Source organism: Athene noctua, chromosome 4, assembly GCF_965140245.1.
Source record: "Athene noctua chromosome 4, bAthNoc1.hap1.1, whole genome shotgun sequence".
Classification (NCBI taxonomy): domain Eukaryota; kingdom Metazoa; phylum Chordata; class Aves; order Strigiformes; family Strigidae; genus Athene; species Athene noctua.
The window spans coordinates 44,580,319-44,652,407 of NC_134040.1; positions in this window are offsets into that span (position 1 = coordinate 44,580,319).

Sequence of the window (72,089 nt, forward strand, 5' to 3'; positions counted from 1 at the left end):
ACATCAAAAGGTCTGCTTTAGCTTGCTGTCTTTGAAAAAACAGTGATGGGACTTTTGTGCCTGAGGAATGATGCCCGCTTACACTACCAGTGCATCATCAGCGTAACTGATAATGGACTCAGAGGTAGCGGTAGGTCTGCTGCAGATGACAGTTTTTGAGGAATTCCTGGCATAATCTCATCTCCTTTACCAGCATGTTTGCATGCACCTCTTTCGAGATCTCTGCATCATGGAGACTGGCTTGGTCTGAGAAAGCCAGGTAGTAAATGCAATCCTACTTGGAGCCAGAGCGTGCTTGCTTTCTTTTCAACATAATAAGAATGGGTCAGACAAAACATCCTGATTTACTCAGGTGGAGGGACTTTTCAGAGAGGAATGGAAAAGGAGTGGGTGCGGTGGCTTATGCTAATCATCATCTATTTATTTTGGGAGATAAGCTACTTATACATGGTATGTTTGGTTTGGATTAACTTGGGCAGACACAGAATGACTGTCCACGGTTTGACCTTGACATGAGTAACTGACCTTTGGCAGGGAGGGGGGACATTGACAGATACTGCCTGAAGAAAGGGATCAGTCACAACCCAAGTGCTGCAGAAGTTGCTCTAAGCAACAGATCAGGGCTGGGAAACACTGGCTGGAAATGGCAAAGGGAGTAGGGGGAAAAAATACAAACTGTGGTTGGAAAAAATGGAGACCAGGGAAGTGAGGTTGAGCAGGGGTACAGACACCTCCTGTTAATATAATTTGTTTTGGAATGACAATGTTTGTACCGAGCTGAACTCGAGGACAGGAAAAGGCAGACAATAGCACAAAGCTGCTGCATTGTTTGCCCCATGTGCTCTTTTCTTTCCCCTTGGCTTACCCAGCTGATCATTATGTAACCGATCAACTGGGCTAATTTTCAACCTGTCCAGGATATTCTCAATTATATATTCTTCATAGAATGTCATGGTTTATTTTTAAAAGGTCCAGAATATTTCCTGTGATTAATGTCTGGATTAGTCCTTGTTTTACAGGGTATATAGACTTGGGTAACAAATCTTAATCCCAATTGAAAGGGCAGTTCAACACGAGCAAGTTTTTAATTTAAGTATCTTAACAAAGGGATTATATATTCTTCCCCTTCCTTGCAAATCTTCAGAGGAAAAATACAGCAATGGCAGATGAAGTGGGGCATGAAACACATTGTTTTCTGTTCTGGGAAGGTCTGCTTAAAAACCAAGCAGATTTCAAAATGACAAAACAATTTTTCCTGGCAAGTTTGGTATCAGGCTTTGTTTTGCTAAACCTGATTATGTACTTTGGCTGCTCAGTGTAAGCATATGTTCCAAACCAATTTAGTCCCTGCTCAGAATGAGTCTCCTTATTTGTCCAACATCTTCGGAAATCATTTTTTCATGCTGACTTTGAGTGACCATTTAGCACACACTGCAAAGGTATTCCAGGGACAACAGACCTCTGCAACAACTGAAGGTCCAATTCATGACTTTTTTTTTCTTTCTTTTTTTTTTTTTTCTTACTCTTCTGGTCAAGTTGCTTTAATAAAGTTCTTCTTTTTGTTTTTTAAACCCGATAGCTACATTGCACATGTTCCAAAGGAATAAATGTCAGTCAGAGACTGCACTGATTCTGTGATGAAATATCACAGACATGGACAAAAGTGAAAAAAAAAAAAAAAAAAGGTGGTCAAGATTTCAAATATAGCCCTCATTTCCATGCATTAGTACAACATGAAAGTCAGAATTCAAGATGGAAAAGATGCCCAGATCTGTGTAACCTCTCCCATATCCTCTTGCAAAATCTTGGCTGTTCCGTTTAAGACCCTTTCAGTGCTCTGTCCGGTTCAGTTTCTAAATCCTGACTGAGAAGATTTCTAGTGTTGTCTTCACATGGGCTGAACCAGAGGGGAAAAAAGATGCACAGGTCTCAATAGCCAGAACGTCCCCTTCATGTCTAGCAGATAATTTTTTGAGATTCAGGACATTCTCATATCAACAAAAACTACTAAAATCCTGTCAAATAGTGCTGTACCTTTTGCAAAAACCCCTCCACAAGAATTAAATACTCTCCCTCACTGGCATTTATACGTTTCCCATGCAGTAAATATTTAATGGACGTCCTCTTCCATTCCTTCTGAGAGAAATCTGCAAGAACACAACGCAGTTGTGTTTGACAGAAGAGTAATGCATCTAAAAATGAAGATCTGAGAAAACAAAAACAACCTAATAGCCACCAAAACTGTCACCTGGTTTGGTCTAAAGGCAAGGGAAATCAGTCTCTCTGGGACCAGTGAAATGGTACGAGAGGAACTGGGTCTCCTTGTGACTAGAAAATTATGGATTGGCAAACTGCTTAGTTGGCCACCTCTGCTGTACTCCCTGGCCAAAGTGAAGACATGTGTCATCTTAGGAAAACCTAGGCTGGGCATATTGCTAGAGGCTTAAGACTCACAGCTCAGCTAGCGACCCCTTTCCTGGCAATTGTCACAGCAGCGTCACCACTGGGCCTTATCAATGGGTTGGACAGGCCACCCAAGATATACTATAATAGGCAGGCAGAAGTAGTGCATGGCAATGCTTTTAGCTATGCATAGTGACAGTGAGCAAACAAACTCTATTGAACATTTTGGCCAATGCTAATATGACTTGAGAGATTAACCGCTCTGCTTCAAATCACCCTTCCTTCAAATGAAAATAAGTATAACAACTTGCATACCTCAAGCAAAACTTTAAGCAATAATGACTGACTGATTGGCACTATACAGTATCACACTCTGCTCTTCCTCCCTCAGTGGGAATGACAGATATTTCAGTTTCTGATTGTCTTTCACCTTCATGAAGCAGAAACAACAGGCAGCCCCAGCACAAAGTTGCTCCCTCTGCTTTCAGGCACCTTAGGTCTGTTTCTGGAAGGAAAGATTCAGGTTTCCAAGACACCAAGAAGTCTCCCTAGAATGAAAGGGGAGGGAGGCAGAGATCTGCCATGCAGAACAAGAAAACTTCCCTCCTTAACTTGTAACAAATTACTGTGGGTACAGGATGAAGAAAATGTAAAACAGGTCCTACTAAATCAGCTCTACAAATCTGGACCACACTGATCTGTTGAAGAACAACCTCCAAAGACTTAAGTAAAAGCCATGCAGGGGTCTTCTGCAAGAGGAAAATCACTCTTAGCCTATTTTCATGAAAGCAGTTACTGAGCTTTTCACGTTTATGTTCATCTCTTCCTTCCAGAGCCACATAAGACAGAGTCAAGATAAGGTGTCTAGAATAACAGTCTTCAGCAGCAGTGCCTACACATGGCTTTGTAAGAGATTACAGATTTGATTAATATTTCCAGGCCTCCTCCCATTAACCACGGTGCTTTCTGCCTCCAGGTACTGAGCTAAGGGGAACAGGCCAGACATACTGACAGTTTCTTAAACATGACAGGTTTCTGCTGCTCATGCATGAACTCACTCCAGGATCTTCTTGTAATGTAATCAGGCTGAAATAAACTCTTTCAGTCTGAAGTAATGGATTGTGTTTCTGCAGGCTCAGGAAGGGGAGGCCTGGAACAGATAATCTGTTGTTGCTATGATGGCAATCCCACCCAGGGCACCCTCTGGGGACATGACAGGGCTTCGCACTCAATCAGCTTCTGGTTTACAAACTCTGGGTGGTCAGCCACACAGTACCTGCTGCAAAATGCTCAGCCTTTCCTCTGGTCCAGAGAAGTCCATCCCTGGGCTGCATTTTCTCCCAGAAGACAGTGCTTGGTCAGGCCAAGCCCAAACTGATCTTCTCTAGAGGAAGACCATCAAAGGAGGGAGGACTAACGGGCTAATAACGGTCCTTAGGTTCAACAATATTGCACTCATGCCCCAAAATAATAGTTTCCTTCTGTCTCAGAAAACTGTTGGCCCACAGTTCTCTCCTAGTTCTCTCAATTCCATTGACAGGACAGCACAAGCCAATTTAATGACTTTTCTCTCTTAAGACATTAGCAAAGAGGAGATAGCTGTTTTCCCAACAGAGCAGCTCTGCAATGGTCAGCACTGGCTTCTTTGTGAGAAGTGCTGACCTAATTGACACACATCCAGCCTCACTCTCCTGAAGAAGTCAGAAATCTTTAGGTCCCCCATCCTGAGGGCACCAATAGGCCTTAACTGCACTGACCAGCCTCACCTGGGACTGTGTCTAGGGGCCCAGGAACCCCATCAAAGCTAACTGCCTAGGATCCTGCTCCTTCCCTGCATTAACTCTCTAGGATCAGCAGGAGTGGGACTAGACAAGCCAGGAGCCAAGCAGGGCCAGGGTGGTGACAGTGAGAAGATCCACCTACAGCCCAGTGACCATGCAAAAAAGGTAAGCTTACGGGTCAAGTCTGGGGTCAGGCTGTGAAGTCCGGTGAGGATCAGTAGGGGACACAGCTGGGCACTGATACACTTATGACATAGCTCAGGTTCACCTAATTGTCAGGTGTTGACCATCATAATCTTTGGACACCAAGAGTTCACTGACATCTTCCAGAAAGAGTTTGAATCTTTAAAGTCACTTCCAGTTCCAGCTCAAAACAAACCTCTCAAACCAGACAACAAAAGTGAACTACAGCTAATACACCTTTTTCAGTGCTTCCTTCTTAACACCTTTTGTTACGCTCAAGTGCTCCAGAATGACTGTTGTCACCAAGAATATCTGGAATGTCTGCTATAGTGTTATGTGGTCACTACTTGGCTGCTCTGATTGGGAGAAGACAAACTCAACAGACCACTACATGGTCGGTGAGTTTCAACACTTTCCTTCTTTCATAATTTCCATCAGTATTTTGAGAAAATCCTCTCAGTCACCATCTTGTGCATTGAAGAGTTTGCCTGGTGGGTTTAACAGCCTGAGATGCAGACTGCAGGATGCTCAAATGAGAACAGTGACACAGAAGTGAAATTCAAGGACAAAGGCAACAGCTTGGCTCTAAAAGAATGACACCTGATCTCACCATTTCTTTTCATTTACCCTGAATGCAAGGTAAGGAAGGACATTTCACCAGGAGGTGATGAAATTTCTCAAGACTGTGTATACAAGCATGGAACCATTCAACCACACACCCTATAAACTTAAGTGTGTGTATTTACATTCTGCTTGCTTTAATGCCTTTGCTCTGTTGCTAACAATATCGTGCTTTCTTTTTATTCTGATAAAGCCATTTGTTCCGGAATGTTGCTACCAACTGAAGATGTTGTGGCATACTTAGACATAGATAACTGCATTACAGTTATGAATTAATTGCTTCTTCAAACAACTGGGTTTAACCAGTATGAACTGAAAAGCGTTACTGTAAGGTGCAAGATGCTGCCCGCTTGAATACATACAGTCAAACTGTATTCAAACATTCACCAGGGCTCCTAGACCAGGACTGAAAATTTTTGCTCGAGCAAGCGCATACACAAGAAACTCAAACTGTGTAAGGGCTGCCTGTGTAGATGAACAAGACAGGGTTGCGCAATCTAGCAATAATTTTCCCTTTTCTACTGCTGCAGCACTTAAGCACAATGCTCCCTTGTTAATTAAACACAATTCCACTCTCTACCAAACACATATGTATTTCTAAGTATTCATTTTTAAGCAATTCCAGGAAACAAGCCCTCTTGCCTGTTCCTTCCCTCCATCTTCCCACCTCCCCCCTCCATCACCTGGAAAGATGCCTTTTAGTTCTGACCCTCCACATATCTCCAAGCTAATCCACGAACAACTGCACTGAGAGGGAAAAGGCATGACAGCCCCGCTGGGGCCCTGGGAGGTGAGTCTTGCAGAGGCCCTTTTGTTGTTCCCCAGGTAGGATGTTTAGCTCTCCATCCATGCAGCCCAAATTCCTTTCTCACCACACCCAAGGTCATTTTAATGAAAATTCCTAAACCCATGCCAGGGGGATAGAATTGCTCCTAATCCTTCAGCAACACGTCATTTGATCCCCAGACCCACTGGGGTTATTATTGTGTGTCTGCAGAGTACAGCAAAGCAGACAGGAGTAGAAAAATGGCAACCACTGCAGGAGATCCGCTTCCCTTTCCCAAACTTTCTTTCAGATGACCTTTTTTTTTTTCCTTCCAGAGCACATTCACTGCCTGCCAGTTTTGAAGGGATAATGCCATGTTTTAAGTCACCCTCTGTCATTCCCTAGAAGCTGCACACATTTTTAATGAAATTAATGAGGAAGTTTAATTTTAAAGGCAGACTGTTTCCTCTGGTTTGCATTTTGAAAGGAACTGCATGTCTGTGTGGTCCACGCCTTACAGTACTGTACTGATGTTTTACATCTGTGTTCAAGCAATGCTTTAGCATCATGAAAAACAACATAAAAACAAAATTAAAGCAAAATAGCATTTTTGGCAGGATGCAGAGAAGGGAAAAAGAGCTAGTGAATGCAGTACAACTTTTTTTTCTGGACTTCTTCCCATGCTGACACAGGGGCCTGTGTTCTATACAGAAAGCTTTCAGTGGATAAGGTAAGGTTTAATTCTTTTCCTCTAATTTAGTTGCCTCCTCGTGGCCTATCTGAGCAGTGATTCCCTTTCCTTATCATGCTGAAATCTGGAAATCCACGGTGTCCTTTAGGATGCCCCAGGCCTCACACAAATCTGCCTGCCTTTTCTCATTAGCACTACTTGCTTCCCTGGCACAGAGATTTCAGAGCTTTCCACCCCTGCCAAGTAAGATGCAGGCTTATAAATTACCAAAATTTCCTCACCAATATTTAAGTATTTGTAGGGCTGGGCTCACAAACTATTTCCTACTCTATCATCTCTTCTGAAAACATGGAAGTTTTCAGTGTTTCCAACAAGGAAGGAGGACAGGGAATTTCCTCCCATAGAAACAATGAAGCAATCACAGTCTTGCACAGAAGCTGCAACTGCTGTAAAACTTACTACAAATAATGTCTCTCTAAGATTTGCAGTGATATCCGCCCAGTTCTTGTCTACTACCTTTCACTAGCAGATCTCAGAGCTGGGCATAGCAGAGAGGAGTATTGCTATCTCCAAGGAGAAATGGTAGCAGGAGAAAGGGAGTTGCTTGGCCAAGGTCACCAGGCACACAATGGTGGAGACAGCAATAGAAAGGAAAACTTTGAATTCAGGCCAGGAATGTGTCCCAGCTTGCTCTAGACCTGATACAGACAATAAGGGACCAGTGCCCCAGAGCATCTCTTCTTCCAGATAGCTGCCTAACTCCCATTACTATGGGATGAGGGGTAAGCAGCAAGGTTTGGTCTTTCTGAATCCCTTTGTTTCACCAAATCTGCAGGCACTTAATTTTCCTAGCTGCAGTCAGCTAACAGTGTATTGGCTCCACTGTGTACTACTAAAGAAACCTTCCTCCTAAATGTTTTAAAATCACAGCTACTAACAGCACTGTGGCCCATGCCCTAGAAAGTAGCACATCTGAACCAAGAAGCTATGCTATTCCAGCTGCTCTCCTCAGCATAAATCCCATAACTTGAATGTTACCGTTGCTCAACTGAGCCTGTCCCTCATGCTACCCACCATTCCTAACATTTGTTGAACTGCAGAGGAACAGGTTTACTTGCATTGAATTTTATGTTACTAATTTTTCTAAAGCTAATCCAAAATGTATACCTGCCCAGAATACTGGCAAACTGGTGCCACATCAATAGAAAAGAGAAGTTAAAACTGCATACACTATCAAACAGACTACTGCATTGTTACAAAAGCCTGGGGGAATCAGGAGATACTATTTTTCCTGTAATTTTACAAAGAACTTAAGAACTGTTAAAAACTGAGATTGCTTCACAGTATAATTACAGTATTTTCCCAGATACCAAAGTGTTGCCCAAAAAACCCCTCACTGATACAAATGACAGAGAAGCAAGACACAAACAGCAAAAATTGTATTTTATATATATATATACACACACAAAATTTTTATATATATATAAAATTATAATCTACTCATTTCTGTCAAAACTGGGTGGTGGAGGTGTGCGGAAATTAGCAGGTATATGATTGCCGAAGTACTACCACATCCTTTGCCCACACATCAGGCACACCGTATGTATTATCGCAGTCTCTCTCTCTTTAATTTAGTTTCATTCACTACTAGCTTTTCCAAACAATTACTATCCTGTAAATCATTCTTGTTTTATAGGATCTACTTCACCATTAGTTATAAAGAAACAGTAAATAGGGCCAAGTCTACTGATAAACTGAGCTAGAGCCAGAGATGATGTAAACACTTGCTCTGCCAATCCACCTTCTGCCATCCTGACCTGCCATGTTTCTGTTATTCTAGGCCTGGGCCTGATCAGAGACAGTTCTTTGTGCCAAATGATTAGGTAATCACACACACACACACAACTTAATAAAAAAAACCCAAACATAATTAAAAACATTCATTGGAACCGAGTTTGTGAAAGAAAAAAAGAAAGCAAAATAATTGACAGAAAAGTGGGGGAGGATGTCATTGCGGGTGACATGTAAAGAATAGGTGGATTTATTTTTTTTAAAGATTATTTTACTTTTTTTTTTTTTTTTTTAATTGATGGGCACTCCAGCTTGTGTTATCCTGCAGCCGTTGTGCAGCATGATAGGTGACTGATTGATTGATCACAACTCAGCTTGTCAATGACCAGCATTATAAAGGTTGATGTATCCCCTGTGGAGGAACTGTGCAGACAGACTTGACTGATGGATTGAGTATAGCAGAGTCCCACACTAGTCTGAATTGTAAAAGTTAATGCCATACTGCGCAGGGGTCCTCCTGATTGATGGGATGTTTGACTGGTTGGAGCCCAGTCCCACAAGGATCACAATTCTGGGGGTTTATGGCACACTGAATTCCTCAACCTGACACAAAGCTGGGCTCCAGTTCACATGCCTCTCTTACATGCTAATCAAGAAGGTTAATTCATGACAGGTGAGGATTGCTGTGGCTTTCTATTTGTTAAGTAAAATGAAGAAATTACTTAATGTGGCACCTATCTTGTGGATGGGATGGCTGCACAGTTCTGGGGACAATGCCCTGCTAATATGACGTGTGCAATGTCACTGCTTTGTTCACAACGGTGCATTATAAAATCACTCAAGACAACTTTGAGCAATCACCCCTTTCCTGAAATCATCCTGTCTATCTTTAGGGACTGACTCTCTGTTGAAGAGCCAGTCCTCAAGCCTTCAGACCACATTATCTCAGTATAAAACCTTTTATTGTCATAGAATTAGGGTAGCTAATACTGCCAAGCTTTGTGCCTTTCTGCCCTACTGCATTCATGCCAAAATAAAATGTGAAACTGTAGTAGTCGGAAATAACTTTGTGTACACACTGACCAGTTATTCTCCCAAGATCTAGTATAATTAGTGTATTTAGTATAATTAGTATATTTAGTGTAAGGAAATTCTACATAATTTATAAAATGATAATGTGGAGGACATTTCCAAAATTATCTGCAGCATAGGTTCTGTAGCAAGAAAACATGTTTTGGAGCACAGGTGGCTTTGGGGTTTTGTCTGGGATCCAAAAAATCTTGGGTCCATTAAATCTCATCATTTACTACTGCTACTGTTATTATGAAAAGTATGATTTCTATCTTATTTGGACTTTTTCAATATCTTCCCATTTTAATATCTATTTTTTTATTAATGCAGTCAAGAAACAACTAGAACCTTGTTTCTTTTCAGTAATTTTGCTATCAATTAGTGTGATTTTAATAAGAAATTATGCAAATTATATATTCACTCATATTGAGGGTAGATGAATTTACCTGCTAAGATAATAGTCTGTATGTCATCTTCATTTGGTACTTACTTTTCTTGGAGAAGGGAAAGAAAGAGTTCTGAGGCACAATGAAGTGTGAGCCTTTAAATATTGTGGAAGTGAAAGTACAGAGACAAGAAGACTTTCACTTCTTTCCTCACTGCTAACATGAACTGGAAAGTCTCTGCACTACATTTGCTGATGTGCATGATGTATTTTGCATTCAGATCTGTCAAAATCCCAAAGAGCATAAAAATGATATGTGGCAGTACTGCCCTTTATTGGCAAAGAAATAGCGCAAATCAAATACAGATATTGCATATGTATATTGAGAGTGCAGCAATATATTGCCAGAACCCCTTCAAAATAAGAAAACAGCCACCACAGGCCTTAGGCAGAACAGAAAATGCAGGCTGAAATTAGAGCTAAACCCTTTGTAGCCTCTGAGCTTACCTAAAGTCTCAGTGATCTTGCTGCTGGTGGGGCCACTGAAGAGGGAACAGGAGGAAATCCCCACTTGGATTTTTTGGGCCATTCCATTATGTCCTCTGAAAAGCCAGACAAAATCCAGAAGAATGGCAGGTTGGAAACCACAACTGTTCCACCATGGCGTAGCATGCTCTACTTGGCAAAGGGACAACAGCTGCACAAGCAGTAAAAGAGAATCGCTCTCTACAAAGGAGTAAGGCACCTTCAGGCCATTTTGAAGAATAAATATGGGAGAGATCTTTGGACAATCAATCACACAAAGAAGCAGTGACAATACTTACCTGTCACCAGATAAGCAAAAGACAAGCTGCAGTTGGAGAGGTTACGGGAGGTTGGCTGGAGACCCAAGAAAAGACTAAAAAGAACCATCACCTAGTGCCAGATCATCATGCTGCCTCCCTTCCTCCAAGACAGGAGACCATGGTCAGGACCATGGGGAAGCAGAGGCCGGTGGGAAGAGGAGAGGTCCTCACAGGAGGCATCAAGAAGGAAGCTCGTGCCTACAGCAAGAACACCAGGTGTGGTAGAAGCATCTATAATCAGATCTGCCTCCAGTTCTGGTTTAGTGCTAATACAGGAACAAAGTCCTAATATGCCACTACCCAGCTCATGCTAGATGAGAGAACATTGCCTACCCTAACCACCCTGGGATGTTTCCCATGCCAACACTTTTTGCACCAATCTCTTAATTTTGGCAGAAGCAGCCCTCTACCACATGTAGGGATTTTCCATGCTGGGGGAATTCCTCCCTGGACAGAGGAAAGCTTTCTGCCTGGCTGTTTGCTGCTAGAGAGGCCTTAACTAGCTTGCAGAGACACATTTTAATGATGAAATGGGCCCAAGGATTTGTGGATTCATTACAGATATTTTCAAGTATACCTCAGTGATACCTAGTATGAACATTTTTTAATTTAAAACACAGAAGACATAGCTCTGGCATCCACTAGGCACCCACCTAAGAAAAAATGTCTAGTACCCCATCAGAAAGAAATGATAGCATAACCACTGCTCTCCCCCCACCACGTATGGTAGTGGAGGGCTGTACCTTGGGCGTGTTGCAGTGGCACATGAGCAACCAGGCAAGCACAGCACGTTGCTTACCCTTCCATTCCAAACACAGAAGGATAAGACTTTTCATCAGAGGGATTAGAGTTTAAACATCTGGAAGTTAAACACTTCCTTACTCAGTTAAATCTATCAGGTTTGTTTAGTTACATTCCCTCCTCAGCAGCTTCATCCTGTTGACTGCCACGCCACATGTTCCAGCTGTTGCCTGAGCCCACAATTACCATACCGTTTATCATCTGCATGAAAAAAACACCTCCACCTCCCAAAAGACACTATAATCTCTGAGTAATGCAACCCTGATACAAGTAATTTAAAAACTGAAATGGGGGACAACACATCCAACTGGTCTCAGCTTGCAAATGGACCTACATGAAAGTAATGAGGATCTACACATTTGCTGCAGAAGAAGTACCCAATGGTAACCTATTAGTAGTGCTTACAGGTGCTATTATAGCATCTGAGTTGCAATACATCTCTGAGTTCAAAATATAAGACCAGTAAGCCCTAAGATATACTCAAAATCCATATCTTTCATCCTTTTGATGATGGGGGGAGCATTCATTTTGTTTTGTCTGGAGCAGAGATAGGAACTTATAGAAAGGGATGACCCAGAAGACAATTAATGGAAAGACTTGTACCTGGATTAGGAAATGCAGCTAGAATCTGTTATTATATAGATGCATATTTCTGCTCTATGAGGAATTCAGACATAAATTCTAGGAACACATGGTGAGTGGAAAATTCTGAGTTACCTGTTTTCACTGGCTTTTACATGTGAAACACAAAAAGGCAAACTGTATGGGGGAAAATGAATCAGGGTGCTCACATACTTGCTATTGGCATGGAAAGACGCACATATTTCAAGTTTTGATGTTTGAAAAAAATAAGGGTTTCTTTTAAAGTCACTGCCCTCCAAAACCAATAATTACTATCACTGACAATCATGATTTATGTAACCTCACTAAAGTGGTTTAGATGCATGCATGTTTAGGAACTTGAACTGTTTAAAAGAGAAAAATACATACTTACGTATTAGAGCCTTCACAGCAATAGCAAAACCTTGACTTTCATTTTGCAAGATAATTATTCTGAAAACAGTTATACCTTTATAACCAAAAATAATTTTAAAGTCCTTGTACTGTTCCAGTATGTGTCATGCAGGGGCACTTTTGGGATATGGAAAAGACTGTGGGCAGGTTGTACGTTATTTGTACTGAATACTCACAAAGGAAATTTGACAGAATCTGTCAAACTGATGTATGACTTTTTTGCCATGAGTCAGATACATTTTTACCTCCATGCTTGTATTCCATTCCTCCCACTGGTAAGAAAAAAAACATCTTCTCCATTTGTGTATGGAAAGAGGCATTAGTTCCTCCTTTGACTCATACCTTGCTTTCATGACTCCTTTCAGCTGAACAGTCTGAAGGTGCACACAGCAAAGCCTAATTTCAAAGATTCACTTTGCCAGAGTAGCTCAGTCCAAACACTTACCCAATGTACTTTGCACCATTTCTTTGCTATAGATACTGTCTTCTCTCCTACACAATAATGTTCTCCCATCAAGCTTTGGTTTTGTAGCTGTATTATATTCTTCACTGGAAGATCTGATAGAGCATTCAGAACTCTCTTGTTTCACATATTACTAGATGGTCCTGGCACAGCCAGAGGCTTTTTTCTTTCACCAAAAAGCTTTTGAACCCTTCTCTTTCTCAGTCTGGTTCTCATGCAAACTGTAGCAGTTGCAGGGCTAAATGCATATATACTTCATCTCAGCTAACATGCCATATAGTCTAGAAAAATTGTGTTCCCCAAATTGTGAGTTAAATAAAAGAAAGTAGTCTAGCTACTTGTGAGAGTGATAAAAGCTTGATTCTGCATCTTCTGCCCAGTTCTGAGCCAGGACTTGAACTGCATCTCTAGGAGGTGCCTGACTCTAAAATCTGTTTCTTCTCGCATTATCATTCTAATTTGTACAAATATGTCAATATTCAATGGATACCCATATTCTACATGAATACCTTAATAGTGATACTAGTCTCCCTTACTCCCTCCCTTTGGCCTAATCTTATAGCTTTTTCCTGGGCATCTCTAAATTGCTGACTAAAAAGGTAGTAAAAGGCAGGCATTGGAATGTGCTGCCCAGGGAGGTGGTGGAGTCCCCATCCCTGGAGGTGTTTAAGGATCGGGTTGACATAGGGCTGAGGGATCTGGTGTAGTTGGGAACTGTAAGTGTTAGGTTAATGGTTGGACTGGGTGATCTTCAAGGTCTTTTCAAACCTAGACACTTCTGTGATTCTGTAATTTTATTTGCGGCTGGATTCATCCAAATCCCAGCATTGAGTTGATAAGAAGCTTGGATACCTGACTTAAAGCTGCAGATTCCGTATGGTAGCAGGACACCCAAAACATGAGCTGCCCAACCATCTCTGTTTGCCTGTGCTGCAGCTTAATTTCCTTCCTGCCCTGCTCCCCACCCCACCCTTTCAAGCAGAGAAGGAATGACCTATAATATACCTCCAGGAAGAAAACAGGTGAAATTAATGCTTGCAGCTGGCATGTTTGTTAACAGAAGTCCCATTAATGCAAAAGGGCTATCTCAGCAACTGGTATATAGTTGGAACCCAAGACTTCATTTCACAAATACCAAATAAAAAAAAAGGTTTATGTTTGCTGAACAGAAAATCAAAACAATTTTATAAAAATAAAATTTTAAAAAGAATGCTTTACCACAACTTCTGACATTGTTTAATTAGGGGTTTTATGCTGACTATATTTAGTGAAGGGGGCTTCGCTGAATAGCATTTGGAAAGAATGTAGCTAAAACCTGGGTGGGGTGTGGGTGGCCTCCCTGAAGATATTTTCCTTCTCTATTCATGTAGCTACTCTGTGATCTTCCTTCCTGTAACTTAACTATGAAACTAACGTCAGAGACTCCTCCCACTCTACCCCATGTATGACAGGACTGACCCTTCCAGAACACGTTACCAGCTAAATTACATTTTTCCTCTTCATGTTAATTTCCAGTACAATTAAAGGGGTGGGGAGATCTGCACTTAAACTGGTAAAGACGTGCTTTTGGCCAAGACACATTTGCAAATAAGTGCCACTGGGAACTTCCATGATGAGACTTCTTTGTTTCATTTTTTCCAAAGGAAATACTTGAGAGAAGGTAAGTAAAAGTTGTGTTCAGTTAACCACATGAACACTGAAGGAAAATGACAAAGCCTGAGGTATAGAAAAAGAGAAGGGGTTTGAGGATATGATGCTTACACTTTTTCACACGTTCCTGCATGTGAAAAAACATGGGGGCACTCAAGAAAAAACTGGGGCCACTCCTGTTTAACATCTATATTAATGATCTAGACGAGGGGATCGAGTGCACCCTCAGTCAGTTTGCAGATGACACCCAGTTGGGTGGGAGTGTTGATCTGCTCGAGGGTAGGGAGGCTCTGCAGAGAGACCTGGACAGGCTGGAGCCATGGGCTGAGGACAACTGGGGGAGTTTCAATCAGGCCAAATGCCGGGGGCTGCCCTTGGGCCACAACAACCCCCAGCAGCGCTACAGGCTTGGGGAGGAGTGGCTGGAGAGCTGCCAGTCAGAGAGGGACCTGGGGGTGTTGATTGACAGCCGGCTGAACAGGAGCCAGCAGTGTGCCCAGGTGGCCAAGAAGGCCAGTGGCATCCTGGCTTGTGTCAGCAATAGCGTGGCCAGCAGGGACAGGGAAGGGATCTTACCCCTGTACTCGGCACTGGTGAGGCCGCCCCTCGATTCCTGTGTTCAGTTTTGGGCCCCTCACTACAAAAAGGACATTGAATGACTCGAGCGTGTCCAGAGAAGGGCAACGGAGCTGGTGCAGGGTCTGGAGCACAGGTCGTACGGGGAGCGGCTGAGGGAACTGGGGGTGTTTAGTCTAGAGAAGAGGAGGCTGAGGGGAGACCTCATCGCCCTCTACAGCTCCCTGAAAGGAGGGTGCAGAGAGCTGGGGATGAGCCTCTTTAACCAAGTAATAAGTGATATGACAAGAGGTAATGGCCTCAAGTTGCACCAGGGAAGGTTTAGACTGGATATTCGGAAGCATTTCTTTCCAGAAGGGGTTGCTGGGCGTTGGAATGTGCTGCCCAGGGAGGTGGTGGAGTCCCCATCCCTGGAGGGGTTTAAGAGTTGAGTTGACATAGTGCTGGGGGATCTGGTGTAGTTGGGAAATGTCAGTGTTAGGTTAATGGTTGGACTGGATGATCTTCAAGGTGTTTTTCAACCTAGATGATTCTGTGATTCTGTGAAAAGTTAACTTAATGGGGATCAAAGTTATGGTCCTCTGTTGGTTCTTTGATAACTGATATGGAATTAAGCTCAGTGATCAACTGCAGTTATGTAGGCTTCTACATAACTAAAAATCACCACTTTAATTGGCACAAATAGCAATCCCATCAGCACTTTTACTAGAAAGATTAAGGACTGGCCAGCCTTCAACACTGGACTCCTGTTAGCTGCAGTTCTTCTCACAATGTTGATGGGGCAGCATGAAGCATTTGCTTCCCTAGTGTCCATGCTGTGCCTGTCCCATGGCTAAATTTCAGGCACCAGACACCATGCCTCCAGCAACCTTCTGATATGATTTCTCTCTTGCTTTTTCTGTACTCATGGTTCCATGTCTTTTACATTCTTATTACCATCCTTGTTTCCCGAGTGGCATTAGTGCGACAGCTGCTACAAGTTTTTCCCTTTGCAAGGAAGGAATCCATAAGCTACCATTTCCTTTCTACTGTACTGGAGGGAGACATTGAACAGATTCAGTCCTTTTCAGCTAACCAAAGAAAGGGAGCATTTTACAGCTTTTCAGGATCAGAAGTGGGCTTTTGAGGTGAATCTCTCCATTTTCCCTACTTAACTGCACTTTAGCTTATACTGCAAGGCTACCCGTGGGTGTGCAACCTGGCTCCTTTTGGTGGAAAGTAAAGAGAGAAATATACTGCAAAGTATAGGTACTTCAGTTGCTAACAAACATTAATTTCATAAGACCTGACTAGAACTAGTCTACAATGCATGAAATTGATTCAGTTCGATTGATTCTATTCTTCAAGGAAGATGAAACCAAACTGGGACATGCAGTCCAGGAACTCACCTAACACAATCCACAAATAATGAGTACTCACTCCAGATTAGAGCTAGTCCAAGATGAATGCCCCTACAATGCATAGATTGTGTAGACATCTGATCCCAAGCAGCATTTCGGTTTAGATATGTTCTTATCAGGACACGTAACACAGTCAGGATACATGGCACAGGGCAGTGTTTGGTATCTGGTCTCTCTAGCCCAGCTTCAGAAGATCCATAAATTGGGACACTGTAACAGTTTACTTGAAAGTGACTCCTCTCCATTTCTGTCTCTAACCAACTAGGTACTCTGGCCTGATTTTACAATTGTCATTTTACAATGCTCAATTACTAGCCAAAGAAATGAGCAGGGGTAAAGCTGAGAAGAGGCTTAGCTCCCCTTGGCAACACTGAAGAGCCATATATCACAAATAAGAGCCAGAACATTACATCATTGTCTCAACATATGTTGATGCAGGCTCTGACAACCTCTTCAAGTCCCTGTTTTTCCCTGTGTCATTATACTTGAGCCTACTTTCCCTTTAAGCTCTGGGGAGCCCTTTTTGGCTAGATTCAGTTGGCACATACTTGAGGTCAGGTGAGATGAGTGGGAAAGAAAAATACCTACTTTGAGAATCATACTAAGGCCTAATAGCCCAGTGCTCTCAAGATTTGGGTGGCTGTGCAAGTACGAACTGGCAAAAATGATTTTACCAGAAGTTCTCAAGCAGTTATGCTATCAGGTGGCAAATGAACAGGGATTTTACAGACCTAAATGGTAACTTCTTAAGTATGCAAAAATGGAACAAAGAAAGTAAAAATTGGAGACTTCTGTATAAGCTGATCACAGGTCCATCATGTGTAAAGTAACATCTATGACAGAAATCAGTAACATATATTAGTAGCAAAATATGAGAGCTGGAAAAGTAATGATACTTCCTGGTATCCTTTCCCAGCTATAAATGAGCTACAGGCCAGGGTCTTTAAGCCAGAAACAAAATATTAAATAGTATTTTTCTCCCATTAATTTTTTTAATTGGTGGGGATTTTTGAGCTGATAATTGCAAAAGGTCATACACTGCCACTGGCAAGATTTAGAAATAATCCCCTAAATCCTGATTTGCAGTCACACTGTCTTTCCTTCTCTTGGAATATTTTACTATATCCCCCAAAAGATATAATTAGACAGTCAAATTAGGTATTGTTAGTTCATTCATGGTTAGTAACTAGCACGTAAGGGAAGCACGTAAATAGGTGTTTTGTGTTCAGGATGATCTATTTCTTCTCTGTTCACCTAATCACCAAATAACTTTTCCACACATTGGGCCTCATATTATTAACATAAGATATTAAGCCTATAAACTGCCTGATTTTTTCCTAGTGGTTGGCTAGGAACATTGTGTTTCATTAATGACTTCGGGATTTTAATTTTGACATCCATAAGCAAATCATGGGTGCCCAGATCCTATACAACAGCATTAATGTCTGTATACTTAAGCAAATAGATTTCCAACATAGATTTTAAAACACTGTGTGTGATCTGCCTGTCCAAGCATATATGCTGGATCCTATTTTCTGCTTTCCTGCCACTGCAATGCCCAGAAGAGCATCAGGAATGTAGAGAACATTGCTCTTTGACCTTGTGTTAGATGTTTGTGACCAAATATAGAAGAAATAGAGCTCTGTGCTGTGTAGTTTTCAGGGTTTGTTTTTTTTTAATTGTCTTAAATATTTTATAGATCAGTGCTATTAAAATGAATTCTGCCACTCAAAACCATGATGTTATTTTGCTGTGTGTCCATTTTTTATTAATGTGTAGACATAACACTTGCACAAAATATAGTCCTTAAAACACTCTGTGGCCTTTATTTTTATTTGAAGAAAAGGCTCCTCAGCATCTTGAAAAGATGCCATCAAAAAGAAAGCATTGGAAATCTAATTTCTGTCTTGTAAATGACCAGACTGTGTGGTTCTGAAATCTTCCTGTAGTTTACAGTGGCAGCTAATAGGAATATAATTCGAATGTTTCTAGTTCACTCAACTATGCTACATCACCATATCAATGAAAGCCTAGAAAGCTATTTCAGGAATTTATTCTGCTTCTTCAATCATGTGTTCCTAAGGCTGCAGCTAACATACATCCTACAAATAGTTCAGGTCAAAAAAAAATATTCAGAAAAGAAAATTCTACATCTTGTCTTAGCAACAGATCAAGTTCTTCACTGTGAAAGGCCTGTGGGTACAGTTAATGTTGGCTCACCTTGCTGAGTTTCTTCTTTAGTACATGGTATATGGAATGGGGGCAGTCATACATGTAAAGTTGACTGTGGTTTCTAAAGGTAGGAGGAGTAGGTGAAGCTTGCTACTGGCAAAAGTATGATTCTACCGATGCAAAATACTTGGGTGTTCTGGATCAAATAAGGATTTTTCCTCCCTTTCTATGGTTCCTAGGGTTCCTTCCAGGAAAGATAAGTTCTTCCCTGGAATTAGGTAAGGAAGTCAGAAGAGAAAAAGAATAACGAAAAAGGAGCAGAGCAACAGGGAAGGCAGCCAGCACACTTGGTAATAATGAATAGAGTTGGGTAATTATTCAATTATTTTTCCAGAAAGTATTCATTTTCCCCAGAATGGCAAAAATAACTCAGGCTATCCAAAAAACATGTGACTGACTTGTTTCTGAACTCATCAAATACTTGCAACTGTATGGGGAATGAAAGGCTAGATTAACAAAACAGTTGTTGCTCCCTCCTTTCTTTTTGTTCACATAAATTTGGGTTTCTCAAAATTTACTTTCTTTCCTCTGCTCAAGGAAATTAGGACACTCACCTTGTGGTGAATAAATGTCTGGCTATTAATATTTTCAGTCCATCTTGATGAAGCTGATACACCTTTTAAAGCTGAGACACAGCAAAATTACTCAAAAGGCTTTCTAACTCTTGCCTTGGGTAATCAGCTGGGGATGACATATCACTGTCACAGGCTTTTTTCAGCAGATAGTCTCCCACTAAAGTAATATCAAAGACGACTACAGCTTAAGAGTAGCATTCACTCTTGGAGAAATGGGGGTAACAACCTGCACCAGTCCAGCAGAGGCGAAGTCAGGCCTGGACCTCCCACAATTCAGGCAAATGATCCAAATCCCTCCACAGTCACAACACAACTCTTATGAATCCAGTCCTTCATTTCATATCCGAGTGCCCAAAGCACTTGGCGGGGGGGGGGGGGGTGGGGGGGGTGGGGAAGAAGGGGAAGACTGGCATGCATACACATTTCAGATAAAAGAGAGAGAAAAAAGCATTCAGCTGCTCACTCCACAAAGAACTTCCTCAACATGACAGCTAAAAATATTAAGCCCCCACATTCTGAATCCTTGCACAGAGATCAGCTGCATCTTCTCAAAATATCTGCTAAATATTAAACTACAACTACTCATCAGAAAAGTACAGTAAGCACTCAGAACAACAGTTGCCAGGTAAAAATTTCCATTTTATTGAAGATCTTGAAGTTTAGTTTTATTCTGATTAGGAATAAACAAACAAACAAAAAAACCTATAAAAAGAAAGTCTAGGGACAAAAATGTTTAATTCAAAACATATTATGGGGGTTTTTCCCTACTGCCTAAACACCTGAAAGTACACAATCCATATTTCAAAAGTATTCTGAAATGACTGTATCAAAATTTTGCCTCCTAGTGATAAGAAGGCACCTCAACCTTCCTCTTCGGACATTTCAATGGATACAGTTTCACAACCTGCCTCCATTTCACTGAAACTGACTTTTCTGTAAGAACCTAAATGATCCCAAAAGGGAAAACAGTTAAAAAGAGCACATAAGACGTATTTCTAAGTTGTGAAGCCATCTGTCAGTAACAGTAGGATCTACTGAGGAAAGTTGTTTGCTGAACATTCTGGCAATCTTGCTATTGTACAGTGTGAGAACATAGTCCTTTATAGCTGCTGTGTATGTAATGAAAGTACGGGGTTATTCCTTAGACCTTAGCTAAACAGAAGCACCAGTGGGAAAGGAAAAAGACAGTGAATGCTTGGGGCAAAGACAAAATGATCTCTACAGAATCACTTTCCACAATTGTTTCAGCAATGAGTTTACTCAAAGGCATGATGGTAGGAAAGGAACCTTTTATACAAATATTTTTATGTATTAGCCAAAATCAAATTAAAACATTCACTTCAAAATCAGGACTTTGAACATTGAGTTACACTCAGATAATCAAGACATGGATATGATACCACAGGACCCAGAGCCATAAATTTCATAGCCTCAAAATCTTAGAACTCAGATACTTCAGCCTAAGAAGACACTGAACATTTCTTGAAAAGCATATATCATAATGATGATACTCTGAGATCACTTGCTAAATAATTTTGAAAAAGAAATGCGTGAGAACTGTAACTCACACATAGCTTATATTCTGAATCATAATATTCCTCGTCTGAACTATTTGTTCACCACACATTAACTCCATACCTAAGAAAACACCAATTAGAACGACAATAAAAGAGGGAGAGGGACAGTAAAGCAAATATTCTCAAACTAGAAAATTTAAAATTCTATCCAAGACAGCTATGCAAAGTACTGAAATATCTTTGTGAGTAATTCCACCCACTGAACTCCTTCACACGCAGCCTCGCTATTTCTGAAGGAAGTCTGTATTTTCCTAAAATTAACAATAAAAAAAGCAAGATTTGTTTTAATCACAAGGGTACTGGGTAAGATTTGAGATTAACCACTTTATGAGTAAAGGATGTAGGAGTACAAAAGCAAGATCTCTGCAAGAACATGCTACTGTGGTAATACTTGTACCATCTATACCGGGTTTGTGTTCAACCCAAACATCTCATCTCTGCTCATGTATGTAACAGGTCAATTGTCTGGATAATCCTTAGCACCCTTTGCAATCTAGTCCTGATGTCACTGATCTAAATCTCTCCAGTAAGAGGAACTCTATATACCATACTTCCTACAAAGCCTCTTACACTGAAGATGCAGCTCTTACGGGGCTCAGTCAGGGGGAATGGATTTCCTGAAGTCCAAGTAAAGATGATACTATATAGATAAATCTGTTCTTCAATGGATGTTGGAGGGTTCCTAGATGGAAAAACAGCAGGAAGACCCAAAATATAGAGTGGAAATTTCAAATTTTCTTACACTTATCAGTTTGTCACAAACTGAAGTTAGCATGGTGTTTCAGCTCGGGCATTCATCACTACATTACAGAGCTTGTCTCGAAGTAGTTTATGCCCATACTAAAATTGAATTTATGTTTTTTTCAGGAAACTCAGTCATATTCACATCTGTGTAACTGTTTCATGCCCATCCCGACAGATCTTGTTTTGTACAGTATACTTCCATACATTAGTCCCTATACACTGACAATGATATTTGACCAGAGAGAAGAGCACAGTCCTGTTCTTAATGTTAGTCACAAAACTTGCAAAAAGTCAAGCAATTAATCCAGCAAGAGGCCTGTAGTGGCAGGTTTTGTAAGTCATTAGGGAAGTCTGTCTGCATCTGCCAGAGAGGCCATAGATTCATGCTTGCTGTGGTATCAGTGGGACCCATGCGGCTTCCTCCTACTGGAGACTCGCATTCTGTGAGGCCTGTTGTTCTCTTTCCCTGATGATTTCCATGAGGAGATGCTAACTCACTTTCCCTATACTTCTCTATTTTTACTACTTTTCCATTTTTTCCCCAGTGGCCCTAAGACATAGACTATTACCATTAGTTGACATTAAATGGCTAATCTCAAGACTTGAACTAGTCTCAGTGAGGTAAACAAAAACTGCACGTGTTCCATATCATACTCAGTAAGACAGAAAATATAAGCACCATCATAGTTACATGAAGCTCTCAAGTGACACAAACTCATTTCTCCCCTTATCTGTATAGGCTTGCCCTCAGGAAAGAAAATCTGCAACAAAAGGGAAGCCTCTGATGGAGATCAGTTATTGGCAGAGAGCGAGGCTGAGAGAAAGTCACACGCAGAGTCCCATGGAGAAACTGGTTGATATTTCTGCAAACATTGTCCACAGACTGTTTCTGTCGATAAGTGAGAACCATCTCTGCCTTTCTTTCATAGGACAAATGACAATGGTGACATTTGGAACTAGGCCCAAAAGAAGTTAGCACCATCTTTTCTGTGAAAACATAATTCATATATTTTTTCATACCCAGTCTAAGAGTGACAAACATCAGGATAACTTATGAAATAGAAATTGATTCATCCTCCTCTTCAAGACTGTTTTTTTTTTTTTTAAAAAAAAGGGGACTTTTTACCTCTGCAGGGAAGTTTTGTTCTTCCCTAAATCAAAGTACTTGTTTTCCCCTCAAAATGCATGACGCCTCTCCTGTGACTCCCACTCCTCCCCGAAACCTCCAAACATTTGTTGCAAGGACACCAGCATTTGAATTGCCTTAAAAAAAATAAACATATCCTTGAAATTTGAAAAGAAAATGCAATCCTTTTACCTGAAAGATTAAAACAATAAAAAGCTAAATTTGCAGTAGTAATAGAAACAAACTTCGCACTGATTCTTCATGTAGCTTTCTCTGTTTGCAAGCTGCATGCTACCATGCCTCCTCACCTGGCTGTCCGTAGTCAAGCAGATATCTTACACTTGTATCATGACTGCAAAATTCTCCTTATACTAGTTTTGTTTAATTTTAATTGCAGCTTGGCCACATCCTAAAATGGCTGCAGTCTCTGAAGCTGAGGACAGTGGATAGCAGCAAAGTCTGTGTGATTAGGCTGACGTATAGCAATACTGCCACAGTGGGGGTTTTTTCCCCACATCATTATTTCTCCCATAGTTAATAACCGAATTCTCTCTGTTCAAGTTGTTTTTCCAGAAGTTTCTTCTGCTGCAAGTCTCTCTTCCTCAGAAAGCATCCTGAACTTTCCCGACTCGTTTTCCCATTAGAAAAAGAAATCTGGATTCAGAACTGTAGAACAGCAAATGTCATGTCTAGAGCAAGAATTTGTAGCACATACTGTGACCAGACTGGTTTATTTATTAGTATCAAGTGCAACTGCTAGTCTCGGAGATAACATTATTGAAATTCCAGCACTGCATGAACAACATGCTGCAACTTGTTTCTTAGTACAGTTTATCACTAAGCAATTCTTACAAGAAATTCAACATACTTTTATCCAGAATTGGAGCATTTTTACTTCATGGACTCAGAATTTAGGGTTCCAGAAACAAAGCAATAATGTTTGGCTATCTGCGGGGAAAATAGCCTTTCCCATTTTTGCAAAATAGAAAATCACTGTGAGTGGAACCTCTGTATCGCCATTTTCACAAGTAGCTGGCACAAAGAAAATCAGTAAAGATTTTAACTGAATTTGTCAGAAAGTTTTCTGATGCTAGTAATTCACTTCTACTCTCCACAAAATGAGACATAATTTGCCTTTAATTCACAACTGGGTCATAAAAATTAAACATCAAGAATTCAAATACCTTCACCTTGATTTCCCTTACAAGGGATGTTTTAGACCATTCCAGAGGCTCCCAAGAAAGAGCATGTCTGCAACAGCATTTCTCCTCTCAATAACTGAGGCTCTTTAAGAAATTCAATAAAAAGCAAAGGAGAATGAAAATTAAAGTTGGGGAGCGAGAGTATCCTGGAGGGAAAGCATGAACAAAAACATGCAGGCTTATGCAGCCAGCCATCTGCAAAGCTGAAGGTTTCACAAAGAAAAAAGCCTCTACTGTTCCTGAATCAATGACTTCCCATTTACAAGCTAGCTGTATAGAAAGAGATTCAAAATGGCTCTCAAGGAATTCATGCCAACCATGAGGTCTGTTTTCTTGGCTGTATTTTCCACCCCTCTTTCTTTCACAGTCACAAGGATGTAAGTATTTATCAGTCCTGTACCCCTGCCAGCATACACTGGAATGAGTCAAAGGGACCTGGCACTGAATCACAGGGATTTGTGTTGCTAATAAATACAGCAGGCCCCATCCATTGTTGATTAATTTTGACTGAAATCTAAACACCAAACAACAAACACTCTTCTGAACTGCTTTGGTACCCATTAGTTTGATGTGTTTATTAGACAAGACTGTATTCTTTCAAGTTTATTAACAACAGATTAGAGTATCTGCAAACAAATATAGGAGTTTTATTATTTAAAGGTGTGGGCACCATACACTAACATTTTCAGAATTTGATAATAAATAAAAAACAAAAATCCCATCTCAAATTGTATTTAGGGTGAAAAAAAAAAGTTAATGTCGAAGAGCAGCACAGGGCCAGTCCTTAACATTTTCAGACGTTTCAGCTCAGAAGATGCAGAATGACACCTCTGGAGTAGCACAATGACTAAAAAAACAATTAACATTGGAGGAACCATACAAATGGCATTAGTTCATAAAGGGTTCATGGTAAATAGGAAGGGTTTGGTACTTTTGTAGTATATTTTGCAGCTAAAGAAATTCCTTCAAAGCCTGCATTAAATTGGAGGAGATTTTATTTGCCAGACCAAAATAAAAGTATTGCAGCAGAGCTCAGCAAAAACATCAAATATCACTATTAAAATTAGAAACTTTTTTCCCAAAGATTTTGTCTTGCAAGCAGGTGTTTACTGGGCTGAAGCATCCAGTAACAACCAAACTGTTAGCAAAACATTTATTTGATAATTAAACTTTATAAAACTCTTTAGTACCACCCTACTCGCTGACAGTCAGTTTTCATTGGTGTCCATGGTCTTTCCTCTCCACAGCTCTCTCCTCTACGCTTCATTTGCAGAACCCAAAGTGCAGCAGAAGCCAAGTGAGATTCTATTTCATAACGAGACTGTCAGCTGTTCTTGCATTAGGAGTGACGGGCCAACATCTCTTGAGCTATTTGGGAGCAGGGCTTCAGTGAGACCTGCTGGGTAACTCAAACTTCCCCAGGAAATGAGACAGTAGGGACACTGCTCAAGTTGCCTTAGTTCCCAACTACATGCTCAACCTTACCCTGGCCTGAAATGGAGCTGAGAGAGCCCAGCAAGACAGCATCTTCCTCTGCATCTGATACAATATCGAGGAAGTACAATCTTGGCATCCAGCTTGCAGGTTTAGAAAGGTTAACAACCTTCCACAACACCGAGAAAATGATTGCTTTTCCAAGCCTGAAGTTTCTTACAGTTTTATGAACTCTTGAAATACTGCATTCCTCTGCTTCAAAGCTACAAAGCCAAGAAAAGCAAGCTACCTAGCTAGGCTTGGTAAAATAGCAGCAGGTTGCACAGGCTCTGGTGGTAACATCACATTTCTAGGATTATCTACACGCATCCTGAGCTGGCTGATGTCATTGTGAGGCTGCTCTCCATAATCTCTGAGAAGTCATGGAGATTGGGGTATGTTCCAGAAGACTGGAATAAGGCTAATGTCACCCCCATCTACAAGGGATTAAAGGAACATCCAGGAAATTATAGGCCCATCAGTCTTACTTCAGTCACTGGGAAAATTTTGGAATAAATCCTCCCAGGGGCTATTACAAGTCAAATGAAGCATGTGATTGGGAAAAGCCAGCCCAGATTAAACAAGGGCAAATTTTTCTTGACAAACCTGATTACCTTCTACAACAAAGTAACTTGCTCGGTTGATGTGGTGGACATTGTCTACCTGTATTTCTCCAAGGCTTTTGATACTGTTTCCCACAGTCTCCTTCTGAGGAAACTGATATGTTATGGTCTAGACAAGTGCTCTGCATGGTGGGTGGGAAACTGGCTGACAGGCTGCACTCAGAGGGTGGTTGTAAATTGCTCTTTTTCAAACTGGCAACCTGTCACAAGCGGGGTCCCCCAGGGGTCGATATTGGGCCCCAATGTTGTTTAATAACTTCATAAGTGATCTGGATGATGGGATCAAGCGCACCCTGATGAAGTTTGCTGACAATACCAAACTGAGTGGGGAAGTGGATGCTTTGGAAAGGAGAGCCACCCTGTAAAAAGAGACATGGATAGGCTGGAAGAGGGGGCTAACAAGAACCTTATGAAATTCAACAAGGACAAGTGTAAGGTCTTGCAGCTGGAAAAAAACATAATCCAGGAGTGCAGCACAGGCTGGGATCTACCTGGCTGAAGAGCAGCTCTGTGGAAAGGGACCTGGAGGTCCTGGTGGACAACAAGATCCATACGAGTGATCAGTGTGCTGCAGCAGCAAAGCAAGCCAACAGGATGCTGGGTTGCATCAACAAGAGCAACACCAGCAGAGATAAAGAAGTCATTATCCCACTCTACTCAGCGCTTGTCAGGCCACATGTGGAATACAGTGTTCAGTTTTGGTCCCCACTATGCAAAAAAGATTTGGACAGGCTGGATGGGGTCCAGAGAAGGGTCTGGGAAAACTGTCGTATGAGAAAAGGCTGAGAGAACTGGGTTTGTTCAGCCTTGAGAAGAGAAGGCTTAAGGGAGACCTTGCCACCATGTTCCAGTACTTAAAGGGTGACTATAAAGAAGATGAAGACTCCCTTCTTACAAGGAGTCACATGGAAAAGGCAAAGGGTCATGGGCACAAGTTACTCCTGGGGAGATTCTGACTGAACACAAGTTTTCACAGTGTGAACAATCAGCCACAGGAATAAACTCCTCAGGGAAGTGATGGATTCCCCAACATGGGACACTTTCAAGATTCAGTTGGATAGAGTGCAGGGCCATCTTGTCTAGACCATGCTTTTGCCAGAAAGGTTGAACCAGATAGTCCTCAAGGTTCCTTCCAACCTGGTATTCTATGGTTCCATGATGATTCTCAAAACAAAATACAACAAACTGAACCACCTCTCTGCTAAAGTCAGAGACAAAAGCTTTGATTAGGATGCAAGTGGTCACTGCAGAAAAAAAACAGATAAATATTCATTAATTTTCTACTTACACCATCTGCTCATGATTATAAACAGTAATAAAAGATTATTTCCCTTAATCTCCTGCCATAAATAAAAAATAGGTTTTGCCTATTCTTATTTTAATTCATAGACCAATAGGATATATGAATATGCTTTTTGTTTCTGTCATAAGTTTGATTTTAGTTATTTCTCTTCAGACATTCACAAGCCTTTGAGTTTAGATGCCAATAAATTAAAGTGCATCATTATTACTTAGATGGATGACAAGACTAAGTTATCCTTCCTGTTTTCTCATATGGCATTTTAACCCAATCAAGAATCAAACCAAGGACAGTTCAAAAGGATTAAAACACAACCTTCTTTGTTTGATGCACTGAAGTTAAATAATGATTTCTGCCTCAAGGGAAGTATGATTCATAACCATTAGTTGGCAGTATTTAAAAACACATACCATTAGAGTTTTCATCTTCAAGTTTTCAGAATGAGCAAAATTCCAGACTACTAATATCTATGCATCCAACAGACTAGACTCTAAAGATGTAATTGCAGTTGCTGAAGACATTTACACGGCAGCTCCAGCAGTGAGGTGCTGGGGCAACTGCTGGAGCTGAGGGTTCAGACTCAGCCCTGAGACTCCAGAAGTAAAATTCTGCAACAGTCTCTGTATTTGAGGAGAGATTAATATTTAAATTTTGAGAAACTCACCCGTGTTTCCAATGGCATAATAATATAACCTTTATCCTTTTCTTTTACCCAGGCTTTTTTCTTTTCTATTATGATTGCCACTGCACATCAGACAGATGTGAGCTCTAATACCTAAGTCTTAGGTTACTTTAGTTAATTTAGAACTCAATAATAAGTAATTTTAAAAGTCACTGTTTTCCAATAACAGCAACCTTATGCTTCTAACAGAAGATTTAATTTCTCATAGACCTGTTCTGTCACTAGTTTTATTAGAAATGTCTGAATAACCTAATAAATAATCCTCAATATACAGTGATGAAATGTTTGTTCCACAGATCAAATAATCAAGTACCCAAATAGCTTTTCATTTAATGGACTCTTTCGAGCATTATTTCAATGTGCTATGTTGTCATAACAATATTACAATGCCTGTTATTTGACCATAAACTCATTCAAGAGGAAAAGTAATGCTGATCTTACCAAGGCTTATTAGTTTTCATTGTAGATTCAAATCTTATAATGTGTTAATCTAAAGATGAAGATTACCTAATAGAAACTTTGTGGGGGTTGAGGGGTTGTTTTATTTTACAGTTTCCAAAAGATTTGGAAATCATTTGGCAGTATATCTTCCCATTGTTTCAAAGAACCTATCTTCACAAACAGATGCAAATGTCATTATAGACAAAAGTTCATAGGACATCTTTGCATTGGAAGTTCATTTGGTAGGGGTTTTTTTCCACCATCTCCACTCTGGCTTTTACTTTGTACAAATAATTTCATATGTTCCTATTTAAGAATGTTGAGCACAACAACTCATCGAATTTTTCTGAAGTTCTCATACTATGTTCTGCTACCAGGGGCTATAATTTCCATAAAGGAGGTTGAATTGCACTGGAAAATAATATTTTCCCATTTTTACTTGGTCAGTTGTCTTTCATGTGCCAGTGAAGTTCACCAGACTTCAGTTAAATGTATCCAAATAGTTGTAAATCTAGTTTTAAAGTTTGGTAACTCTCACAGCTCTGAACTGAAATACTCTTGCTACTTTTTCCTGTATAATTTAAAAATATTTATGTCTATAAACCAATACACTCACAGAATCATTGGTCAATGTCCTAATTTCTCCAGAAGTTGGTAGAACTCAAGCTCACAGCAAAAATCCCCAGAAAGATTTCAGAAATCCTTCAGACTACATCAAACAGTGGTAATACACCTTCTGCACTGACACAATCAATTTTACACATTTACATATGAGAAAAATGCAAGAAAACAATACCAAGCCACTGCATTGGATTTGAAAATTACTTGCCTGGAAACAAAAGGAGAGAAGTCATCTTAGTGCTTTAAAACTCTCACTATCAAATGTGACTGTTACAAAGATTCCTGAAGATATTTATAGCTTTCAGCAATATGACATCACACTTGCATCAGTGGTTGACCCCATTGTCCTTTGGGTTTATCCATATGATTGTTCAAATAGAACTACACATTCCTCCCAGCCTCATGCAGAATAGCCTATGTCTATTAAGGTGTCTTATCAAACACATCAAGCAGGATGGCTAACTATCAGTCTCTGAAAGACCTTCGACTGATGCCAGGCAGTAAACAGGAAGCATTTCCAAAACCAAAGCATATTTTAACACTAGATATTTGGCCCTAGAGACTCTCCATACATTTGGTTATCCAAAAATTTTACCATCTCTCAATGTTAGGTAAAGCAGATACAATAACTTCCTCAGACAATGCACAACATGTTTCAACACACTAGCATCCCTTAAAGAACAGCCTCACTGACTTGAAGGACAAAGTCTTTAAAAATACATCTACTAAATTTCTTTTGTTCAGTTGTGTTTCAGAACCTGTTACAAGGTCAAGAGGAAGCAATATATTAGAAGCCAAGCATCTCAGCAGGTTTTTCAAGGAATTTCCAAACCAGGTATCTTGTCTTGAACTAGTCTTCCTTTCCCAGCTACTCCATGTAAACATACAGCCACCTCTTGGCTAAAGCCAATACAGTCACAAAGAGGATCAATAACAAAGTCAGCATGTGAATACTGTATTATTAATTATGGCAAAATACTTATGAGAAGACAGTTGCAAAAATATTGCATGGCAGTGGGGAGCGGGGTCAGGTTACAAATGAAGGATTTTGATTGCTCAAGAAGCCAAACTGACTTGATTATAATAGCAGTTTGCCTGAATGTTATCATGAGCACTGTATTAGTTATGCTAACCTAAAATAAGGTAAGGTGGAAATTAAATACTCCTAATCAATGGTATCCTACTACCACTAAGCCAACAGATTTTAATTTTTTTAGGTGTGGTTCTGTCATAGAGAAGACTCAGGTACACCTCATTTATTTGTCAAAGTTAATATTCCTGAGTCATACTTTCAGTTTAAGAGAGCCTCAAACCTAAAAGCAAGCCCGCTAAAGTCACCATTATTGCCTTGTTTTGGGCTAGTATTATGAAAATATTCACACATACGTTTTCCTCCCCATTTCCAAATCCTTACCTAGCCTGCTGACTATTTAGAGCACTGCTTTAATTCTCCTCCTAACAAAAACAGTGAAGTCCCCTGACTAACCTTAAACAATAGGTTTCTAATAGCCCCCTCTCTAATAGATGAGATATATATAAGCGTAGTCTATGTTAAACTTAAAACTGTGCTACAAACCAGAAAAATTCTCACTCCCTTACGGTTTTAAAGACCTATTTTTATATTGTTCTCCTGTGCAGGTCAATTTGGCATGCACAGCATTAATTTTGAAGGAGGCTGACATTGCTAATGAAGGATTTTCCAAATAGCACAAAGGAAGCATTTAATTACATTTGGGCCTGTTATGCCCAAAGCCTAGTAAAACAAGTCAAAAGTGAGTTGAGAATAATAAAACAGCATCTGTGTTTCACTCTGATTCCCTGAGTGAAATGGGGAATTTGCATAACATTTTAATGTAGAGTAAAACTGCAACTTTTGAGGTTAAGTTCTTTCAGCAACACTCTAATGAGACAAACACCTTACAGCTAACCTTACTAATGATCCTATGTAAAAAATTAAATAGGGATAGGATTAAATGGGAAATTCCCCTTTTGCATGGTGAATTAGAAAGATCTAAAAAGACCTGCAGTGCCTGCAGAGGCATTGAAATTACAGCTCAGATATAAGAAATACTAAGCTCATTATGTCACTGAGATGGCTGCTGTGGTGCTTCATTCAATGCCTGGGTTATAAATGTTAATTTTAGACTCTTGTCTCCAGGGACAATTCATATGCGACTTGATTCATGCTTATATTTCTCCTAAGGTTGTATTTCCCTACATGCTCCTTTCTCAGACTAATATATTAATATCTACAACTCAAAATCCTTTTATTCCTGTGTTTACTAAACCCAACAAATGTTCAGTAAACCTCCATGTCCCATACAGTCATGTGTTTCTAAACCATCTGACAGAATCTTGTAGTTATAGCAAAGGTATTTACATCATCCAGTTTTCTCATGGTAACTGGTGGGAAATAATTCACTTAACTTAGTTATTTGGTGGTCTGTCCACAAAATGATCCCAGTTTTTGTTTGTTTACTGAGACCAACAAGAATTTTGTAGAAATGAGTTCTAAAATTGACTAACATGTAATTTTTTCTACTTGCTTTCAGACCAACAAGATAGCATTACTTTTCATTTCTACCTTTAAAAATCTTTACCAGAATCACAAACTGGGGCACAGCTGAATTATGCCAAGTCCATTTTATTTGGGATGTCTGTGTTCAAAAAAGGATTTGAAGGTCATCTTCCCAAATCTGTCTTGGTGTACACTTATCCAAAGAATTTGAGGATTTGGTAGGTTTAAAACCTATCATGGGCACTTTTTTCCCTGAAAGTGTGATTAAATAGGCAATGATGTCCAATGACATACGATAATCATACTACAACCTACTTTATACCTTAACTTAGGAGTCTACATTTCTTGTACAGTCAGTAGAGAAAAAAATCCTCCAAAAGATGACTGAATACTTTTTATGTGTTTAAAAATACATTGCTATTCCCCGTTACTTCACAAACTCTCTTCCTGAGAACAAATTTTTAACTCATTGTGTCCCAGCTGACCACTGCTTTTTTTTCAGTGCTGATCTCATTATTTCATACTGTCTTAAATGTCAGCATCTTCAACTTAAAATTAATAAATGTCTCTTTTGCTATCTGTGCAATGCTGTGTTCATATTCTCCTACAATGTTGTACCCATGAGGGATTCCTTGGGGCTAATAAGCTTGTCAATCCTCTTCTCCAGGTCACACATGCTCTACAAATTCTTGCAACATAATATGATCCATTGCCATTCACTTATCTTTTTCTCTAAGTATCAGGCATCATCTTGCATAGGTTATCAGAGCTGGCACAGTTTCACGGGCTTTTCTGCACACACGTTCTACACATAAGTGAGTTTTACATGCCTTTCTCAGGTATCAGTACTTTTGTGTCGCTACTTTTAGTATCATGGATTTTCTGTCAAGTCCTGACACATTTCTATTGCTTTCTCTAGGTTTAAAACTTCAAGTGTTCATTAGCAGTTTCAGAAAAGTTATGCTCCAGAATACAGTCTTGCCTTTTATCAGACATTCAGTTAATCTCGCAAACTTGAAATATTGCCTTGTCATATGAGGAGCAGCTGAGGGAACTGGGAGTGTTTAGTCTGGAGGAGGCTGAGAGGAGACCTCATCGCCCTCTACAGCTACCTGAAAGGAGGGTGCAGAGAGTTGGGGATGAGTCTCTTTAGCCAAGTAACAAGCAATAGGACAAGAGGTAATGGCCTCAAGTTGCACCAGGGCAGGTTTAGACTGGATATTAGGAAGCATTTCTTTCCAGAAGGGGTTGTTGGGCGTTGGAATGGGCTGCCCAGGGAGGTGGTGGAGTCCCCATCCCTGGAGGGGTTTAAGAGTCAACTTAGCACTGAGGGATCTGGTGTAGTGTACAGAAAAGAAATAAAAGATAATAAACATGTTCTATTAAAGCTGTTTCTGTAATATGTGTACTGCTTCTACTCATCTCTTCAAGAAAACATCACAATTTCATGCCATTAGATTTTCATACACAGTAGATATCTATAACCTCTGCAACACTCAATTGCACCAGCACAAAAGGAACCTCAGAGTGACTTAAAAGCATCAACAAAATCTGACACTCTAAGGCCTTAGTTGCAAGTCCCAAGTATCTTATTTCTATACCTGTTGAAGATAGTTTCAGGATTTGAGAACGACTGTTCAAGGTTCTGTACAAAACACAAATAAAATACTCCACCCACTGAAGATTATTTTAAGACAATTTAAAAAAAAAAAAAAAAATCAACTCCAAAATCCTCACTGTAGGATTATGTGGAAAAACAGTTAAGTTGTTCAAGTTATCAAGGTGTCTTGCAGAGCTGCCCAGAAGTTACTTCATTGGGAGGGAAGAGGTGAAAGAAAGCCTGGTTCAGAGCTAAACAGTGTAAGAAGGGGAATCATTTAGGTAAGTCTGACATTGAAGCTGTTTCTGTTCACCAACCAACTCCCTCTACTGAACATTTCCAGCATAGTATCACACAACTGACTGCAGGGGTATGAACTCAAGAATCAAAAGCAACGGACAAAACAACAAGTCCCTTGCAGAGACTGACGTATGTATCCATATTTAACAATTTCAGCTACGTTTACATACTGTACATACTTTCCATATCCTGGAGAGTCCACAAAGGACCAGTACAGCAAACACTTTACTATGCAAGTACAGATTTCATTTTAAAATGAAATTTTTTGTCTCTGCTTTTTTCTGCCTGTAAAAACAGTCAGGGCAGAAGTGCAGACCTCAGTCTGAAGGAAAAAAAGAAAAACTAGGAATTTCGTTCAGTAGTGATCTGTAATTTATATAGTCCCCCTCTGGGGCTAATAGTCTGACTAATGACATTCAGAAAGACACGGTTCAATGAAAAAAATAGAAACTAAGGCTGTATCACAAACTGTACCTCACAAGTTTGATAAACTTCAGACCTCTATATTTCAATTAATCACAGTTCATCGTATCACATATACATTGGAAAAAATATTTCAAACTCCGTATCAGTCACCACAATTAATTTAAAGAATTAGAGTCATGACAGGTAATATAATTAAAAGAGGTAGGCTTAAAAAGAGTTGGAGGGAAAGGTTGTTGTGTTTGCATTTGGGGGGGGGGGGGGGGTGTATTTTTTTTTTTTTTTTAACAATGTCATCTTCCAGTAACTTTCCTGTTTCATCCTCTTCCATCTCAGCCTCGGAGGTTACAGACTTTGCTTCAAAGAATTTCTTGGCACTCTCATAGTCATAAAACAAATATTCTATAACTTCCAAGATCAAACACACTTTGGCAGGATGCAAAATAGCTACCTCTGCTCTAGTTTGGGCAGACACGCTTATAAAGTATTGAATTTTTGCCTCTGCACCTGAGCAGCACATGATGTATCATGAAATATGCAGGTCTTCATTATGCTTGCCTTTCAAAAAGATTGCTTGTCCTTCCCTGCAACTAGAACTAGTAACTATTTGAATGTGCTTTTCCGAAATGAATCAAATGTGTCACAGGATCTGTAAGAACCTTCTGTACTTCTGAAACTCCAAGATGGCTCCATTTTAGTATTGTAAACATTGCTTTTAATATAAGTTACGCTCTCATGGGCAGAGACTGTCTGCTAAAGATTATGTTCCAAATGCTGTAGCTTTTGAAGGAAGGACTTATTATTTTGGAAGAAACTTTTAGATTTAGGAGAGAAGTATATTTGCTGATTTGTGGTATGGGGTGAAGGGACAGAAATTACACCAGCACAAGAGAAAAACAGAGATGAGAAAAGCCCATATACCTTCAAGTACAAGTGTTCCCTCTCCTTTTTTGCTCAGTAAAATCTAGACAGGAGTAAGTTTAAGGGTAAAAGGTAGTTAGAAGCCTTAATATTAAGCAAAAATAAAAGATGGAGATTGAAGAAAAAACAAGCAAAGTACATAGGGTTTTCCATAAATTGAAGCCATTCATGTCTCAAGAGTCCTTTTTACTGACACGCTTGCATTTAAAAGTCATGCACGCATGCTTCAAGATGAAACAGCAAGATTAGCAAAGTATTCCCGAAGGACTGAATTCCCTGCTCCAAAAGCTGGAGAGGGATGAGCAAGAAACAGGGTTTCTAAGCCATTCTGCATTATCTTCCTTTCTCTGCGACCTAAGTCTGGGCCAAGAGGTAAATAAATGCAGTCCATCATAACACGTAGCTACAGAGCGCTCCTCCTGCTCCCACCCTCCTTCCTTCCAGTCATGCAAGGACAGACACCCCAAGCTTCATTTAAGCCAATATAAATCTTCCCTTCTCTCGTTAAGGCAACTTCCCAGCTGCTTTGCACTACACAGAGCAAAGCCACTGGAGCAAAGACTAAGCACCTCGCTGACTTTCACTGTTAATGCAATCTCTCATTCATACATTATTCAGTAATGTGGAACATGCATGCATCAAGCGAGTATGTGATGGTACTCCAGAGATAGCATGTACAGGAGGCCGCATACCAACCTGTAAAAGTATTCTGACATAGTTTTCTATTAGTTTCTACCAGTTATCTTCAAAATCTTAGTCTGAACTGCCAACATGTTTGACTTCAGTAGAAGGAATCATTGCAGGGCAGGGGGGGAATGGACTATGCATACAATTAGTCAAGCTGTTCCAAAAGTTTCCATCAGAAAACTGTGCTTCAGCGGAATGCACACATACTGCAGTACCATTAACTCTGAGCCTTTCAAAAGAAACCAAATAAACTGAGTTACCTCCCCTGTTAGCTGCTAAATTCCTCAAGTCCTCTAGCTACATGCATGGTAGGTTCCCAGATTCACTGGGCGAGGTAGAGTCTTAATATTATACCATAACATATGTAAATCTTTCTGCTCTTCTTTTCTTAAATACCAAATACATACATGTAAATTACCAAGTAAAATTACCAATATTTAATGTAATAAGTCTAAACATTTAGACTATTACAGTAGCTTCACCTTTGAAAAGTAAAAAATATTTCAGCTTTGTAATGTAAATTGAAATCAGAAGCATCAAAGCTAAACATTTTTAATGAAGTGTTTCTTATTTACACACACAAATGTGTGCACATACCTACACAGACACACATCTCCACTAGTTGTTCCAAAATATAAATTCAGGATTTTGTTCTATAGAAAATACTAACTTGGAACAGAAACATTTTTCAAGTTTTCAAACTACCACAAAACTCAAACACTGGTTCCCAGCATGGTTCTTGAAGTAATAAGTGCCATGGAAAAAAGCAGGAAGAAAATTAACAAGTTAGTATTCAAAGCAGGGTTTGAAAAACACACAGCAAATGAGTCACAGGCCATGTTTTGAACAAAAAAAAAACAAAACAAAAAAAAAAAACAAAACAAAAAAAAAAAAACATAACACAGAATTCAGTAAGGACTAATGTTCTTGAAAGTGTAGGAATTAAGGAATTTGTAGGAAAAAAGTATGGGCTAACAATTGCCATTTTGCAACTTGTTGCAAAGTAAAGCATTCAAAGGTTCTTTAAATACTGTTTGTGAGCAAGAATACAGACTAAGAAGGAAAAAACAGACTGATGCTGTACTGACACTTTATTCCCTGGCTTCTAGGCTTTCCAACATAATTCAAAACTATGCAACTATAATAAGACTTCCTCTATACATTATCAAGATGACAAAGTGCAATTTGATACAGACTATTAACCCAACTTTACATTTTGGAAAGCTGATATACAGAGGTGAAGCAAGTTGCCTAAAGTCAGAGAAACTAAGCAAACAAGAGGAAAAAACATCCAGTTCCCCTTGACATGGAGGATCCTAAATGGGATTTACTGCTTTGACACATCACATAAATGTTAAAATTCCATTTTTTCCCCATGGTTACTGATTCACATATACTTTACTAATAAATAGGCTTTATCACAAGGATTGACAAGGGGAATGCTAACAACTTCAGTAATAATCCGACAGCATTAGACAAGGAGACAGAACAAGACGGAGTTGGATAGGCATTGAGGCCTCAGCACTTGAGTGAGCTCTCTCTCTTACATAACATTCAAGCTTCTTCAGAGATCACCAACAGGAACTTAAGGGGCAAAATCATAAGGTGATTTAAAAAAAAAAAAAACAACAAACCAACAAAAATCCAAAACTCAACCTGCTTTCCATGGGCAAATATTATTGTCTGTCTTTATTACAGTAGCAGCCAAAGACCAAGGAGGGCCTGTTGTACTGGGCAGCCACCAAGCAAGACAGCCTTTTCCCCTGGGGAGCTTACAACCCAAATAGACCGGAGAGACAGCAGAGAGCGGAGGTAGAGAACATCATTCATCTTGCCAGCAGCTCACAGCACCTGAGGATCAAGGTTTTACCTTTTCTGCTGAAGGTGAGCAATGCCTCACCCACGCACAGAAATGCCATTTTCCTCCTTACTTTATCTAACCACACTGTTCTGCACAGAAGGCTTCTGAAAGCCCACAAGCACAGACCTACTCACCCTCAGCCTATCCTCATTGCAATCACTCAGGCAGCTGCATCACAGCAACACCCTTCATAATTTGTGGTGTAGGACAATGAATCACACTACTCTGTCTCTTCCACAGTCCACATTTCCCCATAGCTTCATACTTTCCAGGAGCTACTGAAGCTCTGAAGAGGCGACTAGCATTTAGATGGCAGAATACTGAAAAGGTCAGGGCTGCACAGCACAATGCAACCATTCACAGGGCATACCAGCTACTGAAATACCATTCCTTCTTTCTGATGACAAAGGCCACAGAGCACAACAGGAAACAAACCAGCATAATCACATGCTTTCAAGAATTAGCAGACTTTGATTTCCTTCATAAATCACAAGGTAGGAAAGAAACAAGGTAGAAATCATCAAATTCTTTCAAACATAGCTTCTCGAGCTTCCAACACTCACTGCTGACGGCCGTGCTTTGCAAGGCAGTAGCTTCTTGCCATCACCATCACAGACTGATTTGGTTCCCTGCTCTCCCTTCATTTTGCAGGCAGAAGTATCTCCTCGCACCTGCTAGCACAGATCATGCCCAACAGTAGCCAGGTGACCCTGGAGTAGGTATTTATGCTACCCTGCTACAAACCTCAGCCTAATTTCTCCTGTTGATGCTCTCCAAGTAGGAAGTGACATGAATACAACCTCTTTCCTGGATAAACTTAGGATCATGAAGTCCCATGAGATCTTGTGGCATAAATGCAAGAATGCAATTTTTTTTTTTTCTTTCTATAAACCTCAACCAAGACACTTCCTGTGTCTTGATTAGGTCAGGAGTAAACCTACTAATGGTGCTAACTTTCCAGACTACAAATTTCCTGAATTTGAAGCACAAGGTTCTTCTCCATTTAAAAATGTGAGAAGTGAAGGAATAACATCACTTTCAGTCAGAATTGCTGATTAACAGAACAGCCTTATTTTCCCAATTGCACTTTCGATCAAGGCCAAAAAGCCTCCTTACTACACAATGCTGGGATCAGTCTACAAAGAAATCCTTTCCTTTCAGGGAAAGCTGCACACTGAGTCAAAAAAATCCTTAACTCCTTCAGCTGAGCCTCCCTTAACAAGAAAGAGATGTCATTTGCAGATGAGACTGAGGATAGCTGATAAGGTGGGAGGGCTCTGCTTGCCTAATGAAGGCATGAAGCAAGATGTTTATATCAACAACAATCTAGATACAGTTGCCACATCCCAGTCTCTTGTTGTAACCACCACAGAAATTCTATGATTTACAGACATCCCTGTAATGTTTTGTACCATTTCTTAGTGCTTCCATAATACACTTAAGACTTCACATTAAAATACTTTGGTATTCTGTTCTGTAATTCCTCAGCAATCAAATAGCATTAAAGCTAGACCTCCAAGGGTGCAAAGTAAGGCAGTCTCACTAGACTTAATAATGTTTAGACCAGCATACACTTTGGACTCATTTTCTTTTTGGTCAGTTCATCAGGTTCTCATATGCAACTGCAAACACTACTGTGAGGAAAGACTCTTAGCACTGCCAGAAACCAAGTCAGTACGGAGAAAGATTTCTTCCTGCCAAAATTTGGTGCCAAGACATCAATCCATTCCTCCTGCTCCAGAACTGCTCTTATGGCATTTGTAGGGGAAATAAGATTACCAGTTGTTACTGACTTTCTATTGTGCTTCTTCATAGCTTCTGCTATCATTTTGCACATATGAACAAGAAGAGGAAAGAACCTAGAGACCAAGTCTGTGATCCTTTTCCATTTTTACAAGACAGGGGACATACAACCTAATAGTTCCACAGGCTCCAAATTTCTAGCTAATCTATTTCCAGGGAAACAGTTCTGCCTCAAGAATTGCTTCTAGGATGGTAGCCAGGTATAGCTACAATAAAAATTCCTGGTCTATCACATCAACATTGTTAAAGGTATAATCCATTATCCGCAATAAAACATCACTCTCCAAAGGTTTCAGGATTTTTATTATTCCTCTTTGCTTGGCACTCATTAGACTGTACCTGGAATATTGCATCCACTTTTGGTAATCCCAGTGCTAAAAGGATGTTGATAAACTTGACCAAATTCAGCAAAGGGACACAAAGATGGTGAGGGGGCTGGAGAGCATGACAGACATATAGAGTCTGAGGGAAATGGACTTGTTTAACCTGGAAAAGAAAAGGCTTTGAGGGAAGCTACCAGCAGCCTTCCCATATGGAAGAGTTGATTAAAGAAAAGACAGTCAAACTCTTTACAGCAGTGCAAGGCAGAAGAATAAGAGACCATGCTCAAACTCAACAAGGAGATGTTCCAACTAGATTATCAGAAACAAAAGATTATCACTACAAAACTAATCAAAAACTAGAACAGTTTGCCCAGGGGTGGCTGTGGAAACCCTGTACTTGAAGGATTTCAAGATTTGACTAGCAAGAGGCTGGGCTGGACATCTTCCTGAAATGCCAGATGTACATTACCTGCTACTTTTCACCTTTCAGTAGTATCCTGATCCTAAAGTGCTTCAGAAATAATAGCTCTGATCTTACAAGTGTCCCCAGCAGACTGTATCAAAGCCAATGCAGTCCCTGGCTGATCATTAGTCATACTGAGCTGATAAAATTGAGACAAGACCTAGAAATAGTAAGAGGGAATAGTAAGAGTAGCAGGGATCATTCCACCTGCATTGAATATTACTGTCTCTTGGGTTTTGAAAAACAAGTGAAGAATAGTACTTTCCAATTAAAATTTCCAATGGAAGCTTAGGAAGTTATCAAAATTGGATTTAGCCAGGTTATATCACAAGATAGTTGTACAAATCAACTCTGTCACTATCTTTCTTCCACTGTCTGCATGTGTCACTTCCGTTTCTCACAAAATAGACTGAAAAACAGATTTCTGTATGTAAACTCCAGGACTCAAAAAATTATTCCCTATTCAGCTCACCTCATTCTTTACCAGTTCTTTTTCCTCATTGATTAAAAGCATTCATGCACATGTATCTTCCACCACCCCCTCCCCTCCACCATGGGCTATTCATCTTTTCTCATTTCTTTTGGTAGCAGTCTATTTGCTGCCCAATTGACAGAGACAAAATTATCTCTATAATTCCCTCTGCCTTAACCATTCTCCACTTATTTCTCAGCTATATAATTTCTTCCCTTGCCTGCCCCTTTCAAGTTCTCTTGCCATCTGTTACTTGTCTTGGATGTCTATTTTTTCAGTATACACAATCTCTTTTTTTCCACTGTTTTGGAATATAGACCATGTAGCATTGTCAGTTATTTAACTCTTGCAAAGCATTTAGAAACACACGTCTTGTAAAAGACAGTAAACATGACAAAGTATTTTATTTTGAATCACTACATTGCTACGCAGTGGCTACATTTAATATTATTTGCAGCTGTTATATTTACAAGCTGAGGCAGGTGAGGTGGAGGTAAAAGGTTAATGCTCCTTTCTTCAACAGAAAAAGAGGGAGCCTGATTTCTTTTATATATTTTGTGGGACTGCCATAAAACATGAGATAGAGAGAGGACAAAATCCATTATCTTTCATTTATTTGCCGAGGTCCAATTCCATACTACACCACACATATAGCCATGTTAGATTTATAGCAGCAGAGACTCAGTAATACAAGATCTGGTGCAGACTAAAAGTTGTGTTGTTTGCTCAGGCAGGAAACCTGGCAAAAAAGTCAATGCCACTGCATCTTCACTGCTGCTGTTATCCACACATGCCACAAGCCAACTTCCACAGAGACACCACCACCATCTATATGCTTTCAAAGCATATAGAGTCCAGAGGTGCAAAACAGATCTGGATCTCACTCTACAGGCTTTTTATTTAAAAAAATTATATATATCTTTTGTTTAGCTTAGAGTTTTCTATTATCTTAAGTTTTAAACTATGTAGTTTGTAATTAACTTGAATTTCTAGTTTGCAAACAGGCATCATTACATATGGTTCAAGCATTTTAATTATTCTAAAGGCTAAATAAAAGTGAAATTAAGATGATGAGAGAAAATGAATACAAGAATAGCTGCAGTAGATTGGGTTCAACTGAGCTGTTCAGGTACAGATTTAGAGCTGAAGATAAATAGCATTTGGATGCAAATCCAATAATGTTAGGTATTTGCCACCTTTTGATGCTATTCACTGCCAAATACTTTTATTAAGCAGAATTTTTCTTGCTGTGTATATACCACAGTAAATCTGCAAGGCTGGAGCTGTTTAAGAGTCAATATGCTCTGCATGCAACTGCTCTGGACAGTCTTCTCACTGAAAAAGTGGACAAGAAAGGGCCTTCTTTATCTCACCAGAGGTCACTGGCTTGGAATGTAGACAAAGTCTTGCAAAGTAGTGGGTTGCATTCACTCAAGAGTTCATGTTTTCTGAGTACCAGTATTGCATATCTCTATCCTAATGATGTTTGCCTGAAATGATTTTTTAAAATTCCATCAAAAATATGCAGAATATCTTATCCATTTGATTTTCAAAGCTAACAGAAAAAGGGAAAGAAAGTTTGTAAACCCACATGATGCTTTTCATTCTTAAATCCATGTTTTCCAACACATGAAGATTTGGAAGTGCATTATTTTCAGTGCACATATACCCTTCCAAACCTAATCTTTCTGCTCAATTTTTGAGACAGAGATGGAGTTTTTCAGGATTTTAGAAAGACCATGGTCCATCCGTTCAATTATTACAGTCTCAAACAATAAGCCTCGTGCATCCATCCCCAGCTAGCCATTCTGGTACATAGCTTTGGTTCCTAAGACTCCACACATCTTAACCAAGACCATTCAAAAGTGTGGGATCATCAGCACCCTTTCCGAGAGATCTTTCTTGTTTCTAATTTTTCATTCAAGGTCTTACCAGCACGTTTAGAACAATCACTAACAATCCTTTAGAAAATTACTAACAGTAGGCTATGACTCTAGGTGAAGAAGTTTCAGTAGAATCAGGGGAGCAGGTAAAGAATTAACTTTCATGCAGATTTATTTATTAAAACCCAAAATTAAAAGAAATTTTAAAACTACATATCAAATTATTTCAGTTTAAGCTGAATTACTTCCCAATAATTTTCATAAATACCAGTTTCCTTCAGAAGAGTGCAACTGTGTGTTTTCAGGCCTCTACCAGCTAAGTCTTCCGTACATTGGTGCTCAGACACATTCATGCAAATCGTTAACTTGGATAAGAAGTCACTTCTACTTTTTTGCATTTTGTAATCAAGGTTTGGTGCTCTTGTGAACAAAGCAAAACACAAAACTAAAACTCGCCACATTTTTATTTAATTCTGTATTGACATTATTAGGATAATAATAAAAATTCTGTAAAGAATCAAAACTGCAGTGTGACCCTTACTACTTGAGTTCCTCTCTCAGCATGTACCGAAGCTAGAAACCAAAAAGCTTCATGTTGTTTTTGCTTGGTTTCTTTTACTCAATCTCTTTCCAAATATCTTGCAAACACAGCCATCAAAAGACAGTCACAGTATAAGAGACATAACTGGGGTTGACATTTTCACAGCTGAGTGTATTTAGAGCTCACCTGTCCACCCTATAACTAGACATATAGTTTCCAGTAATGCATAGCACTATCCAGTATGAAGAAAGCTTTAGAACACTGCAGTGTACTTGCCATCAATGTGAAAAATTGTACACGGTTGTTGAAGTTCTTCAGTATGAAGAGACAATAGCAGGCAAATAAATTTTTAAAAGGGTATGATAGACAAACAGTAAAGCAAGATTTATTCTGGGGGAGGCTCAAATGCAGAATGACAACCAGATTCAACTTCTGGCTTTATCAAGCAAAATGTACAATTTTTTCATTATACCTTTTAAATAATTTATTTTCTTTAGAACTACATTTGAAGTCTGAAATAAAAAGATTGCTTCAGAGTAATATAATTCAATATATGTGTCATAGTTCCATAGATTAAGAATGTAGTTTTATTCACATAGTCAAGTTTATATTTCATTTATAACACACTTTAACATGATGTTTATCTCTTTGGTTCCCCATTTCATGTCCTCACTGAGGTGGCTTTGTAAAACAGACCTGTCAAATTCTCTCCTCATCCTTAACCTTCCTCCAGTTGTAAATGAAATGTACTGCATAAAAAGTTTCTAAAAAAAGCTAGAACTAATTCATTAGAAAGATCCATGATTGATTAGACCACTTAATTTCTCTTGACTTATGTGAAGAGTAAAATAATTTTTACAAAAGCACAAACAAAAAGCAAACAGAAAAAATAACTTTGCTCTGTTAAAAGATAATCCCTTAGTATAATAATTGTCTAGCAAGGTTGAGCACCACAGCAGGCAAAAATCCAGTTAGCACTCAATAATTATGTTCCCATTTATTTATAAGAATTATGCTCTGCTACAGGTTCAGGTCATTTAGAAATGCTTCTATTCCCCAAGGCTTCAGCTATATTTATAATGCAGTATCCCATACTATTTTCCTGTGTTATGGCAACAAGGAATACAATATTTAGAGAGCTATCAAGTTCTGACAAGGCCAGGCAGCAGACTCTGCATCACTCCATCACATTAAAATGAAGCAGGACGGGTGTGCGTGTGAGAATGTGTACAGGCACATGTGTGTGCCCCTCTGCGTACAGATGCATGCTTGTCAAGTCTGAAAAAACAGCAGGCACAGAAATGGCACAACAGGAGGATGAAGGAAGGTGACTAACAAAACTGTGTTTGTTTCTTCTTTAAATCTCCTGGCTAGAGGCACTTAATCATAGCATAGATTAGACTGTGCTGACTCATTTAAAAAGGAACCTGAAATTCAAGAAAGCTCACTTCCTTCCTACTTTTTTTTTTATTTTTAATTATAGAGTGAGGCTCGACTCACAAGGTCATTGAAAGCTACAGAAATATTCCTTTCTAGCTCAATAACTGAGAGACTCCTATGCGTGGTTCCACATCTTTTAAGGATTTTTCTACACATCAGTGAATACAGCAAGCTCAAAACTCACCCAACCAGGTTATATCAATCACTATCAAACATGGTTTTATCTAAATTGACTTTCAGCTCTTGTGCTGAATTCAGTTTTCTAGCACACTCACTTTGCACCAGTCATCAGGTCAAGATCTGCATTCATCCAACATGGCAAGTGACTTCACCATGCTAATGAACTAGTGTCAAGAGATTGACTGGCACAACTCAGAATGAAGCCTAACTGATCAATATTGCTGCCATCAAGAAGCCAAAGCAGGGGGGACTCCCCCAAGACTTTGGTTTTTACCTCCTCAATCCCCTAGCCACTTCAGTTAGTTCACAGGATTTCCTGAGTGAGTTTATGTAACAGGAAAAAAAAAAAAAAAAAAAAAAAAGAAAACACTATCATGCTGTCAGGGATCATCTGGGTGTATCAGTGGAGAGAAGGCTTTAGAAACCATTTGAAGAAACTCTGCTCTGAGTAATGAGGCAAGGAAAAAATAATGAGAAGATATAAAACTACCAGTGAAGCAGGAGCCTGGGTCATCAAGACAAGCAGAGGAGATGAAGCAAGACTGCCTGGTTACCCAGCTTGTCATCCAGAACAGACCATATCCCCAGCCTGGAACTCTAAACCAGAGAAGAGTCCTTTTTCACCCAGCCATTGTCCCAGTCAGGAGACGATGAGGTTTTATTCTCTCACTCAGACTAACTTATGGAAGTAATTACTAATAGATGAAACCAAAGTTCAGCTGAGCTGGTAAGTGCTTCACTGAAAGTTTTCCAAAATTAGCAACTGTCAGGAGTCTTGAAACTTGATAAAGACTCTCTGAAGATTGGGCTTCCACAACAGTGATGCTCAGTTACAGCCATGTCAGCAATACCATAAATGCGTTGCCACACTGACACATTAAAACCTACTAAAAGTGGGTGAGGGAGGAAGTTATCTTCTTTTTGTGTGTTGTACATAAGTGAAGACATCAAAATAAGTCACTGTGCCATACCAGCACTTACTATAGAGAAACAGATCAGAGCAGGATCATCAGGACTATCCCCTGCTAACATCCCACCCCACTTATAAATGTTCATACTGTCTCCATCTGCAGCAAAAATAAGCTGTTCAACCTTTGCAGATAAAGGAAATTCATGCAATTTAGTCTGAGTACAAACTTCTACTGTTGCCTGGTAATGTATCTCATTTTATTTGCTTCTGAACTCCAAATTGCAAAACTATTCTGTAAGCTGCTATTCATTTTCTTAATTTAAAAAATATTAAAATAATTATTAAAAATATATGTTATACACCTCACTCCTTGATATCACTTTATGATAATTATATTTTTTGTTATTAAAAATATAATTACTCATTTGACAGATCATGGGATGTGAACTAAAAAGGTGCAAGATTCCCTTCCCCCACCCCTCCCTACTTTGAAGTCCCTTTTCCTTTTGATTGTCCTTAAAGAAAACAACCAAAAAAAATATTATACTTGGGAAACAAGCTAGATATTTTACACATATTATTCACTCTGAAAATATATACACTTATGCAAAACAACTTCATAATAAAAAACTCCATTCCATCCTCTCCATCAGCAGTCTGTGGAGTATGAACACTTCACGATACGTACACAGCACATTTGTAGCCAGACTGTTCCCTCTTGAACACCAGGCTCTGGTGCCCACCCCTTTTCTCCTTGGTCAACCAAACCTGCCCCAAGGGCTCTGTGTTTGGCATGTCTGCCACAGCACTCATGGGGAAGGACAACCTAGTACCACTTCACTGGCAACATAAACCACCCAGATGAAATGGGGAGAACTGAACTGTTCACCTTCAGTGACTGTTTTCAGAATCTTGTTTCCCTTCAACTACCTGCTCTAAGGAAAAAAAACAGTGGGTGGGCAAAAAAAAGAGAGAATGAATGTGAGACACCCTAGTGGGTCAATCTTAATTCCAGTGTAACAAGGCTTATGCACTATTCCTTCTTCAAAAGGTACCATGGACCTCAAGAGACTTGTATGAGCCCTCATTTTAAAAAAAATAAATTATCTAATACAGTGAATATCTATAGAATGGTAAGGTATTTCTTTAGTAGAGAGTCTTGAAATATGAAGTGCCTGTACACTTCTTCAGTACCATAAGAATTTTTCCTGAATAATCATAAGAGAAACTTCAGAATCTATTTTTCAAACCTTTTCAAAACACTTTCCTCATACCTTAAAACAAAGGGGGAAAAAAAAAAGAAAAAAAAAAAAAGAAAAAAAAAGGAGAGGGGAGCCAGGGAGAATGAGGAGAAGGAGGATATACTGATGGAATTGAGAAACTGCATAAGTAGCTCTCATCTGGATCTGAGTACATCCAGATATGCTCCAAGTGCCAATTGAGGAGTAAGCTTGATAATAAATCTAGCACAGGAGTGTAAGAACTACATACAAGAACTAAGACTTCTTCCCTTAAGAAGTGGACTGTAAGGACATACAACTTTTCTAAAACCACTAAGCAAATAATAAACACACAGCAATATTTGTGAGCAAGTCTGCAGACCTGAACAATTTTTTAGGACTACACCCCTCTGCTTCCACCCGTTTTCCTTTAGAATACCTTCTACCATTGTCTGAAGAACTTAATTGTTTGAATTATCTTTTTTTTTTCTTTTTTGGTTTTTTTTTTTTTTTTGGCTACACCCAGCTTGTATAAAAGACCCATTGCCCTCTTGTGGCTCTATTACTTGTAAGCAGACTTTGTCCACAAGGAAGCTGTATGTGAGAATAGTCCAACACAGTCTTTTTGTACCTTTTAAGATTTGCATCACGGAAGGAGAGGTTGGCTTATATCCAGGCCCACAATTTACTGTAACCTTCCAAAGGAACATCCAGTTGACTAGAACAATTTATTAGCCATGCTAAAAACAAAGAAAGGCAATATTTCTGGCATGTTCTTTTTCCAAAGGCCCAAGCATAATAAGAGAGATTACGCCTGTTTGCTATTTCTACATTCAGAACCTTAGACGCTGTATTCAGTTCTCTTAAACTTATTTGAAGTCAGACATCTTTGATGTGGCTCACTGACGTGTCAGAAAATGAAACCTCGTTGTTGAAAGGAAATTGTTATTATCTTCCCAGACAAAAAGAAATGCAATTACACTTGGTCATACAGGCCTTATTATATGCACCTTCTTGAATACAGAAATCGCTTTAAATTCTATAGAACCAAACCTGAAGGCTCCAAATACAGAGAAAATTACCTCTTAAAAAAACAAAACAGAATACATGGAAGTATTCACCAATGCAATATACAGACACATATAAGTGTCATGAAATGGGCAGCAACATGAAAAGTAGAAATCTAGCTTTTACTCCCAAATAACAGTGCGGTATGCTGCTCTATAGTTTCTGATTAGCATAAAGACTTTTGTCAACTGGCATAAAAAGCCATCAATTTCAATTCACCCCTTATTTAACACTTCCCTCCTCCTACCCCACAGCTCATCAAGCAACTGTTGATAATTTGCTCTTCATACCTAGATTCTTTGAATCCATCCCTCACATAGAAACATCCACCTTCCAAAAGTGTTTTCTGCATGGCTGCCTTGAAAACAGCAAAATGAAGTGGAAAATAAATGGGTTATTTTTCTATGCCGGTTGTAGAGTAAAGATGCGCAAAAACTGAAATCAGATAGTAGACAGATATTACTAAGAAGTAGAGTGTCTTTATATTATCTCCACAGTAAAATTTCACAAAATATTATGATAGCAAACAGTCGTTATCAGATTTGATACCATTTTGTTCAGTTACAAGTTGGTCATGCTTAATTCACCATGACCTACCTTTCTGGAAATCATAATTTATCTAAGTTGCTTCACTTGCATTAGCTGACCACATTAACAATATGTACAAAAGCACCACTGAAATGCCTGGATTAATCTGTGGGGCAAAACTAAGAACATTTAAAGTCCATCTTCCTGCATAAACTGAAAAGTATGAGCTGAAGAATAAAATGCTTGGAGCTTACTATGTGTCACAAGAATCACTGATTTTTATTTTTTTTTTTTCCCTTGAATTTGTGTTCCATAACTGCCCCAAAATTCTAGCTGCAAAGCTCCAGCAAGTGGATAAATTATTGCTTTCAGACATACTGAGCTCAGGAATGTGGAAAACAAGCCCAAAGCACAGAATAAAGAATAAAAGGGTTTTTTTAAATTTAAAAAAAAAAAAAAAAAAAAAAGGAAAGAAAGGGAAAGAAAGGGAAAGAAAGGGAAAGAAAGGGAAAGAAAGGGAAAGAAAGGGAAAGAAAGGGAAAGAAAGGGAAAGAAAGGGAAAGAAAAAGAAAAAGAAAAAGAAAGAAAAAGAAAAAGAAAAAGAAAAAGAAAGAAAAAGAAAGAAAAAGAAAGAAAAAGAAAGAAAAAGAAAGAAAAAGAAAGAAAAAGAAAGAAAAAGAAAGAAAAAGAAAGAAAAAGAAAGAAAAAGAAAGAAAAAGAAAGAAAAAGAAAGAAAAAGAAAGAAAAAGAAAGAAAAAGAAAGAAAAAGAAAGAAAAAGAAAGAAAAAGTGTAATTGATGAACATAGAAGTCATGCTTGGTTACCAGAGTACTTAGGCTACAGGATATGCAGCTTCATCTCACTCTTTATGATTACAGATCTCAACATCTGGCTCTCAATAGATGCAAATTTGGTGGCAGATATTTGCAAGAATCATAGGGGAGAGACTGGTTTTGTAGTTAAATGTGAATAAGGCAAGTTGTTCTTTTTGCCACGTTTTTGTCACCCTTCCATTTTGAACCATCACCCTTCTCCCTCTTGTCTGTCAGTCTTGGACAGGACAAGCCATTTGGCAATGGCTGACTGAATTAAACCTTCTCCAAACATGCCCTCATCGTCCCAAGTTCATAATCTTTCCATACCTTCTCCACTTTCAGTCCAGAGATCAGAGATGATAGCCAAGGCCTCCTCACATATTTTGCACATGCAGGCACAGCCCAGATGTGAACACAGAGACTGAACCTCCACATCCATGGGCTATATGGCATCTTGCCCTTCCATTTTGCCATAGTTGTTGCCTCTAGCCCTTCATAGTGTCCCTGAGAGAGCCATGCACCTGTAACACACCTTAGCACCACCCAGCACCTACAAAATGGGAAACTGCTAAAGCCTGGTTGAGAAGCAGGAGAATGATGTCAACAACCCCTTCTCTATCCCCATTCCAGTGAATCCACGCCCAGTATATAAACCAAAGTTACATGTTCTATCTCACTCTGTGTTAATATTACCTCCCTCCTTGTTCTCTGAATACAGCCTTTGGAGAAACGGCCCCTACAGTCAAAATTCAATTGCTAACAATATCACTTACTTCCATCCTCAAGCCTCCATTCATTTATGAATATCTGTTACAAATTAAAGAGATATCACATCTACCACTCTCTTGATTCCAGACAAGAAGTTGTTCAATTTTGCACAGAGTAAGCGGACCAAGTGCTTGTCTGAATTTTGGCAGCCTGATTATACCCATTTCCCTCATTCAACTCTAACCTGAAAAAAGGGGAAAAAGTACATTCCATGCTAAGATTGTCTCAGCTCATACTTTTCAGTCTTGAATGAAGCTTTTCACAAAGGAATCAAAAGATGCTAGATACTAGTCAGTTCTCGTAAATCAGGACACACCTCTCCCTCCCTCCCCCCCCCCCCCCTTTTTCCGCTTTTGAAAAGGAGTCTAGCTTCACTCCCTAAACAAGCAAAACAATTTGCAAAACCATCTATACCAAATGGGCTAGCAGGCTTTGGAAATCTAGCCCTTCACATCAGTGGTAATACTGGCCTGTGCGTCTTCATTCATTAGGGGCCTTTTTTGCTCAATTTTATATGCTAGCAACTCAAAGTCTAGTCCAGTACTACTGTAGATAACCATAACTTTTAGCCAGTATAAAAGCTTGAGCTGCACTTGATTGAATAATCTACAAGCAAATGACTTCATTTGCTTTACCAATCCTGCAAGCCATCTGGTCCCACACTTGGCACTGTCTTGTTGGAGTTCCCTGCCCTGTGGCTCTTACACAGCTGTTGTATTCATAGTCTTTGAACTAAACAGAATTTCTGCTTCTTCTGTGATTACTCCTAACTTTCTGTTGCTAGTCAATATGCTTCCTAACATTTAGATACTGTGATTCAGTTGGTTTCAACAATGTCCTGTAGATGTATGGTAATAGATAGCAAATCTTCCAGAAGGCAATAAAGAGCACTGAGATTCACAAGTGCCTTTTCCAGCTGCAATTAGGAGTGCAGTTCAGAAGACTTAATTCTGTGGAAACATGCATTGAACTTCTCTGGATTTCAGATCTGATCATGATATGCCTAAAGTTCCACTCCAAAATCCTAAAGCCAAGCAGTTGCAATTGTTGGCAATTTCAGACTCAGATCCCCAACTCTAACTTAGATTATTTGATTTGTGGCAGTTAGGCCCATATGCATCAGCCATACAGTCCTTTCCATGCTATGAAAATAATACGCCCAACAGTGTTTTCCAAGGATGCTGTCTCAGTGCTCATTAAGACAAGCAATAAAACCCCACCATTTACTTCCTAGTACTTTTAATAATAAAGCCATACCAACTCAATAGCTAGACTCTTAACCTGCTTTGAGACAAATCCAGGTTAAGTCCTCCCCCTCTTCTCTCCCCTTGTTTTTTGAAGGCGGAAAGGATTATCCTATCGCAGCTCACCACAGGCACTCTGAGCTTCACAGAAACATCAGACAGGACATTTCCCAGGCCAAAGCCACAAGACCCTTTTCCTTCAGCAGGTGGACAACACAGCTGTTAGTTTCTCAATAAAATGGCCTGAGGCACATCTTGGAGCAGTACCTATTTTATGCAGGAGAGGGCAGCGATATACACATGCACACACTCAGCAATTAAATTGACATGCATTTAGACACACTTCCTTTGAGTGTATGACTGTCCTGAAAGTTCAGATGCTACTCATGATCACGCAACTAAATCAAGGGGAATCCCACTATGGCATGCAGCGACCTTATGATGACAACTCAGAATGAATGCAGGTAGTTTGACGATAAATTAGAGGAATCAAATGTGTGGGGTTGAAAAGCAATTGTAAAAGGTACAGGATATACTAGTGGGATAAACAGATTCAGCTTGGGAGAAGGCAGAGATCCACAGCAATTTGTCACTTCTTTAAGAGCTGGCAGTTCAAATTTTTATTTAAATATAGGCACCCACAAACATAAGATGAGAGAAGGGAAAAGGAAGAAGATTCCTAAAGTGTCCAAAGCTGAAATCTGCAAGCCATTTAATCATTGGATTCAGTAGGACTTAGGCATCTAAACGCCAGCATGCATCTGAGTCTGGAGGATGTTTCGATAGCAAGTTAGTGACACTTGGAAAACCTGAACAGGCTTGCTCCTAAAACTCTGTTTACTAAGCTTTAACAAATATCTTTACGTATACTTTTGGAAAATATTTCAACTTCTTCACATAGCAGAAGTAGTGCCATAGGACATTCATTTGGATTATGACTTTTTTTTTTTTTCCTTTTTATATGGAGCTCAGAGAGAAAACTTCAAGACAAAAGTAATACTCCTTAATTTAAAACACCAGAAATTAACAAGCATGATTTAAAGTGGACTACTTCACAAACAGAAAGGAGTATATATAAGCTGAAACCAAGGAAATTGTCTCCATGCATCGTTAATTTTCCAGTACAAGCAGCACCAAGATATGTTTGATACATACCTTAGTGTAGCTAATAGCTATTGGCAGACATTCATTCAATAACAAATTTGTATTCAGCCAGTTTACAGGGGAACCCTCACAAGCACATTCAGAAGCCCACAAAACAGCTTAATGGTGAAGCTTCACAACTGGGGGAGGCAGGAAAACCCAGCATGCAAGAGTGCTCATCCACTGCTAGAACAAACACAGTTCTTGGGACAACACTGTTCTGCACAGCTGAAAAGCACTCCAAAAACTGTCACTCAAAATAGGAGTGACAAAAAGAGAAACTGGAGGAGTGCCCTGGCTCCCCTGGGAGGAACGGGCATGGACAACACAGGGGTGAGTGCCACCTGAACCTTCATACAGCAAAAACTCATACCAAGGCTATCTGGGCAGCAAGAGCAACAAGGTAGGAGGCAGAGGGCGGCACAGCACGGTGCCAAGCTAGGCAGGCTGACACGGAGCAGTTTCATGGACAGCAATTGGTAGTACTGGCACCTAACGGAGATGCTTTGTGGGCTGTGTCTCCAGAATGGTACTGCAGTATCAGTATGGTACGCAGCACTCCTTCCAACCTGATTACCTAGAATGCTTCAGATGGAGAAGCTGGCTCGATTCAACAAGAACAAATTCAGGGAACAAAAAAAACATCACAGAAGAAATGACATGAAAGCAAAGAATTTTCAAAAGCTTCCCAAATTTACATATGCAAAGATAGTGATCTAGATGAGCTTCTCTCAAGAGTCAGAAATTAGTATACAGACTTATACAAAATACAGATCCAGATCCTCCTGTCTGAAAGGAGCCATGGAAAAGGACAGGAAGATCATCTAGTCAGGCAAAAATAGGAATACAGTAACTTTGCCTAATACATGCCTCTCCAGGAAGAAGAAGCCACCAGCTTGCTTACCTGGTCCCATAACTACAGGGCAGGTTGTAGCCAAAAGCAGTAGTTGGAAGTGGCTCTGAATCAAGTCTAGAAGGTTGGGTACCATCTGCATATACCAGCCCCTACCACCAAAAGCCCTGCAACAAGCAGACCTGGAGTAGTCTTCACCCTTCCTTCGGGGATGCTCAGTATTCCCCCTTCTTTGGCACAGCTTAATCTCACTTAGCTCGACAAACCACCCACCCACCAAAAAAGGTGCCACTGCAATTTCTAGGGAAAGTATCCCTTTGTTAAAGGCCAGGGGGGAAGAAACTGCTGCTCCAGCAGTGCTTTGGAGCAGAGGGTGATCTGTGGATGGGGCATATGTTTGCAAACAGGTGCAGAGTGCCTGCACATCACCCTCAGGCATAATAAAAACCACCACAACATGTTCTCAGCATGGTCTGACAAACAGGCAAAGCATCTGGTACCTCCAACAGCAGCGTCTGGGAGAGGCAAAGCAGGGAGCTGAGCGCCAGGTACACACTCCATATTGTTAATTCTGGCTTATGTAACTTATATGGCTTGTACATGTGCATGAAGCTGAATGGCATAAAACTAAGTGAATATTTAAGCTAATGTAAACAGCCTATTCATTAAAAAAAAAAAAACAAAAAAAAAACACTAAAAAAAACCAAAAACAAAACAACAACAAACCAACAAATAAAAGGATACCATGAAAGAGCAGCCTAAATATCCAAAGAGTACACAAAAAGATCTCTATTTCTGTAACTAAACTGCGGTAACTAGAGCTGTATCAACAGTACCTCTTAGTGGCCACAGTAATCTGCTACCAAAAGGAGGGAAGATGAAAAAATATTTTTAAAAAGTCATGAGTGGAAACATTAGTGAGCTAGGGAGAAAAAAGAAAAAAGATATAAGGCAAAAGTAGAAGGATCTGGTACCCTACCTGGAATAATCTTGAAAACATTGTTTTAAAGAGATTGTTTTTTCCCCTTTATCTTTTAAAAAGATGAATGTGAACAGATACGTGTGCCACGTGCACACACTTTCCACAAATCCTGCTAGCATAATTTCCCCAGCCTTCAAAACTCATACTTAATATGTTTAAAAGTATAGAACCCATTGGAAACATTTCAAATATGTAAAGTAAGATCCAAACCAAGCTAAACAATCTTCATATTTCTTTCCACGTGGGCTGCGGAAGGGGCAAATGGAGAATGGGATACATATATCCATTTACAATGTATCAAGATACCTAAAAATAACAAAGCATAAAGCTATTTTTGACATCCCTGTGCTTCATTTCTGCAAGATGTGAAGGATTGCCAGAGAGCTAGATGATTGATTTGTGTCTAGAAAAGGGTGGAATCTGAAGATAACAGAGGCACGCGCAAACTGTCTGCATGGCTAGGAAACACTTTTCTTTGCCCTGCCTGGGGCATTGGAACGCAGATTGGGAAGCACAAGGCATAACCTCCAGAGCACGCTGCTAAGGCAAAGCTTGTAAGCATAAGGGATAAAGAATACCCATGCTGTTTTGGGGAGATCATGAGGGTACACTACATTACAAATAAAGTAATGAAGAGTGGAAACGGCAAGAACCCTAAATAAAATCTTCCCAGATGTAGCCACATAAATACAGAAAGATATGGAATGAAAATTAAGCCTGCTGCCACCCTCCGCCTCACCAAGACAATGACCCAGGGATACCATTCATCAGGGGGAACGGTATTGTGTAACATCTTCCACCCTTGATAAGTTTAACATTCATTCGATTTAATATAGCAATAAGTAAGTTGACCACTGGCTAAATTTAAACTAGTACCTATTTGGTATACAGGAGTGTTCAAATGTCCTCTGTCTATCATTTAACTGCAAGCTGGAGTGCTAAATTTCCTCTGACTCTACCTCATGCTTGTAAATCTTCCAGCCAGTCAATTAACTGCCTGGTAAAGGACTGGCACCTCATATATTGTCACTTAATTATGTTATGCTACATTGGGCTTCCTAGGAGGCACTCATTTAGCACAAAAACACCTCTAAAGAAAACCATGTAGACAGAGTGCCCGAGCCAGAGACGATGAAGAATGCTGCTGACAGGGGAACAGAAATGACAACTAAAACAGCCTTTGGAACGGAAGGAGAAACCGTAGCGACAGGGAAAAAAGAAACCAAGCATGGACATTTGAACCATCAGATAAACAGCAGCTGACAGGACATTTTAGATCTGGAAGGAGGGGGCAGAGGAGGAGGAGGAGAAGTGCACCAAAGTGGAAATAGAAAATTACCCCCCTGAATGAACGAGATGTGTTTGAAATGAGTCACAGGGGAAGGCGAGTGCAAACATCAGCAAGTCGAGAAGCTGACTGCGCTGTACCTTGTTCCTGATCCCGGTCTTCAGAAACAAGAGACGGCTGAATAAACACAATGAGAAAAACAGCCTGCAGCTCCTACCTTTGCAATGTTGAAATGAAAATGCTTTGGGGGCACAGTCCTATGAGCTCAAGGAAGACACCACCACTGCTGACTTCAACATAAGCAAAGGACATTCAGCGCCTCAGAACTGTCCTTCCTTCTTCTTACCCCAAAGGAGAGAGACATAGAGATGTTTCAACCTTTCCTGTTATAGAAGGAAAATAACCCTGCTCTTGTACAACACATACTGCCTTCAGAACCTATTGCCAAAAAAATCCAGATCAGCAAAACTGAGCATAAAATAGCCATATCAGCAGGGGATATAAACCAATACAAACTTTACCACGTGGCAGAAAACACACATGCATGCACACACATGCTTTCTTCAGTCACTAGAGCCTCTGTGGATGCTGCTATGGATGGAGCATTTAGAAAGAAGTATACAAGAAGGCAGGATTGGATCTTTCCCTACTCCACAACTGAGAAGGATTTGGAGCATTAAAGATGGCAAATGGATATAACAGAAGCCTTACTCCCCTCCCCTGGCTAAACTTTATCTCCCCTCCCCTTTGTAAACATCAGCATTTCCTCTCAGTCCCAGTTACACCAACCTGGCTGGAAATCAGTACCATTTAAAGCACAGTTGCAACCTCTCTGCTTGGCAGCTTTACACTTAAGTCTGGTGTCATTCACCTACATCTAGTCACTGGACAAAATCAGGAATTACATGGGAATTGCCAGTAAGGGCGAACATTCAAGCAGGCTCTTTTTCCCCCTCAAAATAGAATTCTCATTTGATATGACTAAATTTAGAGTGGTCCAAATCTAGATGAGAATTTAGGTTCAGAACCTAAACTGCAATGCACACGTATCCCTAATTTGATTGAAAAAAAATTGTCAGGATATTTTTTTCCCCATTTGTCGTTGAGAAATTGATACTTTCTACTTGTGAAGAAAACCTACTCGCTAAGAAAACACAAATAGCATGGTGGGGGAGTGAAAAATTGGTTTTGCTTCACATCTTTCTTCGTTTCACATCCCAGAAAACACTCAGAAAGAGGATCCTTTGAACCCATGGATGGTAAGGGATTAGGGACACACTGCTTGTCTATGGAAGACTGTATTGTTTACCATCAGATCACTGTGGAAAAGGAGCCTTCTCAATACTAAAGATGTTTGCTGAACGACTTCAGGTTCCTGCCTGTGCAATTAAGAAGGCACTGTTGGACACTCAGTTGCCCTATGTGCTACTGAAACAATTACTACAAACTGCACTTAAAGGATTTCTAAAACAAGAGGCAGCATTGGTGTGTTTTCCTCCAAGCTGGAGAAAATAAGTGAATTGAAATCTATCCTTTCCCTTTCCTTATCTTCACATCATTTTGCCAGCAAAGGTCAATTACATGCTCACAAACAACCAGCTCACAGAATCTGCAATATTAGCGAAACCTTAGTCACCAGTTCCGGCTGCCTACAAGTATAAAAAGAAGCCATGCTGCAAGCCTATGTTAGAACTGGTCAGGAAATTATACCCCCACTTCCCAACCCACACAAAAGCATTTTAGGAAAATTAACAATTTCCAATTTAATTGGAGTTTCCAGTTTACATACAGAGTTAAACTTTGTTTGGTTTTGGCAACCAAAACCTTTTCTCAGCTCAGTAGGTTTTAGTGTTTTTGAAGACAGCCTAGAAATTCAACCCAAGTGGAAAGTTTTCATTTAAGTTTTTCATTTCATCAGAAAGTTTATTTCTCCCATCCCACAGACTTTTGACCAAATTAACCAATGAGCCTCACAGGAAAAGTCCCTTTCAACACACAGGACTTCTACCTTCTTACTTAATTATTACACAGTCCATTCATACTGTACTGCCCACATCCAAAAATCAAAACCCTGAATGTTTATCCTGGGCAGCTTTTTCCTAGTATTATTTGCAAAGGTTTAAATCAATTTGTAAAACTTATTCTAAACTAGTGCAAATATGTTTTGAAACATTCATTGTAAATGTCATGAAACAATGCTGATATCAACATTTTGGACAGCTTTTTACATGTACTAACAGCGCACAAAATTTGAGATTAGCATCTCACTGCAAAACTGAAGGCAGATGACAAGGCTTCAAATAAATTACAGCAGCATAAATCTGTACTGTTTTCAGGTCACTGAGATCTCTGGACACACCTGAGGGCTGTCATCTTTGTTTTTATTATAGGGAAAAAAAAAAAAAAGAATCCACACAAATGTGCTGCATACAGGAGTTTCCAAACCTTTGAGTAGCTCCGCTTTTACAGAAGGTGAATATACATATAGCATGCAGACATAGTAATTGCCAGTCAGACTTTCTGTCTACCAGAAGATATAGTAATATTTGTGTTCCTTCAGGGGACAGAAATGTCCTTTAGCATCCGCTAGTTTTCAGACATAACTGTCAAAGACTGTGCTAAATTGGAATCTACAAATTTTAATATTTTAAAATATAAGCCATCTGATCTCCTCAGTTTAACTTTGATCTTCATCAAAGTTAACCTTCATCTTCAGCAACCCCTGGCCTACAAACCTCCATCAAAATTACCAAACTGAAAAAGGGAATAAGAGCAGATAATAAAAATCAGAGCAATAAACTGCACAGACGCTGTCTCTATTCCCCAATACCACAGCCTGTTTTCATGGATCCCCATTCTCTTTTCATACATTAATCTCTAAGCCACCTCAAGCTACAGTCAAGAGCGATAGAGGTAGCCAAACTTTGTTGTCCCAGCAACTTCATCATAAGATGGGAGCTTTAGATCATACACGTGTTGGGCTGGGACTTACTGTTAGCAGGGCAAACTCTCAGTGGTCAAATTCCACCGACTCTAATGGAGCTCCACCACTGGTTATTTGGTCTAGCAAAACGGGTTTCCATTTCTTCCTCCTCAAGGTTGCTTTCTGACTTATCTCTGCCTCTTTTGGACAGGTCATCTTAAAACAAATGAACATGACCAAAAAATGACTGCAGTGGCAACAGCTCCAGTCTACATGCTGAAAAATAACCTGCCTAGGAATCGTGAGAACTGCAACATTGGAGTCACAAGCATTCTACACAAGTCCAATTGCAGGAAGACAAGTCAGCAGCTTGATGTGCCACAGTCTAACCAGCTCTTAGCCACTTTTATCAGAGATGTCATAGTGCAAGAGCGCATATTCCCCTTGCTTTATAATCCACACACCACACCCCAGCAGCCACGTTAACAGCAGCCATCTCCTAGCAAGCACACCCGATGGTTTCTCCCAGAGGTTTTCTCTGTCTACTTTTTACAGGCCACTCTGGGGACTCTAGCATGAAACATAATACCTTGCTCTGTAGTACTATGTTTGTCCCTGCAGAATTAGCTTTCTTCCTGAATCCAACAAAAACAAAGGAGGGACTATTTTTGTTCTTTCCACTGCTACTTCCTTAACCATACTTTAAGACTCACCTTTTAGTAGAAAATTTCCACTTGGGGAAAATCCAGACCCTGTTTCTGTGGAAAGATAAGGACTGTGATGTTAAATGGTGTGAAAACAAATCATCTTCGAAGCACAGTGTTTCTCATAAAGTCTCACAATGCCTGTTAGAAGACCAAATGATACCCATGGAAAATAACTGAACTTAACTATTGGCTGTGATGGATACACGTAAAACAGTTTATGCAGTTTTTATAGAGGGCAACAAAGATATATTTAAAAGAGATTTAACACTTGCATGCCAAGTTATATGGTTTGTAAAATATTGTTTTATTAAATGAGCTCAGGTTATCCCAGTAGGGAAAAAAATCATAACTGGTTTGGGGTTTTTTTTCTTCTAAACAGTAAATATTTTCACCCTGAAGGTCATTGAAGTGCTCATCATATAGATTGCTTTTTTCAAAAGCCATAGTTAAGCCACATGTGCTGTACTTTATTCTTGTATTTATGGTATTCAACAAAGAGCTGCATGTTCCTATAAGGGATTACATTTTATTAATCTATGTTGAAAAATATACACCATGTGTTTGGCATGAAATTAGCCAGGTAATCACTTAACAGATTGCACCATATTTCAGAATGGTCCTGTATCATAGTGTCCATGGATATCAAAGATATACATTATCCCTAAATGTGGTTTAGGTCCAAGACTCCTCGTCTCAGCACCCATGCTTAGAATGATAGAGAGATTTATTAGCTATTTCAAAAACGGTTGCTCTACCATAATTCCTATTCAAGTGGATAATACATTTAGTGTTACCACTCAGGAAACATCATGCCTTATCCCAGTAAACCAGAACTCAGGGGCAAAAGGAAGGGGGTGGGAGGAAGAACCCTTAAACCTTTAAAGATATATTAGACAAATCTTGTTATAATAAGAAACTTGCATTCATAAATGAGCCTTTGATAGAAGCAATATTTCACTATGGATTCTGCAAACTCTGTAATAAAAATCAATTTACACTTTCCAAAAGACTATTATACAGTGGATATGACTGATAACTAAGTACAGAAGACTATTAAATCCTATCTTGAAATGTTCCAAAGAGCAGAACATTTTAAGTTAAGTGTAAAGCAAGTATATAATGGATTTTTATTGTGCTTACCTGCTCATAGCATCAAACTCTGCTTGGAGAAAAGGTCCAACCCAAATGAGTCAAGAAGACAACAGGAATGGAGTCTTTTAGTGTAATAAGAGAGTAATTAGATTGTGTTCTCTCAGAAATCAAGTTGGTACGTGGTCAACGGAGATTTTTTCTGGGCATATATTCAGTGGTCACGGATAAACAGGCTAACCAAGTTTTTTAATCTGTCTGAAGGGTCTTTCAGTTTTGTCATCAAAATAAAAATAATAATAATAATCTCGTAGCAACATTCCTACTTGTTGATAGCTGAGGGTGTTTTTTTCTGTTAAAAAAAAAAAAAATCTCACATTGAGTAGAATGCACAGGCTTGTACAAAAGTATCATCATACAAGAGCAGAAATGTCTCTGTCCTCAGGTTCAAAATGAACCTGGGAGGCCAAGTGCAGATGATGTAAAGCTCATTGACTAGAATCTATGTTCCCATACTGCTACACAAAGTACAAGTGAAAACAAACTTGCACTATCAATTCAGCATCATGACTTCCCAAGGATGGATCAATCACAGGGTCTTCCTCAGCCTTTGCATCAGAAACTATATGAAACAATGAGTCACTGGATTTTGCAACTATTCTGCTAGAAACCATGTGGCTAGAAAATACTGTGCTTCAGCTACGGTCTTGCCAAATCCCAGACTGACATGTAACCAGGGGGCTAGATCAATTAGCACAGACTTAGTAAACCAGCTGGTGAAATCTTCATGACTATGAAATTACTCTTCAGAAACCACCAAGGCCACATTTGAAAGATCTCTACCATGATTAAACTCCATAGTACAATCTGGACCAACAGAATTTGAACTTGTATAAGCAGATATTTCTGGTTTTTCCTTACCCATTCCTCTGGTATCAAGTATCATACCTTGCCTTATACCTCAGGACTTCGAGTTACAAATCTAGCCTAGGAATCAGTTTTTCCTTTGCTAGAAGAAATTTCAGAACATGTATTTTCATACAACCTGGCAGAATGCAGTCCAGACCAAAGAGATTTCTAAATCTCTGACACTGAGGTCTTCTTCTGTGATGAAGTTACAAAGTTCTGCTCCAAAGCACAAGGTTTATGGCATCTGTATATTACCACTAGGTTTCTTTCAAAATAAATTCCACTTACTTTGCCTTTTTGAGGGAGCAGGCCAAAGTATTTTGGCTCAAGTCTTCCCCAAAATTGTCATGGCTAAAATAGGCATCCAACAATTGAACATTTCATCCCAAAGTGTGAAATGTCTGGCAAAATTATAAAAAGTTGTGTACAGAAAACCTTGGGGGTTACCAACCTCACTTATAACACCTGCCATAGTGATTTCGACTGAAATGACAGTTGTTTGGAGGTTCCTCACATTCTCTTGGGCAGGTACTGTGACTGTTTCCAATCCTACAGATGTAGGCTGCTAACACACTGTATCTTCACAGCATCCCCTACTACAAGGTGTACAGTAAAGCCATATCTGAGACCTACAGACAGAAAACTGCCCTGGAAAAGCTTTCTTTTAACCCTTCCCCTTTTCAAACTTGGCTTGAATTTTATTTGTCAGAAGAATGAGAATGCTGGTTAACAACTAGAAGACACTGCCCAAGGAAGATGTGTAATCTCCATCAGTGGAGCCTCTTCAGAACACGTCAGACGTTAGTCAGAAGGAATTTAGTATAGCTGAATTTGCTCTGGGGGAAGGAGCAACCCAGGGTACTTGCTGGAGATAAAAGTTTCCCACCATGATTGCTCTAAGTCCAGAATATGCAACAAAGAGCAGAAAAAAAAATGTTCTTGCATTAAGTTTGTTGAAATAGGACTGCTTTAAATGTTCATGTCAAAATCAAAACCAAGCTGAACTTCTCTAGTTTAAAGCTCTGCTCCACAGCCAAATAGAAATATAAGCCTATCGTGAGTAAATGAATTCTGAATTGTTTGAGCTGGCTTACAAGTTTACAATGAAAATCAAGTACCCCTGTGCAAAAACTAAGAATAGTGTTTAAAGTTTCACAGAAAAGAAACTTTACTTCTGAAACTTGAAAACAGTTTTGGGGGGTTTTTTGTTCTTTTTACCATCTCATGACAAACAAATCCTCTTGATTTTGCATAAAGCCAGTTGTATTTTCTACAGTTTGATCACTGACAAGTCAAAAAAGACCAAAAAACCTTCAAATATACCAAGCTCAAAATAGAATTTTGAAGATCATTTTTATATGGAAGTCATCAAATCATAGAGAAGATTTTTTCACTCTATTGTCCTCCAGGGCTTGTATTTTGAGCAACTTTTCCAAAAGCAACATTGGTTCTGTTTGCAATTCATCTCTCCAGTGAGCATTTTTAAACTTGAAGAAGTGGCAGCAGGGAAAAAAGAAGAGTCCAAAAGACAAAAATGTGAACATATTTATAACAGGGATTCTATAGGAATGAGACAGTTCAGTTTTGCGTGCATGTGCATGTATTTTAAATTTAAAGGAAGTCTTGCTTACAAGACAAAACCGCTAGTGGTGTGAATTATATGACTCCAACTTCCTCCAGTTTGGCAGAGTGGTAAGAGCTCTGCGGAAGGCAGCCACTGTGGTTTGACTCTCACTGATAATAGCCGACCCTCCCTCCACCCCCTGAAAACTCAGCACTCTAAAAATAAGAAGGAGGCAAAAGGAGAGCCATTTCCTTGCCAACACCAGTAGCTGGGAGGCCTGGAATGATGCCATTAGATACCCTGCTATTTATTGCCCATTTCCACCCCATAGGAAGCTTGGGGAAGTAGTTGCCAAAAGAAAAAAGAAGGGAGAAAAATAAACCTTCCTGTTTGGCTTAACATGTGACAGGACAAAGTCAGATAATTCTAGCTCTACATTTTGCACGTTCTTGCCCACAGTTGTTTTCCTCCAGAGGCTCCTTCTGAAAACAAACAAGGATTTTTATACATCAATGCTTTCAAATCAAACATGGGAAGTATCTTCTCCAGTCTCCTACACGTACCTGCCTCTACTTTGCCTGCTGCTTCACTCTCTCATCACTGGGCACTTTCATTCTGGACAGCACAAAACCAGGAGAGTTAGAACTTACTGTTTTATCAATACCAAAAGTTTTGCAAGTCAGTCATGGCTTTAACAAATTGTTTCAAATCAGAGATGTGACTCTGGGTGAAAGGAAGGGGAAAGAGTGGAAAGAAAGCAATTTCTGAAAATTCATTGTTTATTATCTCCTCTCTGTCCAAATTGAGAGACAATTCAAATTAGTCCCCTACCTGTTCAAAGAAGTTTAAAAAGGTTCCTGGGCATGTCCTCCAAAAATTGTTCTACTTTATTTAGATTAACTGTTATTGAGGACCAAGACAGACTATCACTTGGTAGACGTAAGATAGTCATCTAGCTCAGGGTCTCCAAAGTTTGTTCCACTGAGAAGTTGAGACTTACAAACTACATCAGAAATGACAATAAAATAGAAAAATTTTCAAGGCTGAGATCAGGTGAATGTCTGAAGACCTATTTTTAAAGTGTCTGCTCCAAACTGAAGCTGGCTAAGAAATGGTCCAGCATTTCTTCCCTCATGTGAAAGGCATTTAATTCACTTCCAACTTCATTAACAAGATGCACAGAAGCCTAGTATGTGGGTGGGGGGGATGTCAAAATGTGCAGTTTTGAAGTTGCCAGATTTTCTTTTCTTAATTTTTCATCCAAGTAAATTTATTTTAAAAACTTAAATCCAAATACATAGATATTTCCAGGTCAATCAAAACTACACTCATTTAAGTTTTTGCTAAGAAAATAACTTGCCAATAAAAAAAAAAATCTCCAGCCAAGAAGGGAGGGAGATGACCAGCTTTCCAACCCCCCCTGCAATCCTGGGTCAGTCCTAATGCCAGTAGAATCTGGATCAGTCACGTGGATGCCATACCCTCCTTCATTCTTAATCGCCAAATAACCCAAGTTGTAAAAATTTTTCATTTCTACAGCAAGACACACCCTCTGACAAGTATTTACCTCAGGGAACACAGTAGTTAGCCCTTTTGGGTCAGCGTTAATCCTTTCTGAGCTGCCTTGGCAGAGCAGCAGCGGACATCCCAGCCCCACAACAGAGACCTAGGCAAGCTCCATGCTCTTTGCCCCAGCCTCCTGACACAGCCTGGCTCCAACGCAGAGGAAACCCAAGAAGCGATGTAGGAGGGTAATCACCCAATTTCTACAGCCAGGTCACCACTCTGTGTGATCAGGACAGGGCAGATCAGATTCTGCCTGACCCACAGCCTATAAACATGCTACAGCACAATAGAGACTGCATATGGTGGGAACATGTGGAAATACATCATTAGGACAGGGTGGGAAGTTTCTTTCCTGTCCTGCTAACATTTTTAGGATTACCACAACAAATTCTTCTGCACCAGGACACAAAAGAAGAGACAGAGGGAGACACATCTCCCCCCACCTTAGGAAAAGAAGCATCCAAAGAGGATAGCCAAAAGTCCAGTAGTCATAGCTTGTAACTGTGAAGGAAAGGAACCTGAGAATCAAGACCTCATGTTTGGCAGACACATATCCTGCATTCTCAGGAAAAGCTTTACCCTCCAGGGTATTGGCTATTCTGAGCTCTCTCCTCTGGCTTTGTACAGGAACTCAGTGCCAGATCACAGAAGTTTTTCCACGCAAAAGTTTCATCCAAAGTGACAAGTTTCTATGAAAAGTTCTGATGAAAAAAATGTTCTCTTGGAAAATTCCTAGCAAGCTCTAATCTTCACGTTAGATCATGGCCATGGACTTAGAGCACTTTGCTCCACACATGCTGACTGGAGCCTAGTAAATCTATACAGAGCTCTGGTTCCTTCTCCACCCCTCCCCTTCGGGACATGTAAAGTCTTGCATCCTCTGGGTTCTATATAACCTCCTGGTCAAAAATGCAGTAGTTTTTTTTTTGTGAACCAAGCTCCTGTTATTTGTCTGGAGCAAAGTATCCAAGCCTGAGTCTTCGTAACTCTCCCTTTTGTATTCACCTAGTCATACCAAGCTATTCTCCCTGCAGGGTTCATCTCAGATGTCTGCCCTGAATGGTGAGGCAAAGACTTTACAAGCATGGAAGCTTTTCTGTTACTTGCAAAGGGTTACAAGCAACTGAAAATTCTTAACTTGCTCCCTGCTGTTTCAGAAGAGCAGTGCCATCTTCTAAATAAGCAGAGACAGCTGAAAACAGCAATGAATCTCCCTTCAATTCAGTTCACAATATCATTGAAACTACTTCTGTGAATTCAAATATTTGTATTACAATTCTCAGCTTTAATAGACTTTCTGATTGCATAGAAATTAAATTATTTTCTCTTAGCAGCTTTCAATATCAAGTGGAAATGACACTTTTCTGTCCTGAGCAAGTAAAGATCAGAAGGCAGTCTAGCCCCTCACACTTCAGTATTTTAGGAGGCTGTTTTCCTGCTCTTCCCAAAGCTTGCAACCTTGCCATTCACAGTTTCATTATTTCATTCTTTCAAATGACAACACCAAGGACTCAGCACAAAACTATCTCCACTGACACATAATCCAAATTACAAACTCTAGATTCATGTTAAGTCTGGACTGATGTACAACACAGTTGTCATACTGGCAACTTAAGAACTTATGAAGATCATTGATTTCTGTGTGGCAATAGACAAAGAACAGACACTGAAGGCTAAACTGTCTTGAATTATCTCATATTTGATGTAGGCCAAGTGCAAGTACATGGACAGTTTCCCTGGAGTAAGTGATGTGCAGTAACGTTGTTATTCCGCAACAACTCATTTGCGTGCTAAGCCCTTACACTTGCAGCTATTAATCAGTCCAGACACAGTGTTGATCTGACCTTGACAAGAAGTAGCCAAAGGAATTGTGATTCGTCAGTCTCCAAGAAGAGATTTCTTCTTGTCCAGGTACTAAAATCAGAATTATTCATTTTTAAATATACCTCCCAACAATCAGCATAGATGTGAAACAAGAGCCTACTTAAGATGAGAATAAATATGAGAGCCATTCACGTATGTCATATAGCCAACACCACTTACTCGACACAGTTTTCTCTTACTTTTAACAATCAAGGCTTGCAATGCCAAAACTGTAATCTAGATTGTCTCATGCTACTAAATTCTGAGAAATCAGCGTCGGTAAAGTAAGAGCTACTACAGTATTCGTGTTACAGATGTATACGGAGATTGCAAGTGCATTATGGTGCCTCCCAGTTTCTGTGCAGTAAAATAGACTGAGGCAAAGAAAAAAACATTATTTTCCTTTAAACCTCTTTTCACTATACTGTCAAAACATCAACTCCTCTGCCATCTTATCCTCTCTAGCTGATAGGGCTCTGCACTTTTACAGAGTTTGTACTTACTCTGCTTAGAATTCAATTTCCTCTGGTGATCTGCATGCAGGCAAATATTGCCAATGGCACTAATGTATATTTGTTCTTCTTGAATTGCATACAGAAATATTGTTGCTATGCGGCAAGCACAAAACAATCCAGAAGTCACCTGACATCCTCCATCAAACATTTAGGAGTCATCAAACTTAATTTCCCCTTTGTGCCATAAAACACCAAGAGGAAGCTTTAATAGATTGTATTATGTAACGGTTCTATAAAAATAGCAGGCCAGCACTGGAGCACTTCCTTCCTGAGGCCCAATAACCTATGCTGAAAGGATACACACTGGTTTCCCTGGCAACCATGAGAGATGACACTAGGGGAAAAACAGCAACAAAAGGACCATTTTTTGCTTAGTAAAATAAGGTCTGGCTTCAAGCTTGTGATACAGTGAATACAGAGTGCCTGACAGAGAGAGAACCAGTTAATAATTCTGCTCAGGTCCCAGTGACCTTACAAGGCTGTTAATGCTTTCCATTTCTTTTTGTTCTGCCTATTAAAAAAAAAACAAAACAAAACAACCACAAAACCAAAAACAAACAACGAAACAACACCACAACCAAAACAACAGAAAACTCACCTCAGCAAGTATTACAGATTTTTTTTTTTTTTTAATTAAAAAGGAAAAAAAAAAAAAGTAAAGAAAGAAAGCGGAGGCAGGACCACGTTAGAGATTCATCTGCCTGGTAGCATTTCCGCAAGGCATTCTCTTTCTTCCCTCCACTTGCATAGATTGCAGGATTTTCACATTTCGTTTCAAAAGACTCCTTTCTGTTTCCAAGTTTGCCATGCTTAGTAGTTCATTGCCCAGCGGACAGCTGTTTTCAAGACATGGCCTTTGCAAGTGACCAAAAAACAAACCCCCTCTCTAAAAAACTTATGATGATACAACACTATGCTAAAGGCACAACCTAGTGGGACAGAATACTTAACAACAAGGTTGCCTCTCTTGCCTTATTCAGCTCTTCCACAGTCCCCATGCTCCCACAGCAAGCCAGAGAGAAAAGTGACAAAAGTGGGGTTTGTTTCAGTCCAACCATCAGGGCTGGTAGGTTCCTTGTGGCATAACCACTAGAGCTTATTCTAGCCACCTTCAGCTTTCCCCAGCTGATTTTTAACCCATGCTTGTTGCATCAGCTCCTGCTGTGGCAGTTCTCACACCAAGTTGCTTTCTTCACTTGCCTCTTAGAAACCTCTGGCACATTTGGGTACTATATAGTGCAAACCAGCAGTGATACTAAGCAAACATGCATGTTTCTGAGAAAAAGGAAAAAAAAAGAAAAAAGAAAAAAATCCATTGTTTTCTCTAAAATCTGGAAAGCAGCTGTCTAAAGCTTATTTTCACCCTTTATGAAAACTCCCTTCCTTCTTGTCGGTCAGTAACAGGGGAGGAAACGTATTTGAACAGGAAATGTAGTGGTACATAACTCTCCCGCTGAGCATCTCCATCATCTTGAAGTGATCCTGGGCTCCTCACGCAAGTGAAAGATCACATGTACTGCAGGAGAGGAAACCAAGGAACAGAGAGACTAGGTGATATATCCACAATACCTCATTACTCCATAGCAGCAGAAAAAGGAATGCAATCCAAAGCCTGATTAATTTCTAACCATTGGCAGTATCTCTAGCCCAGACATATCTCACAGGCAAGAAATAAAAGCATAGGCTAGGGCCACAAAAGGTGCCTCTCAAACTGTCCATCATTTTACCCCTCAGCTGTTATAAAGTCTCTCTAGTGTTTTTAAAGAAAACCTTTACATCCTAATGTGAGAGACATTGCAACTCCTTTGCACCAGAGTTCACATGTGCAAACTGCTATTTCATATTGCATCACCCCTCACACCAAATAACTATTTTACAAAAGAATGAAAAGGTGCACTACAACATATTCACAGGAGCTCCTATTTGACATTAACACCTGAAAGACAGGGTAACAGCATGATATAGATAACAAGAATTTCACCTTCCTGACAGTGTTTGCTTAAAGAAATTATCAAATCAGTAGTCTGCCCAAGAAGGCATTTACGCAACACAAGCAATACATAAAAAACATGTAACAGCACTGTTTGGTTTTGTTCTAGATTTGGTTTGGGAATTTTTTTAAAGGTACACAGGTTTCTATCACCATCACTCAGACACACTTTAATATGTAACATATTGCTAAAAATCATATTACTAATGAATCCAAAGTAAAATCAAATCCAAGTCCCATACAGTAAATCGGTTTCTAACATACAGTTAACCCCATAAGTTTACAATATACAATAAGCAGTGCAAAGGGTGAATTAAAAATACCCCTCTGTAGCTAAATCAACACAAATGAACTCATTTTTGGCTTTTTTTTTTTCTTTTTTTTAAACAACAAAATCCTCTCTGGCAACCTCAACCTTTCTAAGTCCAGAGTTTTCTGATATATTTGCAGCAGGCTATATTTTAAACACAGTATATACAGACTTGTCCTGCAAAATAACATTACTATGTTTTTTCCCAGTGATTTCACAAGGCTAGAGAGGTGATTTTTCAGCCAGGAGCTGTCCCTGTTACAGAAACAAACAGTAAATGATCTTCCTTTATAGTGCCATAGATTCTACCAGTCTGCTTTTAACATAGGCTGACACCAGGCCAAATTACTTCTTCACTACATCAGTACAAAGAGAGAACAAGTTCCCTGTAATTATGTGGCTTAATATCAGGATAACGGCAAAATCTGAGGCACTGACTTTCAGACGACATTTTAAAACAAGTTCCTGGCCACTTGTGATTGCAAAAATCCTAGGGCAGTTTCAAAAGAAGCATTAGGTTGTCAAACCCAGGCATCCTGGCTGAAATACCATTCTGGTCATTATAGTTCACTTGTTTAAAGTACATCTTCAGTCTTCAAGCGGATATTTGGATATTCCTCCTCATTTCCTTTTGGAAGTGAAAAGGTGTTTGCTGTGGCTGTACTTCAGCAGGGGATTAAGTCCCCCCTATGTGTTACCTACTTCACAGGATCACGCACATTCCTCCAGACCTGTTCACACTGGGTGAAATTCTCCCCTATGCTGAAGGCCAGCACAAGGCCAAGGCATTGCATAAGTATTTAAGGGATTAAATGGGATTTGAGGGGTGTGTAGACACTGCAGCTGGATAAATTTCCTTTGAGATGATTTAATTCTGACACACTGACCCTTTCAAATACATACATAATGCATTTATGTAGTGTCCAGTTTAGATGAAGACTGGTGAGAAACAAATGCTTCCACCACCTTCGAGGAGGTTTCACGCACACACTGTCTTGGACACAAATTCTGCCCAATGCGGCACTGTCAACAGGTCACCAGGGCACTGGTGCAATGTTCTGTGGCTCCCAGTCCTAAGGTTAGCTCTGACGCAAGTCTCCACAGTAAGGTAGCAACAGACCATAAGGACAACTGTCACGGAGAAGCTGAATTCCAGTAAATCCAACTGCCCAAGCTAACAGTATATTCACCAACCTAATATGGGACAGAGCCCCTGAACTGCGTGGAAGCAGCAGCAAGTCAACCTGGCCCAGAGTCCAAAGCACGGAGGAGCCCAGCACTAGCACTGAGCCATACCAGCATGGCACACACATTTGCCCCATGCTCACTCAGCTGCACGGTTGGCAGGTATGGAGGCAGAGAGGGTAATCGCTTACACATTCAACAGCTCCTGCTCCTACCTGCACTCAGTATCTGGGAGCTGCCAGCCAAGCAGCCAAATTTGCTGACTTTGTTCCATCCTTCATTAACTCAGACATAAAACCCTCTATCAGAAATGCTTTGCTCACTTCTAATCAAGCAGCCACTAACAGTGCCCACTCATGCTCCTGATAGGGTGCCAGTTCAGACACAACTTACTTGCAGCGCAGTTACTTAGTTACTATGTTAATTAAGCACCTAAGTAGGTAGTACATTAACATGCCAGGATTTCCAAAGGCTTTATGAGCTCCCTGGGCATTTCCACTTCCAAGTCACAGCAAACAGCATAGGAATAATTAAACCAGCTATAAATGCCTCAAAAATGTAAGGCTCACATAAGATAGACTGTTCCTTTGGTGTAAGATCAGGGTTTGATGCTGTTTGAATTATAAGGGCAAAAGCAAACAATGTATCTGCTTCAAAATATTTTAACTCAATAAAGACAAATTCACAGTGAGAGATATAACCCTACAAAATTACCTCCAATCTGTGTAAGACTACACGATTACAGGGAATATGCATCAGTACTTGAAACATGAAACAGACATTTGAAAGCATGCCAAGGCATATTAATATTGCCAGTTAGAATATGCTGAATTTGCAGTCACTAGTAACTGCATACTACCCTGAATATACATTGCTAGAAGCAGACTGTTAACATTTAACCAGGACACTGGGGCCACAGTGTTATCTTATTGACAGCTGTGGAAACCAATACAAGTTCCTTGGGTTTAGGTTGCACCTACTCAGTGAATGTGAAGAATGGGTTCAACATATACAAACACAGCACTCTTGGAAAATGACACAAGCAATTTACTACAGGATCTGTCCAGCTAGGAGTTAGGTCTGGATTGCAACAACTATGCTGCAACCACTAGACTGGTATTCCTGGCAACAGGAATATGAATTAAGGACAAATATTTTGTAAATTAATAATTTTCTCAATTACATGACTATGTAAAATTTCATCATTTCACCTTTCTGAATGCATTAGAGAGAACAGAAGCCCCACTGGCAGCTGGAGCTTTTGATATTTTTAAGTTTGAGAGAGGGCAATCTTTGAAAATAAAGTACTTGTCAGGATCAGGTGGTTCAGATTTGCATCTTGATCCTTCTACAGATGATTAAAGCAGGTGCCCCATATAGTAATACTTTCTCTTTTGGAGAAAGAGCTTATGTATGAAAAACATAAGAGCTACCATGCTGTCTCAGAACAAAACATCTATCCCAACAGCCTGTCCCCTAATAGTAGCAGAGAACAGATATCTAGGAGAGAGCAGAACTAGGTGAGCACATACATCTCCCTGGCAGTCTCCCAGCAGCCAACCATTTGAGGATCAGAGACTTCCTGTGCCAGACTTCTTTTTATCTATTTAGTCACCCTCAATTAATTTCTCTTTCATGAACCTGTCCAGTTGACCCTTGTACCCATAAAGCACACTATCTGGTTGCATTAAGTGGATAGACAGGTATCCATGGTATGCAAGTCAGCAGCATTTTACTGCTACTGAAGGGAGGAAACTACAAACCAAGAGCTTTTGCAAGACTGCATGCTTAAGAGCTCAAGATTTCACCACCACCACCCCCCACCACGCAGGCTATGTGATAGAATCAACAAGTAAAAGAAGAGTTTGATAAGGTAGGCTAAAGCTGTACATCTAGATGTTTGTGGGGACATGGCAACTGGGAGCCTGAAAACAACTCGGGATTCAATTTCTTTTTTTCACCAAATAGCTAAACTCAGCCTCTGAAGCATCTTAAAGGAAGCAGAACTTTGCAGGTGCATCTCTAGTGTGTTACAAAGATGAGTCTGCAAGATGCATCAGAAGATAACACAGAAAGTATTTTCTTAGATCCAAACCCCTGAAGGAGAAACCAGTAACTGAAACAATCAAATAACAATCTTTAAGTACTCCCTTCATTGCAAACTTGATTGTGGTAACACAGTAAATGAAGACAAAGA